The sequence below is a fragment of the Salvia splendens genome, chromosome 9 (genome assembly GCF_004379255.2).
Source record: "Salvia splendens isolate huo1 chromosome 9, SspV2, whole genome shotgun sequence".
NCBI classification, from domain to species: domain Eukaryota; kingdom Viridiplantae; phylum Streptophyta; class Magnoliopsida; order Lamiales; family Lamiaceae; genus Salvia; species Salvia splendens.
The window spans coordinates 20,499,589-20,566,201 of NC_056040.1; the positions used below are offsets into that span (position 1 = coordinate 20,499,589).

At 38.0% G+C, this 66,613-nt stretch overlaps 3 protein-coding genes and 1 pseudogene across 3 annotated transcripts; 2 read left to right on the top strand and 2 right to left on the bottom strand.

Annotated features, from left to right (window-relative positions):
* Positions 1–19,564: 19,564 nt before the first annotated feature.
* LOC121749275 (polygalacturonase QRT2-like) lies at positions 19,565–22,098 on the top strand. Its single transcript, XM_042143862.1, has 9 exons — positions 19,565–19,740; positions 20,213–20,350; positions 20,433–20,603; positions 20,686–20,712; positions 20,796–21,003; positions 21,211–21,292; positions 21,443–21,551; positions 21,646–21,762; positions 21,847–22,098. The coding sequence occupies exons 1-9, from the start codon at positions 19,606–19,608 to the stop codon at positions 22,096–22,098; spliced, it is 1,239 nt and encodes a 412-aa protein (XP_041999796.1). The 5' UTR covers positions 19,565–19,605.
* LOC121749276 lies at positions 21,392–25,793 on the bottom strand (annotated as a pseudogene).
* A 3,824-nt stretch (positions 25,794–29,617) lies between these two features.
* LOC121748858 (probable sugar phosphate/phosphate translocator At5g25400) lies at positions 29,618–31,207 on the top strand. The gene has a single exon (XM_042143407.1). The coding sequence runs from the start codon at positions 29,804–29,806 to the stop codon at positions 30,857–30,859; it is 1,056 nt and encodes a 351-aa protein (XP_041999341.1). The 5' UTR covers positions 29,618–29,803; the 3' UTR covers positions 30,860–31,207.
* Positions 31,208–33,940: 2,733 nt separating this feature from the next.
* Positions 33,941–44,331, bottom strand: LOC121746941 (uncharacterized protein At2g34160-like). Its single transcript, XM_042140902.1, has 5 exons — positions 44,036–44,331; positions 43,845–43,902; positions 39,754–39,828; positions 39,661–39,713; positions 33,941–34,033 (listed from the first exon to the last, which is right to left on the bottom strand). The coding sequence occupies exons 1-5, from the start codon at positions 44,153–44,155 to the stop codon at positions 33,941–33,943; spliced, it is 399 nt and encodes a 132-aa protein (XP_041996836.1). The 5' UTR covers positions 44,156–44,331.
* Positions 44,332–66,613: the final 22,282 nt, after the last annotated feature.

A 66,613-nucleotide genomic window follows, 5' to 3' on the forward strand; every position in this document is an offset into this window, starting at 1 on the left:
TGGGCTATGCCCAAATAGAAATATCATCTTCTCGCTGTCGTTGTGCCAAGATTTGTTCGATCCTATTGTCTATCAGCACTTACATAATTAGAATGTATGTATCATGATTGTCAAAACAGCTTTCTATTAATAGAAGTCTTGAAGAAATCATCTACATGGAACATCCTAATAGGTATGTAATAGAGGGCAAGAAACACATGATTAGAAGCTTATGAAGACCTTGTGGTCTTAGGCAAGCGTCTAAATCAGAGATAAGTGTTTTGTCGAGATTGTCAAATGTTTGGAATTTGACATGTGCTCTTTAAGTGTGTAGTAAGCACAAGGAAGTTGAAAGTGCATTAAATATGGTATTATTGGTACTCTATGATGATGAAACCTACAAAAGTTGCAAATAACTAAGATTGACATCTAGCGTAGGAAACTGGCTGTCTACCCAGTTTAAGATAAAGGATTATAGAGAAACTAATTACATTCTAAGCATCCAAAGTCTTTAAGATTGCTAGAAAGAATGTTGAGATTCTCTTAGGAATCCTATATCTACACATAGCTTGGAACATTTTAGCATTAGAATTTCCATACAAAGGTTTCTACCTTTCAAGATGGAATTGTCTTGTCTCTAGTCAAATGTCGTTTGACGCTTAGTGAGAACAAGAATTATGAGACTAGTTCTGCAGATAGATGTCTCATGTATGCTATGATGTGTACTAAGTTTGATATTAGTTGTGCTTTTGCATAGCAAGTATATATCATATTAACCATGGCAAAGGACTTTGATTGAGGTAATGAATATACCATAGTACTTGAAAAAGACTAATCGCTATATTCTAGTTTGCCAGTCATTCATGCAATGTCCTTGGGGTTACACTGACTAAGTCTTATGACTAATTAGTGATCGAGTAAGTCATCCTCGTTATATGTGTTTACCTTAGGAGTATACTCCTAGTAGCTTTGATCGTAAGTTTGAGTATGCCAATGAGTATTTATATTCTAGCAAAGGCTAACTCAAGAGGAACACGAGATCATAAGCTAAGCAATCACATAGAGAGATAAAATTAATTAAAGATCAAGTACGCAGCAAAGACATAGTGATGGAAAAGATATTATCAGAGAACAACCAAGCAGATTTTTCACAGAAAAATGCTTTTGTGGCAACATGTTTCAAACATGATGTGAAATGATTGGTAGTTCGATATATCTAGCTCCAATATCTGCTTTGTGTATAAGTGGGAGAGTTTTTAGCAGTGGGTATACTCGAAAGCATGTTTTGAGTATAAGTGGAAGATTGTTAGGTTTAGTATACTGAAAAGCATGTTTCGAGCAAATTCGCACGAATAGGAATCTTGCTTGTATACGGAAAAACTCTACAATCCACTTTTGACCCGATTCAATATTATTCGAGCATTTCGCACGAATAGAATCAATATATTATTACATTGTGTTTGCTTGAAGATGTTTTATAAACATTCAAATGCATAAGAAGTAAACAAAGCCTAAGTCTTTTGCTTAGTAGACTGGTTATGGACGTCGTCCACTTTAAGGTAACTACAGTCGGTTCTTTGCAATGCTTTGCAAAAGAAAAAGAAGAATTTCACAACCTAGATAGGCTTTGGCTACCTATCGTGAAAGGTTGCAATGTCAGTCCGATTATTTCTAAACCTTATTGAAATAAGATGACGTTGGTGTGGTATAGCACTGAATGGATCTAACAGCAAGACGTGTCTTTATGCTATCTACTGAAAGACGAGGTCTTGATAAATATCTATTTCTTAATCAATGTACGTTAGCATTGAGCATACGATATTGAGTATCTACTACTTTGACTTACCAAAGGTGCGGGTTTTTCGTCACCCAACGATCCAGGTATACTGGGTAGTGGTGATCATTATCTAGCGGTGCTAGGATTGCTATTATGTTGAATCGTGCGCGAGGTGAGTCTCGTTTGATAATGTCCTCAAGAGGAGCTTGAACAAGGTTTATTATTCGGAAACTGGCCAGTTGGAATTTAATTATTCCATGAATAATAAATAAGTGTTTCTTGCTAAGTCCACTCTTGGAATTAATAAGATGTTAATTAATTAAGTCCATAGCAGACTTTAATTAATTAATGGACATTTCTATCTTAAGCGCGAGAAATAAATAATAATAAACAAAATGGAAACCCGGATTACTTGTAATTTCGGATTTGGATGGGGAGTTCAATATTACGTCTGTAGTGGGTGCTCGTAATATTCCAATATAAGCTTGTATTAAATTGTGGGTTCAATTTAATTAATAAAATGCTAATTGGGGAAGCCCATATCCAAAGCCTTCCATAGATCCCTGACTGGGCCCAATATGAACTATTATAAATAGGAGAATAAATGAGACAGAAATTAATTAATTTTCAGTATGAAAATTTCGTCCACTTCTATTATTATGAAGAGGACGATTTTTTTTTTCAAGAATTTCTCCTCCGTGAGATTTTCAGCTCCTCCTCCGTGAGAAAGTTCTGTCTTCTTTATTCGAGTCCTAGTGTTTCGATAAGATCAGCCCACCCTGATGTCGGGATACAGTTCGGGACACCAGTCAGAAGATTTGTGGTCTAGTATTGAAGATCATCGTGGAGAAGGCGCAAGCAATCGACAATTCTTTGGAGAATCAAATCGGTAACTCTAAACCGTAGAATTCATGTTTAGGATTTATATTCTATGAGCATGAATTATTTGCGTTCTAGCATGCAATTATGTGTTAACATGTGAATTGATTAATCTCATAATCTGTCAAATAGATCCTACGTCTGATTTATTTATTTTGTACAAGTCTTCCGCTGTGCAAGGGGCTCCAAAACCCCAACACTAAGGCCTCAAGTTCTGAAACAAAGGAAACAAGATCATGTCACTAGAGCAAGAAATCAGGACACCTCAAGAAAGATTGTTTTGCTTGGAAAAGGAGGCAAGCATCTGAGGGCAAAAATCAGAACAATGCAGATTGTGTTGAGGGAGTAGAACTTCCAGAAATCATGAATGTAATGGATGGTTGAGTAAGTGGATCTTGGATAATGGATTCGGGGTGTAGTTTCCATATGTGCCCGTATAAGCACTGGTTCCAAGAATTAAATCCTGCCACTGGAACTGTGCTCTTAGGAAACAACCAAATCTACAATGTTAAAGGAGTTGGGATGATGAAGTTCAAGATGGCAGATGGATCTGTGAAAATACTCAGTGATGTGAGATACATTCCTGAAATCAAAAGGAATCTCATATCACTAGGCTTGCTGGAAGTAAATGGTTTCTCATTTTCTTCACTTGAGGGAAGAATGGTGATCAAGAAAGGTGAGCAAACAGTTATGACAGCTGAAAGGAGAAACAACTTGTACTATTTGCTAGGAGAGGTTGTAATTGGTGATTCAAATTCAGTAGCTGCTGAGAATTTGAAGCTATGACACTTGCGGTTGGGACATCCTGCTGAAGGAAGTCTCAAAGAGTTAGCCAAGAAGGGTCTTATCTTTGGAGATACATCAAGCAGCCTTGGTTCCTGTGAGCAGTGCATCTTGAGCAAGGTAAAGAAGAAGCCATTTCCATCAGGTATTCACTCTTCTACCTCTCCTTTGGAATATATCCATAGTGACTTTTGGGGGCCAGCTCCAGTAACAACTCTTGGTGGAGGAAAGTACTATCTGGCTATAATAGATGATTATTCAAGGAAACTATGGGTGTATATTCTGAAAGAGAAATCAGAGACATTTGCTAAGTTCAAGAATTGGTGCATAGAAGTAAAGCTTGAGAAAGGCAGCTGGGTAAAATGTCTGAGAACAGACAATGGCATGGAGTTTCTTTCAAGAGAATTTGATGAGTTTTGTAAGGAGAAAGGTATAAAGCGCCATAGAACAGTACCTTCTAATCCCCAACAAAATGGGGTTGTAGAAAGAATGAATCGAATAATCTTGGAAAGAGTTAGGTGTCTACTTTTTGCATCTGGATTGAGCAGTAAGTTTTGGGGAGAAGCAGTTTGTACAGCTGCTCATCTCATCAATAAATGTCCCTCTACCAGTTTGAAGTCAGAAACACCAGATTATAGGTGGTATGGAACACATGGTGACTATTCAAAATTCAAGGTTTTCGGTTGCGCAGTATATGCTCATGACAGGAAGAGTAAGCTTGAACCTCGGACACTCAAATGTGTGATGCTGGGATATCAGAAGGGGGTAAAAGGTTATAGGCTATGGTGCATTGATCCTGGTAATCAAAAGGTTGTGATAAGTAGGGACGTGGTTTTCATCGAAGATCCGATGCCTTACTTGAGCAAGGAAAAACAGAAAGAGAAAATTCCCTGCGATATGTTTGAGGTAGAGCTAGGGAAGCTGAGTCTGAATTCATCTGGAGATGGTAGTGATTCAGAGAATGGTGAGCAACAAGAAGACTGTAACATCCCAAAATCTTTGCGACTTTTATTTTTAATATGTCGATTGGGAATTTCATTTACGAAATTTAATTGTTGCTACTTGTTTGAGTTAGCTATGTGGAATAAGTTGTCATAGGTGTTTTGGAATGATGTGTTATTTATATATATAAGAGCATGCATTTTGTTCTAGCCAAATAAAGTGGCTATTTTCGGCCCCTTTGATTAAGAAGGAAATAATATTTGTTTTCCCTGCTTTGTGGAATTCCTTCTATTCAAAAAATGCCAAATTAATACATAAGTCAAATTAATTGGGGATGTGAATATTTTCCTTCTATTGTGTCTCCATCCCACACGTTTTTTTGGCTTAATTTCCTTGTGGAAAATCGACTCTTTAGTGTTGTTACTCTTATCTAATCTCTTTTAACTCGCGTTGTGATCGAGTGATATGTTTAAAGTAAGTATCATGTCATCAGATGAATGAAGTTCTTTTAGCATTGAAGAACTAATAGCTAGTTTGAGAGGTTCTTTCTGTAAATAAAAGTCCAAAAGCGTTTTTACAACGGGTTCGATGCTAGAATAGAATAAGAACACGATTTCGGACATCACAAGAGTCGTGCCAGGACGGACTCGCACCGGGCAGCCGTGCCGAGTGCCGGGCAGCCCGGGGCAGCCGTCTTCCGTCCTCCGGGTCTTGCTCGATCACCACTTTTTGCACTCCCGATACCTACACGAAAGGATAGACCACGTATCAAATCCACTTTCGACATCAAATCAAGACGAAAAGTTTGACAAGAACCCCATCACATCAAGCACGTTTTCCAAATGACGGTTCAACTCCAAACGAAATTTCACATTTTCCAAACGACGGTTCAACTCCAAACGAAATTTCACGTTTTCCAAATGACGGTTCAACTCCAAACGAAATTTCACGTTTTCCAAACGACGACCGCATTTATTAGCCGTCGTTTCAAAATGACAAGATGGAGATTTTGTCTTTTGTGAAAAATGTAATTTTCATTCCATGTTTTTTGTTTCTCTTTTGTCTATATATATAACTTCCATCACTCCAAATTCTTTTACTTCACCAACAAAGAGCTACCATCAAGATTTTCGCCCCCTCTTCATCCTCTCCAAAATTTCTTCCAATCCTTGTTCTTGCATCCATTGGAGTTTGATTTTCAAGAGTTCCCGACGAATCGCATCAATCTTTGCTTGCACCGTTTGATTTTCGATTCAAGAAGGTATAATTGAATCTTTTCCTCATCTTCTCCATTGAAACCTTGTTCTTGATTCCTTCATGCATATAGTGAGTGTAGGAATCACAGATCGCATAATTAATCAGTGGGAATTTGTGTTTGTATGAGAACAATTGTGAATATGCGATTTTGAATGAGTATGTGTGAAGTTTGAATGAATCATCGGTGAATGATGTGTGAATATATGAGAACATGATTTTGAGAACCTCTTGAAGCAGGATTGTGTGTTGGAAGCATGAAAAATTGTGTTTAGATGAATGAGGAAGAAATCCTGATCTCGAAATTGTGAAGCCTGAAAAACTGTGGTGTTCGGACAGTGGATTCTGACGTATATTTGACTGACCAAACGATCTTATTTTGGTCTGAATTTTTAACTGAGTAAACTTCAAGGTGTCTTCTGTGTTTTGTGAAAATTTCAGCCTCATTGAACATTGGATGAATTTTTGGTAATTGTTTCAATCGAACCGCGCAGTACTGCCAGAATTTTTATGTTCCGACCAGAGGGTTGCATTGTTGTTTTGACTGACCAAATGATATGATTTCGGTATGAAATTTTTACTGGATGAACTTGAATGTGTCTACTGTGTTGTGACCAAATTTTAGCTAAGGTCGGATGGATTTTTGGTGATTTTACAAACCAACTGCGCAGTTCTGCCAGATTCGTTGTTATGTGGAAATATCACTTGTTGCCAAGTTGAGTGAATTATATGATGCACGTATGTTTTAGGAATGTATCCTATGACGTGATTATGAGTGGCATGTTGAGAAATATTATGGCATGTTTTCCTTATGTTGATGAATGTTGGGATGGGTAATTTAAGAGAATGATAAAAGGAACGATAGGACATGCATGATAATGTGAATTGATGGAAGGCTGATTTGTAATGTGGTTTGGCAAGGGTTATTGTGTGTACATGAGCACAAGGAACGAGGGTTGCCTTAAGTGGATACTGAATTGTTTAAGCAAACGAGGTGGGCTTTCTTTTACTAAAAACTCTTTTACGCTTTCAAAAGTATGATTATGGTGTAATAAGGGTGGTTTAAAGTGTTATGTCATGCCATGTTTGTTTTGATGATGAGATTGTGCCTGATGCCTAGTTTGTGAGTGCGCTCCATTAGGCTATAGGGCTATGTTAAACGAATTCAGGTCTGAGTAGGGCCGCAAACCCTATCAGGCTAGTGTACACAGGTGGGATCGTGAGCCGTCCTTGCTAGTCGGCCGGTCTCGTGGGCGAATAGTGTGGCCACACTTTCGTCGCACTATGGAAAGAGGATGTGATTGAATGATTGATGAGAAAGTGGGGAGATTGATTGTCTGGCCAGACTTTGAAATATTTTTGTGTTCTCGTGATATTTCTTAACTACATATAAAACTCGAGATCACTGGTATGGATGACATAACTATATAAAAAAATATTTTAGGCATGAGCCCATTGAGTACAACAAGTACTCAGCCCTGCATGTGTTTTCCCTATGTGCAGGTTGAGCAGGATGTTGCGGTGGATGTTGAGTCGGTCTAGGGAATTTGGATGCGTTGTGTCTTCATACATAGGCGTCATCCTTGACTCTCTTTGAAACCTTATTTCCGCTGCTATATTTTTGAACTATGCCTCAAGACCTTACTTTATTTCGTACTGTTTTGATTATGTCAATTTCTGTTAGACTTTAATCTGTTGTTTACTCCATTACTCTAAAATATTATTCTTCTAAGCTAATTGAGTCTTTCTTATGAACTGTTATCCTTAAAGGTTGTTCTTAATGTTTGTCCCTTGGTCACGATCGCCTCGTTTGTAGTACCCCTAGTATGGGCGGTCGTGACAAAGACCCCATTTCTGATCAAGGTGGAGCAGATACACATTCTGCTCAAGGTGGAGCAGACCCTCATTCTGACAGTAGCCTAAGCAACTACCAGCTTGCAAGAGATAGAGTGAGGAGAACAAACATAAGGCGTCCAGCTCGATATGTTGAAGCAGATGTGGTCTATTATGCACTATGTGCAGCTGAAAATCTTGAGTGTGCTGATCCTTTGTCCTATAAAGAAGCAATGATGAACAGAGATAGAGAAAGACTGTGAAGACTGTGTTCCTTAATGGGGATCTTGAGGAGACTGTGAAGACTGTGAAGACTGTGTTCCTTAATGGGAATTGCAGCAGCTAGATGTGAAGACTGTGTTCCTTAATGGGGATCTTGAGGAGACTATTTTTATGGGCTAGCCCGAGGGATATTGTTACGGACGTTCTCCGCAACGGCTCCGTGATCTTCCTTCTCGACGGAACAACGAGCAATTCCCACGACAAACTCGCGGAAATTGACCGAAAACTTGCTGATTTGGTGGACGTCTTCCACAAAGCAACAAGAACGAAAAAGATAATTGCTTGTTTCACAAGATAGGTTTAGGGAAAATATTTCATTCATAAAAATAAATGTTGAAGAAATACCCTATTTTATACTAAAGACCCTAGGGCGGTTCGACGTATCCTAATACATTCGGAAAAGAACCACAAAGAAAACCCGAACGGGGCTTATAACTCGGCCCGACTCAACAGTAATTAAAATAAGGTCCAAAAAGATTAAAACATAAAAGGAAAGAATTGTAAACAACTAATCCTAAACACACGGCTAGCATTTCTACTTCGCGAACTTGCTTGGGGCCTTGAGCTTGTCTCGGGGCCTCAAGGTCCTCTTCGTCACCGTCTTCTCTTCCTCTCGGACACTCATCCTCACCGGCGCTGCGTCCACGTCCAGTTCTCCTTCTGCCGGCTGCTCTGCAGCCTGCTCTGTCGCGGGTGACATAGTCGGGAGCGGCATGGTCGGGAGCCTCTTATCAACCCCCCCTCCGTTAGAATTTGCCTTGTCCGCAAGGCAAACCTCCGGGAACTGCCTACCTATTGACTCCACTGGCTTCCACGTCGGCGTAGAAGCATCATCTTCCCACTGCACCAGGCCTTGTCTCTCTGGTCGGCCATCGCGCCAGCTGACCCGCTCTTCCAAAACTGCCACGGGCCGGACCACCGGCCTATCCCCTACAAACGCCGGAGGCAACTTCACTCCATCAACATCTCCCTCACCTGCTACAAACTCCCGCAACAGGCTTACGTGAAACACATTGTGGATTCTACTCCCTTCCGGGAGACGCAATTTGTAAGCCACCGGGCCCACCCTTTCCAACACTTCGAAGGGCCCGTAGAACCTTGGAGCTAACTTCGCCGATAGAGGCTTGGCCACCGAATGTTGGCGATACGGTTGCAACTTCAACCAAACTATATCGCCTACTTCAAACTCCACGTGCCTGCGGTGACGGTTTGCCACCTCCGTCATTCGCTGTTGGGCTCGCAAGAGGTTTCGACGCAGAGTGACCAGTAACTCCCCCCGCTGCCTGATAATTTCTGCTACATTAGGCGGGGTCTTAGCCGAAGGAGGTGACGCCACCAGAGCCGGCGGCTCTCGCCCATATAAGGCTTTATAAGGCGACGTGCCCAACGCGGCGTGATGGAAACAATTAAGCGCTAGTTCCGCCCAAGGTAAAAAATTCGTCCATCTCGTTGGTTTATCGGCCGCACACGCTCTTAAATACTGCTCCAAACCCCGGTTCCGGACCTCCGTCTGGCCGTCCGACTGCGGATGATAAGCAGTCGAAAAGTGAAGTTTGGTTCCGCTTAGACGCAACATTTCCTCCCATGTTGCGTTGAGGAAAACCGAATCTCTATCCGATACCAAGGTCTTCGGGAAACCGTGGTGCCGGACCACCGTGTTCACAAATAGCTGTGCCACTCGAGAGGCGTCAAACTTGGTGGGGAGGGGAGCAAAATGAGCATACTTTGAAAGCCTATCTACCACCACCATAATAGTCGTATACCCGCGGGATTGGGGCAGCCCAGTGATGAAGTCCATCGACACATCCTCCCACACCTGCGACGGTACGGGCAATGGCTGCAATAACCCTGCTGGCTTGCGCGTTGAGTACTTCGTGGACTGACACACCACACATTCATTCACAAACGCCACCACATCCTTGCGCATCTTCGGCCAATAAAAACCAGCAGCCAATAAACGAAACGTTCTTTCATGCCCCGGGTGACCTGCAATGGGCGAGCAGTGATGTTCTTGCAGCAACGTACGCTTCGCTTTGGACTCCGCGCTCACTAACACCCTGCGATGGAAGTATATCAGCCCCTCGGCCCACGACAAGTGTGAGGGTGCCTCGCCTGCTCTGACTTTGGCCGCCAGCTCCACCAAGTCGGGCAGCGTTGCGGTCTCGTCCTGCAGCACCCGCAATATGTCGGGCATGGGCCTAGAGACGGCTACAAGTAGCTGTGTCTCGGACTGGTCTGCCGCGTCCGGGACAGGGGCACTGTAGTCGGCCAGCTCGTCGTGTTGCCGGGACAAAGCGTCTGCTGCCTTGTTCGTGCTACCGCGCTTGTACTCAATCACGAATTTGTATCCCATCAACTTCCTGACGTAGAGCTGTTGGTCTGGTGTCTGAACCACTTGTTGGAACAACTCCTTCAAGCTCTTCTGATCCGTTCTAATAATGAACTCTCGGCCCAATAAGTATTGTCGCCATTTTTGCACGGCCTCCACAATTGCATATAGTTCCTTATGATATGTCGATGCGACTCGTCTGCGAGGTCCCAACTTCTTACTGAAAAACGCAATGGGATGGTCTTGCTGCATTAGTACCGCGCCAATTCCCACCTCGCAAGCGTCTGTCTCGACGCAAAAAGGAATGGTGAAATCCGGCAATTGTAAGACCGGTGCTGATGTCATTGCATGTTTCAGATTTGCGAACGCGGTCTCGGCCTCATCGGACCAACGGAACGCCTCCTTCTTAAGTAAATCTGTCAAGGGCGCTGCGATCATCGCGTAGTGGGCGACGAAACGACGGTAATAGCCCGTCAAACCTAAGAAGCCCCGCAATTGCCGCACTGTCCTCGGCGTAGGCCACTCCGTCATCGCCTGTATTTTCGCCGGATCGGCTTTGAGGTGACCGTCGTCAATAATGTGACCCAAATACTCCACCGACATACTACAAAACGAGCACTTCGACAGTTTGACGAAGAAATTATTCTCGTGGAGCAGCTCAAGAACTGCCTCCAAATGCCGACTATGTAGCTCAAGCGTCGGACTGTAAATCAATATGTCATCGAAGAAGACAATAACACACTGTCTGAGAAGCGGCCGGAAAATCGCATTCATCGCAGCCTGAAAGGTGGACGGGGCGTTTGTCAACCCGAAAGGCATTACGAGGAACTCGAAATGGCCGTCATGAGTCCGAAACGCGGTCTTGAATATATCGTCCTCGCTCATCCGGAGTTGGTGATATCCTGATCGAAGGTCTAACTTTGTAAAGTACTTGGCACCGCCCAACTCATCAAAAAGCTCCTCTGCCGTAGGAATGGGGAAATGGTCCGGGACGGTTGCCTTATTGAGGGCCCGGTAATCAATGCAAAACCTAAACGTGCCATCTTTTTTACGGATCAACAATACCGGGGATGAGAAAGGACTGTGGCTGTGGCGAATAATACCTTGCTCCAACATATCCCGAACCTGCCTTTCGATTTCCGTCTTCTGGAAGTAAGGATATCGGTATGGTCGAACATTAATTGGTCGTGTACCCGGCAGAAGATGGATACGATGATCGAATGGGCGCGGTGGAGGCATCCCGCGGGGCTGCTCAAACACCGCGCGATGAGTAGTCAAAACCTTCAAAATTTCAGTCGGAAGATGAGGAGGGAAATCCTCGTTGCCGGCCCCTTCAACGGCGTCGAACGCGCTGTCGATCGGCACAATCTCATAAAACTCGTGGTCCCTCGGTTGGGCCGTCAATGTGTATAACGAGTGAAGGGAGATCTGCTTTGGTCCCGGTATCACGCCCTGCAAGAATACTGTCCGGTCCCCGTGCGTGAATTCTAGCGTTTTTTGAACAAAATCCGCCGAGACCTTCCCCAGCGACTCCAACCAGTGCATTCCCAAGATCACATCCGGTCCATGGTGAGCGAGAATGTGGAGATCGACCAAAAATACATTTCCCTGCAGACACAGCTTCGTGCCCCGCGAGATGTGAGTGCAGAGCAGGGATGCGCAGTTACCCACTAACACTCGGAACGGTCTGATGGGTGTAAGCTCCAACTGGAGTAGCTCCGCGATTCGCGGCTGGAGGAAATCCAACGTTGCACCTGTGTCGATCAAAACTCGGACGTTTGCCTCTCCCAATGTTCCCTGTACCACGAAGGGTTTCGAGCTTCCCCGGCCGTCCAAGGCGTGAAGGTGAGATAAATCCGCGGTGATGAGCTCCTCCTCGGGCATTTGCGCTCCCGGATTATCCTCTTGCGGGTCGTCCACTTCGTCGTCCATATAGCAAAGAAGCTTGACCTTGCAGACGTGGCCCGCGACCCACTTTTCGGGGCAATGGTAACAAAGCCCTCGACGGGCTCGCTCCGATTTCTCCGCATTTGATACCCTGATTGGGTATGTTCGTGCCTTCTCAATGTCGCGACCCTGCGGCTCCTGCAGCTGTGGTCCCGAGGCTGGGTTCGAGACAGGGTTCCATGTGGCCTTTTGCTCGCGTCCCGACCATTGACGTCGCGGGTATGGCGACGGCTGATGCTGACGCTCGTCCTGTGTTGCGGCTAATCGCAGTGCCAGGGCCATAGCCTCCGCCAACATCCCCGGGTTTTGCAACTCTATCTTCTCCTGCAGAGGTTGCTTTAGCCCTTGGATGAAAATAGGAATCAAGGCTGATTCCGACAAATCGGTCACCCGATTGAGATACCGTTCAAACGTTGCATGGTAGTCGGCGACGGTCGATGTCTGAACCAGCTTAGCGATCAGACCCGTGTAATTCCTGAAACTTTGTGGGTCGAAGCGATGTCTCACGTCGTCCAGGAATTCTGGCCATGTAACAGACCCATTGGTTTCTCTGTAATTGAATATCCATTCTGACGCGGGGGGGTCAAAAAGCATCACCACATAATGCAAACGCTCATTCTCCGGAATTCTTTTGTGATCGAAATAATATTGCACGCGGGAGATCCAATTAGGTGCATCTGCCCCGTTAAAGTGAGGAGCGTCCATCTTTACCCCCGACGAATAATCCGCCCCCTGGCGGGGAAAACGCTCCCTGCGTTGAGGTGGGTCCCAGCAGGAGACCCCGCGATCCTCGTACGTATCCTCGTCCCAATCGTCGTGCCTCTGAGGCGGGTCCCAATTATCCCGACGGCGACCCGTTCTATATTCCGGAACATCACGCCGCTGAGAATAGCGGCCTCCCCCACCACGATCACCACGACCACCCCGATTCGGTCGTCCCCGACCCCGACCCTGCGGACGGTACGGGCGGTCAAGATCCTCACGTACTGGCCGACCGCTCTCCCGATATTCCTCCCATTCCTGATCGGCGTCGTCCCAGACGGTTGTGTGGTTGTCAACGAGATTCTGCGGTCGCTGCTCCAAATTTTCGACCCTACGGTCCATCTTATCAAATCGCGCATTCAATTGCGCGAACCCCTGCGTGATCGGGTCCAAGGATTGCGATCGACCCCCGATCGGCCCCGGATGCACCGCTGCCGACGTCTCAGCGACGGGAAAATCCGATGCCATTCGATTCCTCCGCTGTTATTGATGATGAGTTTCGGGATGAAAGCACCAGATGTTACGGACGTTCTCCGCAACGGCTCCGTGATCTTCCTTCTCGACGGAACAACGAGCAATTCCCACGACAAACTCGCGGAAACTGACCGAAAACTTGCTGATTTGGTGGACGTCTTCCACAAAGCAACAAGAACGAAAAATATAATTGCTTGTTTCACAAGATAGGTTTAGGGAAAATATTTCATTCATAAAAATAAATGTTGAAGAAATACCCTATTTTATACTAAAGACCCTAGGGCGGTTCGACGTATCCTAATACATTCGGGAAAGAACCACAAAGAAAACCCGAACGGGGCTTATAACTCGGCCCGACTCAACAGTAATTAAAATAAGGTCCAAAAAGATTAAAACATAAAAGGAAAGAATTGTAAACAACTAATCCTAAACACACGGCTAGCATTTCTACTTCGCGAACTTGCTTGGGGCCTTGAGCTTGTCTCGGGGCCTCAAGGTCCTCTTCGTCACCGTCTTCTCTTCCTCTCGGACACTCATCCTCACCGGCGCTGCGTCCACGTCCAGTTCTCCTTCTGCCGGCTGCTCTGCAGCCTGCTCTGTCGCGGGTGACATAGTCGGGAGCGGCATGGTCGGGAGCCTCTTATCAGATATATAAAAGAAGAAGAGGAAAACAAAGTATGTTTATTGAAAAAGAGCTTATATGGATTAAAACAAAGTCCAAGGCAGTGGAATAAGAAGTTCAATGAGCATATGACTATTCATGGTTTTCTCAGATCAGAGTATGATGATTGCATCTATATTAAGAAGAAGGGGAATAATCCAGTGGCTTACCTCTTGCTCTATGTAGATGATATGGTACTAGCTGGACCTTCATTGGATTAGATACAAAAGATCAAAGCTGATTTACAGAAAAGTTTTGAAATGAAAGATTTGGGTGAAGCTAGAAAGATTCTGGGGATGAATATCTTGAGAGTAGGAGCAAGAAGCTACTGTGGCTATCTCAGTCAGATTACATTGAGAAAGTCTTGAAGAAATTCAATATGGCAAATGCTAAGGCAGCTGCTAGAGTTGTCAACTGGGCCGGGCTGGCCCAACCCAGCTCGGCCCAGGCCCGGTATGGGCCGACCCAGGCCCGGCTCGTTAGAGAAATGGAACGGGCTCGGGCTGGGCTTGTTGAGTGTAACGGGCTCTATTTGGGCCTATTTGTAAACCCAGGACCGGCCCAGGACCAGGCCCGCTAGCAGCCCAGGCCCAGGCCCAGCCCAGCCCGAGCCCAGGCCCAGCCCAGCCCAGCCCAGCTTCAACCCACTCCTATAAATACATGTAATTGTATTCCCTATGGAAACTCCAGCTTAGTTTTGCTGCATCGGAAAAACATACATACATAGAAATATTCCCTAAGAAAATACATCGTTTACACCGGAAAACGGGAATCCATACAGCAATTGAAAAGAATTAACTACATACATTAAGAAATCAGCGAATGTATTAAACGGAGTAAGGCTGGGGCAACCCTGTTAGTCCAATTTATAAATATAGTGATCGCAATTGAGAAAGAGATATGGAGAGGAACGGACTGTGGCAGGCGCGATGTAAGAGAGACGAGACATCAAACCAGACGGTGTCCTTTCCGGAAGGGATGGAAGAGCTTAACAGTGCTTTTGCGTCCCCTCCTCCGTCGGCTTCAGCCATAATCAAACTCATCCCTTTTCAGTATCTCGTTTCGTGAGTTCGTGTGCGTGTGATAAAGAGAGTGGAAGAGAGATTCTAACTCAGACCGGCCCAACCCAGCTCGGCCCGGCCCAGCTCGGCCCACTGACCAAGTGGGTCTGGGCTGGGCTGGGTTGAGATATATGAAAATAAGCCCGGCCCGGCACAGCTCGTTTCAGACCCTGGTCCTGGGCCGAGCTGGGCCTCAACACCCTCGGGCCTCGTCGGGCCTGGGCCGAGCTGGGCTAGCCCGGCCCAGTTGACAACTCTAGCAGCTGCTACTCCTCTGTCCCAAAGCTTTAAACTGTCAAAGGAGCGGTCTCCAAGAACTGAGCAGGAAGCATTGGAGATGGAATCAATTCCTTACTCGAACATTGTTGGGAGCATAATGTACACCATGATTTGTATGAGGCCAGACCTTACCCATGCTATCTCAGTCACTAGTAGATACATGTCTGACCCGGGAAAGGAGCACTGGAATGCGCTCAAGTGGATTCTCAGGTATTTGAGAAGCTCCAGCAATTGTGGGATATTGTTTAAGGAAAGTGATAAGGAGTGTGAGAAAGCTGTTTTGGGGTACTGTGATGCCGACTATGCTACTAATCTGGACAATAGAAAGTCTCAGTCTGGTTTCTTGTTCACTCTATATGGTGCTGTCATAAGGTGGAAGTCCAGCCTATAGAGTGTTGTTGCTTTATCAACAACAGAAGCTGAATATATTGCACTCACATCAGCTGTGCAAGAAAGCTTTTGGATCCAAGGTGTGATCTCTGATTTTGGGATCAGTCAAAGAACTATGGTCATTTTCTGTGATAGTAGTTCTGATATATGTTTGGCTCGACATCAATTCTTTCATGAGCGGAGCAAGCATATAGACATCCGCCTACATTTCATAAGAGATGAGATTGATAAGGGAAGAGTGAAGGTTGTGAAGGTTGACACTTTGGACAATCCGGCAGATATGTTAACAAAATGTCTTGGCAAAGACAAGTTTGAATATTGCAAGGACTTGATCAGTTTGAGTAGTGAAGTCTGAGTTGTGGTTTCAGGTGGAGTATTGTAAGAGTGAACCCACGAGCTCAGCTACAGCTTGATGAAGAGAGAACCATAACTACAGCTTGATCAAGAGAGAGCCATAACTACAGCTTGATCAAGAGAGAGCCGTTGCTGGATCAAGATAAAGCCGTTGGAGCTCATATCAGAAACTACATTTCTGATATGGAGATAAGCAATATTCAATGTGGCCCTGGTTATGGAATCAGGTCTCTTCAAATTTCATTTCATTATTACATCTTTACAACTATTATAGTGATAATACTACATGAAATTAATTTCTTAGCAATTTGTTGTCAATTACTACACAGCATTGGAAGCTTAGGAAGGGGAGGAAATTATGTACAAGTGGAAAACATTCAAATAAGCAATGCCATCTTCAACGGAACAACAAATGGCGGTCGGATGGCAGGTAAGAAGCTTCAAAATTAATTTCAAAGCATCAACTCAAACTAACTGGCAAACATATGATTCTAATATGCCAATTGGCCTAAAACTAAACTTATTTCACTAACTTGATGGTGAAAAAGGTTGGAAGACGGCGCGTCACATTTGAAAAACTGGTAAGAATCCCATAATCATCGACCAGAATTACTGCAACATCAGTGGTGCATGCCAAGAGCAAGTAAGCTTATACAAAGAAAAATGAGACATGGTTAACTCATTCATACGTGGGACTAAATGCATATCTCCTATTGTGAAGGAAACCGGAGTTGAAATAAGCAATATAGTGTATCGAGAAATACAAGGGACATCAGCTTCGAGGATCGCCATCAATCTTAACTGTAGTAATTGGGTACCATGCTATGGAATATGGATATGGAATCAATAGGGTTAACATCAGCTCTAGCTGGGAAGCAAGTTACCGCAAATTGCAGCAACGCTTCTGGTCGAGAGCAAGACACACTTCCTGGCCCATGTCTTCGGCAATACTACTCTATTCTCACATATCAGACCAGATCCACATCTACTCTACTATTTACAATCTTCGACCTTTTTAATTTGTATTCGAAATACTTCTACATTTGTACATACATGATAACCAAATTTTAGTGTTTTTGATCATAGAGAACTTGAACTGAATTCTTGATACGTTTAGACTCGTGCACGAAAGACGGAAAGAGTTCGCACGATTCCGCTCGATTATGCACTATGTAACTATGTTAATGAAGTCATGATATTGAGCGTAAACTTTAGTTCTATTTTCTTTCACAAACGTAATGAGATAGAATCGTATTTCTATATGAATTGAATTAATGTGAATATAATTAACGTATACGTATATATTAGGAATTGTTCGAGTTTTTTTTAAAGTGAATATCGACTTGCAAAAATATTGTTGGGACTTGTTAATTTATATGTATATAGTACTCATTAATAGTTGTTGTGAACGAATCTTGTGATTCCTGTCACTCTTGTTCATCCATCCTATCACATGCACAAGAGAAAGATAACATTCTTTTCACAGAATCCTTCTTTATCACGATATTGTCGAGCATCAGGAAGGGTCTTATCGACCTTAACCTCATCCATGCCGTTACCGGGTGGTTGTGAACGAAGCTTGAGATGATCTTCGCCTTTTCCAATGTCTCGTGGATGAGATTCACTTCCCCAGTTTCTCCAATATAAGTTTAATGCAGTGCAAAGCACTCGCAGTCCAAAAGATTGGCCGGTATCTCCTTCATGAAGGCCGAACTCGAGTATATATATATATATATATATGAGTATTTGGACAACATTCTCGAGTCCAGCCTCCACCAAAACCTTCACAAAGAAGGCCTACATAGCCTCCATATTTCCAACACAACGCAATTAGAGCGAAATTGTGCGATTTTTTTTTCGTGCACGAGTCTAAATTGTTACACATAAACTCGACTTAACTCAATCGCCCGTTCAACTCAAAACCAAATCAACTTCATTTGAATGATTTATACTACAACAATTCAGTGTATAAATTCTCAATAATTGAGAATTGGGAATTATATTGAGCGTTTTTCCTTATAGGGTTGAGTTGAATTGAGAATTTATCCAATATATAATGAAGCATGATGGGAATAGACATACACACTGTGCAGAGACAAAAGATCACAGCCAACCATAACAGAATCTATATGCACAATAATTCAATTCATATACACAAATGAGAATTGACAGTATCACATCATTAAATAGTGCATAATTGTGTGCAATTGTTTTCGTGCATGAATCTAAATTTATCATTCATAAACTCGACTTAACTTACCAGTTAAACTCAAAATTAAATCAATTTACTTTGAATTGTTTGTACAATCCAATGGATAAATTCTCAATTCAACTCAATTCGAGAAAAAAAAAAACAATCCACGGTCCATTTTTTTCGTTAAATTCAACACTCAAATAGTATATATAAAATATGTACATAGATGGACAACATTTACTAATAGGCACAAAAAACACTAATAGGTATAGGTGTGAATAAATTGACAACTTGAATGTTATGCGAAACTTTGCAAGACGCTAGAGAAGTCGGGGATGGTGGACCCATCACGGAGTTCATCTGAACTCTCGGCCTGAAGCCAACCTGAAATTTTCATATACTTATCAAGTCCACTCGACAAAAATAAGAACGCGATAAAGCTTGACACTAACTCATTAATTTCTAATTTCGTGCGTGTTCATGTCGTGTTTTCGGGACGCATCAAAAATTGTCAGCCATAACATACTTTCTAAATCCTTAAAATAATGAATTAAGGTAAAGTTTAATAAAATGAAATTAATATATTGGCCATGAAAATAATAATGGTAAAGATTATTAAAAAGTAATTTAGTACATTGGCCATGAAAATAATAATGGTAAAGATTATTAAAAAGTAATTTAGTACATTGGCCATGAAAATAATAAGGTGAACATGAACAAAAAGCAATTAATATATTGGCCATGAAAATAATAAAGGTAAAGATGAAATAAAAAGTATTTAATATATTGGCCATGAAAAAAATACGGGTGAATAATAAGTAATTTAATATATTGGCCATGAAAATAATAAGGGTAAAAATGAATAAAAGGTATATTTAATATATTGGCCATGAAAATAATAAGGGTAAAGATGAATAAAAAGTGGAGTACTACTATTTAATATACTGGCCATGAAAATAATAACGGTAAGATGAATATAAAGTAAGTACTATATTGGCCATGAAAAGGCAAAGATGAATAAAAAGTAAGTAATATATTGTCCATGTAAAAATTAAATCACCACCAGGTAATATTATTTAACTATTGGGTAGCAAAATCTTATTCATAAATTAATGGTGCACGGTATGTGATCTACACTTTTACATAATCTAATCACAAAATTACTTCACATCTTATCTGTGTTTATAAATAGATTTAACTAGCTAGGACGTTAAATACTTCACATTTTCTCTGTATATAAAGAAGACTTAAGTAGGACATTAAACAACATCTCCTTGGTGTAACACTAGGCATTCTTTGTTGAATTATCCACGGTGAGAATTCAAATATAGACAGAACTAATTCCTATATACACACATTTATAAGTTAACTAATTATTGGCTGAAAGCAAAATTAATAATGTTGTAATATTTTGTGCAGGATGCTATGAAGTTTGTGGTGCTATTATTTGTTTTGGTTTCTTCTTCCTCACCATACCTTGCATGGGCATTTGATGAAGCAACATATTTCAATGTCACCGACTATGGAGCCATAGGCGATGGCCGTACGGAGAGTTCCAAAGTAATTAATTCGTTCTTTAACTTTTACGGCCTCCACCGCTGATGCACGCATACTGGTACATTAGTATGATATCGTGTGCTTTACACACAACTTCATGGTTTTGTTTTTGGCTCACTCGAAAGAAGCCTTATACTAATTGAATTGAGAAAAATTAATAGTACTTCCTCAGTCAACAAAAAAAATAGTCTCATCTTTCCATTTCAGTCCGTCCACCAAATTTAGTCTTATGCTAAAAATGAAAAGTTCCTCCCAATTCATTGTCCTAGTTTACCGCTTTTTTCTCTCTTATTTTATCCATATTTACTTTTTTTTCTCGTTCACTTTATCACTTTCTCTTTCTTACTTTACAGCTTTGCATCAAAGAGTATATTATTTTTCAATTTATTGTTCAACGAGGTGGGATGAATTTGTAACTCAATAGTTTATTTATAACATAATTAAATATAATACTCTATGTGTCTAATATTTGCAGGCATTTCTAAAGGCGTGGGATGCAGCTTGTAAAGACACGGTTAAATCTCCAACTGTGTACGTTCCACCTAAATCCATATTTTTAGTGAACCCTGTCAATTTTAACGGCCCATGCAATGGTCCAGGGATCAATCTCTTGGTATGTTATTTAATGAAATGAATAAATTGATTTAGTTTGATTATAATATTTGAATTTTTATTAATATGTATGAAATACGAAGATTTTAGGAACAATTGTAGCACCAAATGCACCTAGTGCGTGGGATGGCAAAGATGCAAGCCAGTGGTTGGCAGTTACAAATACAAAGGGCTTAAGTGTTGTGGGCTTCGGGGTCATCGATGGTCAGGGCAAGGCCTGGTGGGACCAGTCTTGCAAATATCATCCTAAATTGGTATATTATTATTGTTGTTATTATTATTACGACCTGATTTAATATTTTTATTGATTACTAATCATAATTTTTTTGTGTTTAGAAAAATTGCACGACTCTAGCTCCAACTGTAAGTACTTTACACTCATCCGATATGAATTGATTATTTTTGGGTTATAAAAAAATTAAATGTGTTACAGTATTATTTAACAGGCGTGGAAGTTTATTGGGTGCAACAATAGTATTGTTAGTAATATAAGGTTTATAAACAGTGCTCAAACACATATATCAGTGCAAGGATGCAATGGCTTCCTTATTCAAAATGTAACAATCGAGTCACCGGGAAACAGCCCTAACACCGACGGCATCCACATTCAATCGACGCACCATCTCAGCATTAACGATTCCAAGATCACCAATGGTAATTCGAGGTCAAGTCCATCGTGATGCGGCCTTATATATTTACCAATAAAAAAATAATACAACTATTAAGAGACTACCAGAAAATAACCATGCAAATAAAATTGTATAATCACCTTTAATGCTAAAAGTTGCAAATAATCTTTTTCTTTTCATTTTTGTTAAACTATTTTAAATGGTTAGCTTGAGTATTTAACCATGCCCTCAGGTGATGATTGTATCTCAATTGGTGACCACAGTTCTCATCTCTCCATAAGCAATATTCAATGTACACTTGGTCATGGAATCAGGTCATTTCTTTTTTTTTATTCCCAAAAAATCATATTAGTATATTTTTTTAAATTGCAAGTAAAACACCAAACTGGAACACAGTAACCAAACTCAGAATCTCAAACAAAAAGATCAAGATTCTTATTGATTTATTCTTAACAACTGAACAGCATTGGAAGTTTGGGAAGAAGTGGAAACCTCGTACAAGTAGAGAACATCAATGTAACTAATTGCATCTTCAATGACACCACAAACGGAGCTCGAATAAAAACATGGCAGGTCGGTCCGAAATAACCTCCAAATCTTCCATCATTTTACTTGAAATCAACTCTAAATTTTTCAGTACTAACCTGTGCTTGGTTATGCTGCTAAGGTGGGGAGAGGATATCTCAAGCACATCGCATTTGAAAGACTAACATTCAACAATGTGAAGAACCCTATAATCATAGACCAAAACTACTGCGATGTCAGTGGCGCATGCCCAGAGCTGGTAAGAAATTTCTACACTACATATTCGAAATTATAGACTTAACTGAATGATGACTGATTGCATCTCATTGATCATTTTGTAAAGAAAACTGGAGTTCAAATAAGCAATGTGTCTTACCGGCACGCAGTGGGGACATCAGCAACGCATATCGCCATTAATCTCAACTGTAGCAAGTCTGTACCTTGTCATGGAATATCGATGGAATCAGTACAGTTAACATCAGCCATAACTGGAAAACAAGTCACTGCGAATTGTAGTAATGCATATGGTAGAGAGCATGATATAGTTCCTGGCCCGTGTCTTCCACATGAAACACATCAAGACACTATGATATAAGATGATACAGCATTCATGCAGGAAATGTTTAGCAAAACTGTATTGAGGAAATTTTTATAATAATAGTAATAAATAGCTTCTTTTCTTTTTTTTTTCTTTTGTTCTACGAATGTTTATAGAGTCTTTAGAAGAATCCTCTATAAAAAAAAGAGAGACATGATGATGAAGGTAGGATAAATCCAAAACTTACTTTTCTGGCCGCCATAGATTTCTCCATTTCTCTGAAATTGCAGTCTCCCGACAAACGCTAGATGTTGGAGTTGGGAGCTTTAGCGTAGATTAGACAACTGGTGACAAAAATCATCAATAGAAAGAACCATGGCATACAACAGGGATCTAAGAATATGAAATCATGCTTCTCGAACCAAAACTCAACATGAATGCATATATTTCAAAATCCAGCTTTAGACTGCCTTTTCCACAGACCAATTCGGTCGATGTAAGTAACTCTAGTTTTGACCTACAAGTTCTAAAACCTACATGGTACTTAAGTAAAGAGTGCCGACTCGCATATTAGAGAAAGTCACACTATTTTCCTCCTAATATTATGTAAACAGACTCCCTTCCCATAATACTAAGTACTTCATTAGGGAATCAATTGCCAAAAGCTAGATGCAGTGTTTTGCATGGAAATCCTTATCCAATATCAATCCATCGATCAGAGTTTTGAGTCTTTCAGCACCAGGACCAGGTCTAAGCTCAGTAACATTTGCATTTGACTCCTCTCCACTGTACCAACTGCCTGGTACAAAGCCATCAGTGTTATGGCCTAAGAGGTCAGAATCAATCTTATCCAAAATGGCTTCATCCCTTTGGAATTTCCTGGCAAAGGGAGCATTGCTGTCAACCATTCTCTGATAGTCATCTACTGTCAAGAAATGTGGATGCTGCTTCGGAGGGTTGTCCCATGATATGAAATGGAGGTCATGGTTCACAATAGTGTTACGGAACTCTTCAGCATTGCAAATGACGGTGTGAAAGTACCCTTCTGGTGATCAAAGAAAGTTTGCGTAATACATAAGTACGATTCTGGGCAGGTTGTCCCACCCCAATAAACAGAACTCCATGAAGGAACGAGAAAGCATCATCCAAGCTGAACCTGAGTAGAATATGCAGCCAGATTACTATAAGGAAGCCCATAAAAAAATATTCCATAGCTAAAATCAGTAAAAACAGGGTTCATAATAAGGGATCAGAGAGATTATGGTGATGGGTGTTTTAGGCAATTATCATGCTACTTTCATAGAGATTTTTGTTGAATTTTCAGAGATGCCCATAAATTTTTAAAAAATTAATACTAGTTTTTATTCTCTTTCAGAAAGTAGATTTATCTTTTCAACATAATACTTATTTGAAGTATATTATTTTATGATAGTTGCTGCTTAGCTAAAAGCAAACCAACATGAAACTGCATTTTAATTTAAAAAATGCTTGAATTGTTAAAGGATTAAGTTAATTTGGTGTTTGGCTTTTGTAGCCTCGAAACTGAATTGTCCCCCAAAGAACATATATGTGGCAGCTCACACCCAAAAAATTCATGCATGGTTCATTTTCTAGGAAAATTAGACCATGCAAACAAGAAACTGTTCAATATCACCACTGTGTGATTGCACAAAAAAAAGGTGGAGCTACGATTGCTATTAAGTGGTATTGCAAGCAAAATAATGTAGTCCAAGAGTTTTTGATAAGTATACTATCTGGAATGTATTGGAGGTCATCTTTGACCAATCAAACGTGTTGGATGCAAACTCACTAGTGAACAAGTTTTGCTTGTTCAATATCCCTGCTTAAGCAGAGTTGGGGATTGTGCTAAGATGATGAGTTCAAATCGATGACATAGATTAATGAGTCTAATGACATCAACCTTCATGAGAGAGAGAGAGAGAGAGATTGATCATATGGATGATATAAAGTATGAAATTTGAACAAAGAATGATATAACAAAGCAGTTGAAGGTGATACCATTGATTTCTTGTTTAGCAATAAAAGGCAGGCAAATGACATGATGTTGAGTCGTTGACATCATTAGGGTCAATGTTATAAACCACACAAAGAAAGACCACAGACAAGGCTTTGTGGGAAGGAATAAAAGAAAAGTCTTTGTGGTGTTATGGAATTCATCAATATGGATGCCATGGGATTATGACAAAATCCCATATAAAAATGTAAACACTGAATTTCAATTCTGTTCGTTTGGACAGACAACGAGAACTTTAAGCAGCCAATATATGCGAAGAAATATTTAATACTACTCCGTATAAAAAAAAGCAAAAGATCCAGTGATCAAAGTCAGAACTGCACAACATCAGTCTTTGCAATAAGCTGCTTTAGAATCAGAACCATGAACAGAACTTATCAGGAAATAATGGAGCAAGTATCAAAGCATAAAGAAGAAACGAAAAGTCAAAGACGGATACTTCCAGCAGAATATGCATCGTTCTAACCTGTGAAAAGCTTGAATGCATTAGGAACTTTGCGCTTCTCAGTGATCCAATAAAGGTCGGACTTTTGTACTCTATAAAGCCCAGGATCAATTATAACAGGCTTGGCTCTCTGGTATCTACAAAACCAATAACATCAAGAATCAAACTACATCAAATTTTGTGTGTATGAATACACATTTAATTAAATACAATATAATCTTACTCCTTCCAACCAATGTCACTAGTATGCTCAATAAAGTTTAGGTCCCTCGGCACAGCTGATAAAGTATGGAGCATGTCTGTTCAACAAAGTAAGACATCACAACCATTAGCACTAAGCATTTGTATAAACGAATATGGCTGAGCTGCTAAATGAAGTTGGTCCAATAAGATTCAAGAAAAAAAAAATCAATCACAAAAACACTAAAAACTAATTTTAACCATTTAAGCTCTTAGCACTGGGCATCTAGCTACAAACAACAAAACCAGAAATCCAGAGCATACCATTAATTGCTAAAAAAGTCACAAACTTTGAGCTTATTTTGGTTTTCAAGTTTCAACACGTTTTATAAATTTTGCAATAGCAGCACAACTTCTCTATTTGCATTATTGCATCAATATATAAATCCAAGAATAAAGGATGTAAAACTTAACTAGAACATACTACTCGATATTAGGGGAAAGTTTATTCCATGTGAATTAAACATAGCATCAAAGCATCAAGAAAAAACTAACCATCTTGTGTGACCAAAGGGTAATCAGATGCACTCAAATTGATGAACCAGTCCCAGTTCCCAGCTTCCTTCAACAAGATTGCTGCAGCATGAAGGGTATTACTAACCATAGTAGGACCTCTATAGGTGACCAGATTAGACTTGACCACAACCCTCACATTCCCAACTTTCTCAAACAAAGCTTCATTCTTGACGAATTCCACCAGCTCAATCCTCTCCTCAGCCTTGGCTTCAAGGTCCAAGTGCACAACATACTGGTTCAATGGATGATACAGAGCTCTCAAAGTCCTCTTCAAAGTCCCACAATCCCCACGCGAGCCTGGGAGTATTTGTTTTGGGTGATTCGAGACGATTTTGTTGCTGTTGGGAGTGGTGTGGATGGGAATGTAAAAAAGGTACTTTTGTTAATGAAGCGCCATCTATTAAAGATTCTTGGGATGCTCTGTTTTTTTGGCGGTAATTCCCACTACGTAATTATGTCGAACAGGTGGTGGGGAAGCTGATTGCTGACAAAGTGACAATTGAAATTTGAAACCATTTCCGATTCAGTTCCGATTCAAAACCTATGAACAGCCCGATTTAATGGCCAAATTATAAAAATTGAAATTCATATTTCTACAACCCATCCACAACATAATAAAATTACACCTATTTTTAACAAAATAAATAAATATTTTAATATTGAATTGGTCTATTAGTTAAACATCATTAGTTACAATTAACAAAATATACTAGTACTAATGTCACACTCATGCAATGCATTATTAAAATATTATGAGATCTCTGTTAAAAAAAGTGGTCAAATATAAATAACATATGGAGTACATATTACTTTAAAAAATATAATGAAATTATTAAAATTATATTAATATGTTAAATATAATTCTTATACTGATTTTGTTTTATTTATAAAAAGCAACATGATCTATGTAATTTGAGTTTTACAAAAATGGAACTTGAGTTGAAATTTAAAAAAAATACTGTAGTTAAAAAATAAACCAAACTTAATAATATTTGAATTTGATTATGTTTGATTATTCAAATCTCAATATTTTTGTTATTGGTCTTTATTCATGTTTAATTTTACATTATAAATAATTCGAACAATAATTTTTAATTTACTAGCTTATTGAATAATGCATCAACAAAGATAATTAATACCTCTCTCCATCCCAAAAAATACATTAATTTATGGATGATACGAATTTTAATAGTAAAAATTATTAAAGTAAGAGAAAAAGGAGAAAAAGTGAGTAAAGTAAGGCAGTAAAATAAATAGAGACATTTTTCATTTTTAAAAATATAATTATTTTGTGGACATTCAAAAAGGTCAAATAAAATTATTTTTTATGAACATGACATGACGTGACAACCGTCAATAAAATGTGTACTCCATTGAAATGCAAAATATTTAACTGATGAAATCAATAATAGTACTACTACTTATTCCCACGCAATATAGGTAATAAAAATGTACTCCGTAAACTAGGAGGCCCACACTTTGGGCTGTGACTGTAGCTTTAAATTATTTTTCTTTATCACAAAAGTCATAAAGATGGGCCAATTATTTTGATTCATTATTCCATCTTCCAAAAAGATGCAAATGAATATGAAAGCTGATCCTCCATCACCGCCGAATTGCTCTGCGCCGTCAGCAGCCACCGGCGCTGCGCCTGCCACGTTAAACTATTTCTCCTCCGGCGCCTATTGTAACTAATGTCGCCGTAGCCCGCTGACGTAATCAACCTTGCCATCCTTATTTATTTTTATTTACTATATATTCACTATAATTAAACGCTAAAAGGTGATCCCTAAAAACGCTAAAAGGTGAATAATATTATTCAACTGAAAAAAAAGGTTGATCCCCTAAAAACGCTAAAAGGTGATTAATATTATTCAACTCAAAAAAAATTAAAATAAAAATCATTATTTTCATGAGACAGTTTGAAATGATCTATTTTTAAATGGCTTAGTGAATATATTATTTATCGAGTATTCCAAATATTTAATATTTGATGGATCACATAAATCGATTTTATAATACTCCATTCATGGCCCGAATAATATATGATGTGCAATAGATAGGCCCCAATTTGATTTTGGTTTTGGTTTTATAGTTCGTTAGAGTTAGACATGATTCAACAAATGAGTAATGACTAATGTAGCACAAATTCAACTTTAAAATAATGCAAGTACACTTTGGAAAAGAATTTTGGGTATATATTTGATTTCATTTAGTGTATTAATAATCACTTTGTTGTAAACTTGAGCAACAACAGATTTAGTGGCAAACCCTAAAAATTCATCGCCAACATCACCTTCAGCCTCCACCAACAAAAATTGAAATCAAATAAAAGGGTGGACAATTTAGGTTAAAACAATAAAATAACGAGATGAAATCAAATAATTATCCTAAATATTAAGGTACTGGTTAAGATTTAAGACTTTTTTTCAGTTCTAAATTTGTTACTTTAAGAAACACCAATTTTTTTTATAATTTGAACTTTGAAGGCCTGTTTCCTAATGTGTTGTTGTAAGTGGAAACATGCTGTAGGTATAATTATTATACTTGACTAAAATGAATGTCCCGAAATAAATTATAAATTGATTTCACTATATAAAGAAAATATTTACCAAACAAACATTTATGATCACCAAACGTACTCGAAAATTTCCGAGCATTTTAAATAATTTTCAAGCACTTCCCGAGCACACGGAAAAGTAGTCGGAGACTCGGAGTGATCGAAAGTTGAATTGTTAAACCTTTAATATATCAAAACTGATTATTGATATGGTTCATTTTATATATTATATATTCCCCCCTCCTATAAAAATACACATTCTTTCCATTTTGGTATGTTTCATAAAAATAATCTATTTTTATTTTTGGTCATTTTTTCTTTATATCTTTAACCTACTTTACCAATTATGCATTCAAATTTATATAATCTCAAAATGTCTATTTTTATGGAACGGAGAGAATATTAATTAAAGTTTGATTTATTATTTTGATTCATTTATTTCAAGTTAAAAGAAGAAAAGGATTGTTAACCTTATGCAATTTATAAAATTAATTATGCCAATTATAAGATTTGATATATCGAAATCATAATAAAAATTAAAATAATGGCGCTATGAAGGTCGGTTGCATATCATTCCTGAATAAATCATAGATGTATATATTTAAGTTGTCTTCCTTTTTTTTACTTGATTTGGTTTGCCTATTTAATTTTTAAAATGAAAGCATTAATTTGTTCTATGCGTTTGTGTTATGAATCTTCCATTTGGGTGGGAAGAATTTGAGAGAAATGCCAACTTCTTTCTAACGTATTTTTGGGTGGTTACTTTAATTAATTTGAAGTGATTTGATATGAATTTGGATTCACGAAAACCGTGTGACTACGATGGAGTTGAATAGACTATACAGAAAGAACTATTTGAATAAAGATATGGTCCATATATCATTAATTAAAATCCGTTAAAAACAATTGGAATAATGAGTTAATAGTCTTAAATTGTCGAGGAAGGGTGCAAATAATTAGTAGTATTATATTTATAATTTTAAATAATTGCTACAACCCGGGAATAAGAGAACAAAAATGTGAATACAAATACAATCACTACTCCACTACTAACATCAGGTTAATATCCTTTTACCTGAAAAGAATGAGAGATTATAACTTACAGGCACAAATTTCAAATCTTTAATTGAGAAACTCATGTCTCATAATTTTACGAATTAAAATTAGGACGCCCCAATTAACATATTTCTATAGGATGGATTCATTTTTAAAAAAGAATAGTGTTTATTGACATAAGCTAAGAAAGAAAGTTAATCGTTTAAAACAGAAAGAGTGTTTATAGGATTTGATCTTTTGGCTATAGCTGCTTGAGGTCTTTCGTATGTTTTTTCTCGTTGCCTTGTTGTGCTTTCAAAGTGTGTGGTTTGTGAGTTGCTTTTGCTCAGTTTTGTTTCGTGATTATCTTTTGGTTGAAACTTTTAGCAGAGTGGGTGGTCCTTTTCTTTTATTTTTATGCTGCTTATTGTCTTGCTCGCCTAACTTTTTGGTTCGAGCATTAGGCTTTGCTACGTTTTATCTCAAAAAAAACAAGGAGAGTATAACAATAAGACCACAAATTAAGTTATACTACTATTCATAAAGGCACTCAGAAATTACTCAAACTAAATTACCATTTATATGGAATAAGACTAGTCGAAGTTACTTAAACGTGGGGCGAGGGCTATTAACTCTTCATCAACAAAATTTAGTCAAAAATCGACCTAAATAAGAAAATTTTAAAAATTGCATTTGGTAGATGTGTTACACACTTGTACATCAAAAACATGTGACAACGTTTGCATAGAGATCTGTAACCTATTAAGGATTTCAATTTCTTATATTTAATTCCCAATTTCCCTGACACAAATTCCACCACCAAAATACAAATATCAATCACAGCACATCTCCTTCTTCTTCTTCTTCTTCTTCTTCAAACTGAATCATCTTCACACACGCACACACACACACAGAGTTGAATCAGAGAGAAATGGGGAAAGGCGGCAATCTGAGCGAGGGCGTTCTGAAGAAGATCATCCTCTCCTACACCTACGTGGCCATCTGGATCTTCCTCTCCTTCATGGTCATCATCTACAACAAGTACATCCTGGATCGGAAGTTGTACAATTGGCCCTACCCCATCTCCCTCACCATGATCCACATGGCCTTCTGCTCCTCCCTCGCCTTCCTCCTCGTCCGCGTCTTCAAGGCCGTCGACCCCGTCACCATGTCCTGGGATCTCTACCTCAAATCCGTCGTCCCCATCGGCCTCCTCTACTCCCTCTCCCTCTGGCTCTCCAATTCCGCCTACATTTTCCTCTCCGTCTCCTTCATCCAGATGCTCAAGGCTCTCATGCCCGTCGCCGTCTACACCATCGGCGTCCTCCTCAAAAAGGACGCCTACAATTCCGAAACCATGACCAACATGATCTCCATCTCGATCGGCGTCGGGATCGCCGCATACGGTGAGGCGAAATTCGATTCCTGGGGCGTTCTTCTCCAATTGGGGGCGGTTGTGTTCGAGGCGACGCGTTTGGTTATGATTCAGATCCTGCTCACCTCAAAGGGGATCACGCTCAATCCGATCACCTCTCTCTACTACGTCGCCCCCTGCTGCTTGGCCTTCCTCTTCATCCCGTGGATCTTCGTTGAGTTCCCCATTTTGAAGGAGAATTCGAGTTTCCATTTCGATTATGTGATTTTCGGGAGCAATTCGCTGTGTGCGTTTGCCCTAAATCTGGCGGTGTTTTTGCTGGTTGGAAAGACCTCTGCTCTGACGATGAATGTGGCTGGTGTGGTGAAGGATTGGCTTTTGATTGCATTTTCGTGGTCGGTGATCAAGGACACTGTCACTCCGATCAACTTGTTTGGCTATGGATTGGCCTTTTTAGGTGTGGGGTATTACAATCACGCTAAGCTCAAGGCAATGAAGGTGAAGGAGGCGCAGAAGACAACGCAGCAGGCGGACGAGGAGGCCGGGAGGCTGTTGGAGGAGAGGGACGGGGAAACCAATGGTGTTGGAAGGAAGAATGAATCGCAGAATTGATTGGGGTTTTTGGATAAATGAGGTGATCTTTTTTGCAGGATGAGTTTAGAGTAAGTGCAAGGATGTTGATTTGATGTTGATGAGTATGGGGATGGAGCCATGGTTGATTAGCTTCTGTTACTTTACATCCACCTTCTTCTTATATGTATTGTTCCCATTTTTAAACATATACTCTTTGTCATCTCTTGTTTTTGCTCATGTCTGATTTTGTGATTGAATCTGGATGAGTAGTTCAGGTTGAATTGGGTATAATCAAGGTTCCTCCTTTACACATCTTCAACACTGTGTCTTGGCCTGATTGCTTGTTATGGCTTATGCATTTCTAATTCAGATTTGGTTTTATTCTTAGTTTCTGGAGTACTTATTATTGGTAGTATTTACATGATTTTGTTGGCAGTGTTCGACTTTAATATAAATTGCTACTCCATTTTACAAGAAAGTTACAATTACTACTATTATAAACATTTAGATTGAGTGTCTAATAAGGTAAGGTGAGGCTAATTCTAGTCCAGTGTTGATAATCCTCAACTTGTACGGCATTCTTAAAGGGTAGTTTAGTAGTAGAATAAATAACCTATCTACTATCTTATTCTTAGAGTCATAAGCTTCACTATTTTGGGTTCGCTATGTTACTATCTGCCGGAATGAACGAGTTGCCTGAGTAGCTCAAATATCTAATCATTTCCGTCTACATACAAATACATGTTTTATCAAAGATTTTGGGCTTTGAGTCTGGCAACATCATATGTCCCATTAGAAATGAAACGGTCGCCTTCTTGGACTATCTCATTAAAAATGATACTTCCTCCGTCCCGAACTACTTGCACTTATTTCCTTTCTGGGCGTCCCAAGTTATTTGCACTCTTTCCATTTTTAGTAAAAATTATCACCTACAGCCGCAATTGTTGACTTTGCTATACACTCATTCCTTAATCTCCGTGCCAAAAGGAAATGTGCGAGTAGTCCGGGACGGAGGGAGTACATTTCTAAAAATGAAAACAACACTTTCTCTGCATTTTTTTCCTCTCTTATTTTACTCTCTCTTCATTAGCTTAAAAAACAACACTACTTAAAATCTCACGTCGAAAATTAAATATTTTATATTTAATTGGATGGAAGGAGTACTTATTTACTGTTTGAAGGAAGACTTGTACAATTGAAATGTAGTATCAACTATTGCGCCGTGTTCTTCGCTTTGTTTTTTAGATTGAACAAACTTTTATATCAGTATATTACTATTGAGATGTATTAAAATGACAACACTCTTTATTATGACATCATACCACCATTTTAGGCCATTGGATCTAAAAATCGTGTGTTTGTCAAGTTGCCATGTGGCAGCATTATGCTGAATCAATTAAAAACTTGGAGGGGTAAAATAGAAAATTTTTAATTTTTACATTATCAGATTGTAGTGTTATTCATTGAATATTGCAGTCTTACCACAACAATATTGCAGTTTACCACGACTGCAATATCTAATACATTAGAGTGCAATCCGTGTTCTGTTCACAAAATTTAATCCTAGGCGTCCATAAATGAGATCTAACAGACTATATTGGTGGTATGGTGTTACCCTATCTATGGTGGCACCATAGAGCTCCCCTATTACTAGTAGTACTATCTTTTTACTAGGATAAATTCACGTAATAATGGCGTTGGAAAGCAAAAGAAATGATAGCATCCAATATGAGGAGAATGATATTATTGTGAGTAATAATTAATACTCCCTCCATCCCGCTACAAGTGAGACGCTCCAAATCGGGGGTTGTTTTGCAAAAATGATAATAAGACTAAACCAACTATCTTGTAAAATAACTCGCGTGTTTAATATTGTAATAGTTTCATATAAAGCACACAGTTTATAATTAGACCTTGATGCCAGAAGAGATTGATAAAGCTTTTAGTGTGACGATTATATAAGCTAACGGCAACTCTCGTGAAATATTTCAATAATTTACTAGTTCTGTTCACGAGTTTGATTCTTTCAGGGAAAGTAGTAGTTACGTTTACAACTTAACCACAACGACATTTCATAAGTAGTACGTTGCGTTTAAGAATTCATACGTTACGCTATAAACAAATAAATTCATAGCTCAGTAGCTTTCCAATGAAAATATTGTTTAAGACATGGACTGTCAATCGATCTCACATATTTTGACACGTCTATAAGTTTTTCTTAAAAAGTTCGGTGATAACTTGACCAAGTAATAAAAAGTTGAGTTTTGGTACGACAAAAATAAAATCCAAATTTCGAACAAAAATTTAGTGAGTACGTTATAGTAAATAATTTTTAAAAACAACAGAACGAAATTTTCTTTTAAACACTCCATGGAAGTGTTCTATATAATGTCCTTCACGATTACACTATTCATCTAAAATTAATATGCTTTCTCTACGACTTTTCGAATATTTGTAGGTTCATTTACGGAAATTAACATATTCATTAGTAATATTTAGATAGACATATAAATAGAAATAACGTAGCGTGAAACAAATATTTCCTTGACGGATGGTTCCTTCATTCTGGATCTAATCCTCACCTATAGTGTCAACGTTAAATTTAGTTACCTGTACTGATCCATTTGATGCAAAATAAATTACGATAGAAATTATAAAATTTAATCAATTAATTAAGGTAGTTTAATCTATTCATGAATAGTAATATAATTATATATCCCACATAAAAATTGTGAAACATATAAAAAATATCATAATCTAAAAAATTCGATCACGACCCTTGTTTTATGAAGGGAATTTTGAAGTAAATGTGAAATATCAAGATGGCAATCATGCGTATGCTTGTGAGCATATTTTGTCATCGAATAATAGGAGTACTACTTATTTTGAATGTGCTTGTGAGCATATTACAAGATTGTGACAAGAAAACTGAATTTTGAACTGAAGTTGAATGTTTTGTTGTTAACACAGAATCTTCACAGCTGCCAGATTGACTGTACTCAAAATCCTAGATTGACTACAACTAGGAGTTCTAACTTGGAAAATGCATTCAAATATTAGCTCAAATATAAGGTCCTCACTCCTCATATAACAAAAACCCAAGATAAATCAACCACAATTCTAACTTTGCTCTTCACTGTTTCCTGCTCTCTCCTCTGCAGCAGCTGCCATCAATTCATCAAATTTCTGTGTCTTTCCCAGAACTATCTCAATCTAATTATCAAAATATATACAAAGGAAATCTATGAAACTTCGTCAAAAATTATTTAGCAGCATGTTTAGCCCATCCATCTAATTCATCTAGATCGAAATCACCATTTCAATCACTTTGGCTACGACTGCCTCAAATTTTGGCCAATGAAACATAATCTAATTGGATTTGTTGGAGATCATCCTCAAGTGCAAAGTGAAGTGTTGGATGAGAAAGCATGCAATGCAACATTGCATGAAGATGTGCTGATTGATGAGCACGTGAAAGCAAATGAAGCACGAGATAATGTTGGAGCCATTGCTAAACCACCAGCTGTGCACTTGGACCACAAGAGGACTTGGAAGGACGTGGCAGTCCAAGGATTGATGAAGAATGGCTATTCTTGATTTAGTTTGTTAAAGCAAAAAGTGTAGGTGATAGTACATGTGATTAATGAGCAATTCTAGATGCTTCGAATGGTTTGTATAAGAGTGTAACTATCATCTCTTTTAAGCAACAAATGAAAAACAGAGACATTCAATACTCTTGCTATTTACAAAAAATTCCATCTTTACTTTCTTCATCATGCTTTGGACTGCATCTTTTCATGGTATCAGAGCAGGATCTCTTTGATCCTGTCTCTTCCTGCCTCTTGTTTTAAATTTATTTTCTTCCCAAAAATGGCAGAATCAAACGATTCAAATGCCAATGCTTTTCCTCTTTCAGCACTGCCAATTTTCTGGCGTGGCCGTTGCCACCCATTTCTGTCAAGCTTGTAGATGGGAATTTCTTGATGTGGCAGCAACAAGTTGATGTTGCTGTGTATGGATATGGTCTGGAGAATGTTCTCACAGGAAATGCCAATCCCCCTCCCCAAATGATCCCAGATCCAGCTGAAGGAACCATGGTGTTGAATCCAACATATGTTACTTGGCAAAGGCAAGATAGAAGAGTTGCTGGGTGGCTGCTTTCTTCTCTTTCAGAGGCTGCTCTTGTTCTTGTGGTTGGCCTCAGATCTGCGAGGGATATTTGGAGTGCTTTAGAGACCAACTTTGCTAGCCGTTCAACTGCAAAAGTGATGCAGTATAGGCAACAAATGCAGAACCTCAAGAAGGATTAATTGCCTATGAGTGAATATTTAAGTAAAATGAGATCATATTTTGATCTTCTTGGCTCTGTTGGATGCAGGATATCAGATGGTGAGCAGATCTTGCACCTCTTAGGTGGTCTTGGACAGGATTATGATCCAGCCGTGTGTGCTGTGACTTCCAGGTCTGAGCCATGGTCTATAGCTGATGTGAGCTCTTTCCTTTTGAGCTTTGAGTCAAGGATGGAGACTACTGGATCTCATGCTGCAAGTGTGGAGGGTTCTTAGCCTTCACTAAATCTGATCCAACAATCTGGACAGAAGAGAGATTCTTCTTCTTATGGCAACAAATTTGATTCTGGAACAGGTAGAGGTACTTTTAGAAATCAGAGGGGAGGCCGTGGAGGAAGAGGTTTTGGAAGAGGAGTTGGAAATAAGATTATTTGTCAGCAATGTGAGAAGCCTGGGCACTCAGCTGCAAAGTGTTGGCACAGGTTCGAACAAAACTACACTCCTCCTCAGCAAATGCAGATCAGAGGAAATCCTCCACAACAGCAATCAAGCTATTTTAACCCCTCAGCTCACGTTATTCAGTCTCTTCTGAGAGCTCCATCGGCCCCTCTGTCTCTTGGGAACTCCTCAGAATATAATTTTGATGCAAGCTCATCTACCAGCCGGTATCCCGACTCAGGAGCAACACACCATGTTTCAAATGATTTGAGCAATCTTAACATCAGCTCAAAGTATTATAGGGGTAAAGATCTTGTTCTTGGAAATGGTTCTGTTGTGTCTATAGCAAATATTGTTGGTGAAACTGTTATTCAATCTCATTCCCCTAAGTTTTCTAGAAAACTTCATCTTAGAAATTTGCTTCATGTTCCAAATATCACAAAGAGTCTGCTAAGTGTGTCCCAATTTTTCAAAGATAATTCTGTTTTCTTTGAATTTCACCCAACTTTCTGTTTTGTTAAGGATCAATGCACAAAGGAAATCGTGCTCAAGGGAACCCTTGACCAAGGCTTGTACCACTTTCTCATAGATCATTCCCCAATCAAGAGTCATAGATCATTCCCCAATCAAGAGAAGCCATAGCTCCAGTCCTGTTCCTACTCCAAATCTTCCAGCTGTCCACTCAGTGAATCTTCAAAGTATCAACTCTAACAGTAGTTTTGCAAATTGTTAACTAGTCTAGATCTTTCTCTGTGGCACAATAGACTAGGACATCCTACTCTAGACGTTGTAAAACATGCCTTAAATGGTTGTAATATTCCTTTTGTTTCAATGAAGAATCCTTCACTTTGTGAACCTTGCTGTGTTTCTAAGTCTCACAGACTGCCTTACTCTTCTTCATCTACTGTTATTCCCTCACCTCTTGAACTGATACATAGTGATCTTTAGGGTCCCTCACCCATCATTTCAAGAAATGGATTTAGGTATTACATCTCCTTTGTGGATGCATACTCTAGATTTACTTGGATATATCTTATAAAACACAAAAGTGATGCATATTCTGCCTTCAAACAGTTCAAACGAATGAGTGAAACTTCCTTTAATTCCAAAATAAAAATCCTTCAGTCAGATTGGGGAGGTGAATTTCAAGGCCTATCTTTCTTCTTGAAAGAATGTGGGATTGTTCATAGAGTTTCTTGTCCTTATACTCCTCAACAAAATGGTCTTGCTGAGAGGAAACATAGACATGTTGTAGAGACAGGTTTAGCTCTTTTATCCCAAGCTTCCCTTCCTCCAAAATTCTGGGATGATGCATTCTTAACTGCAGTTCATCTCATCAATCTTATGCCTTCCAAAGTGATCAAAAACATCTCCCCTCATGAAAGGTTGTATTCTCAAAAACCAGATTATGCATTCCTGAGAGTCTTTGGTTGCCTATGCTACCCGTTCACTAGACCATATAATAAGCATAAACTCAATTTTAGGTCAGTAAGGGCAACTTTCCTAGGATATAGTCCTTTTCACAAAGGCTATAAATCCTTGCTTCCTGATGGAAAAGTCATAGTCACAAGAGACATCATTTTTGACGAATCGGTTTTGTCCTTTTAATTCCTCTGTTGTCAGTTCTGCAGATTTTTCTTCACACCCTCAGCATCAATTCAGTCAACCTTCCTCTTCTCCTGTAATTTCTCTAAATCCATCTTTCCATCTGGATTCATCACCACCACCTCCACCATCTCCTCCTTTTCTGAACCATGATTCACCATCTCATTCAGGTTCTTCACATTCAGCTCCTGCACCTGTCTCTCCATCTCATAGCACACCAGATGCTGATCATAATTCTAATCCCACCAGTTCCACTTTAGCTTCATTCCCTTCACATAATTTAGATTCAGCTTCACTTTCTCCCACCACCACTTTTACTCATTCCATGATCACCCGAGCCAGAGCAGGAATATTCAAGCCCAAAGTATATTCCTTAGCCATTTCTCCTCACTTACTTCCTAGATCAGCTCTTGAAGCTCTGTTAATTCCTGTTTGGAAAGCTGCCATACTAGCAGAAATCGTTGCCCTCCTCAAGAATAGAACTTGGATATTAACCACCTTACCTCCTGGCAAGAACCTCATAGGATGCACTTGGGTTTTCAGAATCAAGTTTCACCTTTCAGGAGCTATTGTTAGACACAAAGCAAGAATTGTTGCTCAAGGATTCTCCCAGCGACCTGGATTTGATTTTAATGAAACATTTAGTCCAGTGGTGAAGCCTACGACCATAAGGCTCATTCTCAGTTTGGCTACTTCACTTGGATGTTCTGTCAATCACCTTGATGTCAACAATGTTTTCCTAAATGGTGATTTGAGAGAAGATATTTACATGAGGCAGCCTATAGGCTTTGAGCAAGGTGGCCCTCACTTGGTTTGCAAATTGAACAAGACAATTTATGGTTTGAAACAAGCTTCTAGAGCCTGGTTTTTGATAGTTCATTCAGTCCTTATTTCTTTGGGATTCTCTCAATCAAGGGCTGATGCTTCTATGTTTTTCAGACAAAGGGATGGTGATGTTATATATCTCCTCATCTATGTCGATGATATGTTACTTACTGGTAATTCTTCATCTTCAATCAAGAAGGTTATTTCTCAACTCAATTCTCACTTTTCTTTAAAAGATCTTGGGGAGGTGAATTTGTTTTTGGGAGTTGAAATTGTCAAAATGGCAGATAATGGATTGCATTTATGCCAATCTTCATACATCAAAGACCTTTTAAAGAAAGCTAACATGCTAGAACCTAAAGGATGTCCAACTCCTATGGTTTCATCATGTGAATTGAGCAAAAACATTGGAGATCCTGTTTCAGATCCAAAGTTGTATAGAAGCATTGTGGGAGCTCTTCAATATGCAACTGTTACACGGCCAGATATCAATTTTGCTGTTAACAAGGTTAGTCAGTACATGTCTTCTCCACTTGATACACACTGGAGGGCCGTTAAAAGAATTCTTAGATATCTATCTGGAACTTTGGATTATGGAATTCAAATTCATAAGTCGAATGGTGTTGTTTCTGCCTTCTCTGATTCTGACTGGGCAGCAGATCTTGATGATAGAAAATCAACCAGTGGATACTGCACATACCATGGAAGGAACTTGATATCTTGGTGTGTGAAGAAGCAAACCGTTGTTGCTAGATCTAGTACTGAGGCTGAGTATAGGAGTCTTGCTGCTGCTGCTTCTGATGTTTCTTGGGTTAATTCGCTGCTTAGTGAACTAAAGATTCAGAGGAGTCGGGCTCGGTTATTTGGGTTGATAATATGAGTGTCATTGCATTGGCGTCAAATCCTGTTCTACATGCTAGAACAAAACACATTGAATTGAATATTCACTTTGTTCGAGACAAGGTCTTAACTAAGGAGATAAAGCTGAGACACGTTCCTACAATGGATCAAATAGCTGACATTTTTACAAAGCCGTTGAGTAAGCAATCTTTCATCAAGCTGAGGAACAAACTTTGTTTAGTTTCATTAGCTTCACTCGGATTGAAGGGGCGTGTTGGAGATCATCCTCAAGTGCAAAGTGAAGTGTTGGATGAGAGAGCATGCAATGCAACATTGCATGAAGATGTGCTGATTGATGAGCACGTGAAAGCAAATGAAGCACGAGATAATGTTGGAGCCGTTGCTAAACCACCAGCTGTGCACTTGGACCACAAGAGGACTTGGAAGGACGTGGCAGGCCAAGGATTGATGAAGAATGGCTATTCTTGATTTAGTTTGTTAAAGCAAAAAGTGTAGGTGATAGTACATGTGATTAATGAGCAATTCTAGATGTTTCGAATGGTTTGTATAATAGTGTAACTATCATCTCTTTTAAGCAACAAATGAAAAACAGAGACATTCAATACTCTTGCTATTTACAGAAAATTCCATCTTTACTTTCTTCATCATGCTTTGGACTGCATCTTTTCAGGATTGACAGAACAGAATTAGTAAGGTGAAGGAAGGATGCTGTCTCTTTAAAATATTTCTCATTCCAAGACACTGACCGTTTAACTGCATTTTAGAAATCTTTAATCGCATTTAAGCTGCAACTGTACAATTGGTATATAATTATAAACTTACTTTGGCTTTTGAGATGGGTCGTCCTCTAGACTCGTCTCTGATTTCTGCAGTGTGTCAAATCATTTACGTCAATATGCCTAGATAAGGTCTTATAGATCCAAGAATGAAATGGTAAAACAAATCCATTGTTCTTCAGGATTTCAGCAACACTGAAAACTGTTGAAATGGCTGCAAATATATGGAAATGACCAATTAGCAATATTGATAAAGTGCAACTCATAATTCTTTTAACCTTCAGTTAATGATTTCAGAATTCACTATCAATAGCATTGCGAGTGGGCCACAGTACATGGCTCAACGACAAGATAAACAATAATCAAGGATTCAGGAGATAAAAAACTTAATCCTATCACACTACAATTCCTCAGATCTATGGAGGACAGGGGGGTGATCTCATAAGTCATAATGCCATAACAAGTGGAGGAACTCAATAAACCTAGATCTAACACCTCAGGTAAAATAGAAGACCCAAATCATCTAGCATGTACACAAATAAAAGTGAAGGCCAAACCAGACAGACCAAAAATATAATTAATCTCAGGCTCAGAGTGGTGATACTCCTGGCGTGAATATTAGATAACATTTAAAATTTGATCACTTTTGATGCAATGGTCAAGGATGCTAGTTATAAATGGAAGTTTGCTGAACTGGATCTTTGCATCACAGCATATAGGGATGTCAATGTAGCCCGTAACCCGTTAGGGCTAGACCCGAAATCCCCATGGGCTGGCCCGAAAACCCGATGAAATTTCTATTATTCTATTTTTTACTCCTAATTCGACACTTCATTGATTAATTTTATAATATAGATAACTAAAAAAATAACTTTCAGTTTTATATTAAATAAACAAATTATATATTGAATTTTTATTAATATAATAATTGATAAATAAATTAAAAACTTCAAATTCACTTAAAAAAATATTTTAATTTCTAAAACATGCATTAAAATTTCACGAAATATCTCAAATATTAATATTTGATCATGTTTATGATTGACTTTGACCATATATCTCAAATTTATTATAATTAAATATTTTACATTTTATGAATATAACTAATTTTCATCATTATTTATTGGATTGATCGCAAGTTAATCTTATCTATAGCAACCCGATTAACCCGCTGATCTAGGTCGAAACCCGAGCTTTTAGGGTTAGGGTTTAACTTTTACAACCCGAAAGAATTCACAACCCGATTAGTCCGCACCCGATTGACCCACAACCCGAGTAGGGCCGGCCCGATTGACATCCCTAACATGTATAACTATAATTAGGACTAGAGAAAAATACCGAATAAATGATATATCACTCGTAACGTATTGAAAAATATCAAAAAATTATCGAATTTTCGGTATATCGTAATTTTCGATACGATACAATACCGTATCGTAAGTTTTCGATACGACAACGATATGAATTTCCTTATTCCGCAATATATCGTTTTATATCGAATATACGATATATATCGATATTTTTGATATACTGAATTATATTGAAAATCAATACATATTGAATTATCGATATATACCGTATATATCGAAATATATTGAAATTTCGATACGATATTGAAGTATCAATCTTTGATATATCGTTCTGAATGATATATCGAATTTCGGTACGATAGATCGAAATATCGATACGGTAATGATATTGATTTAGATATATCGAAACTTTCGATACGATAACGATATGAAATTCTTTCATACCGATATTTTCGATACGATACACGATACAATATTTCCGATACAAAATATCGTATCGACCCACCCCTAACTATAATGTATAGCAAACAATCATCATGTGAACTTTTTTGTTTGTCCTTTTTGCCTAAGAATATTAGTACTAAACTCTTCTTACACTATGCACCACCCAATTTTCTATATCAGTAATTCAGTATGCATAGATAAAGTGAGTGATATGGTGATTATGAGCAGCTATCCCTCCTCCATGCTTTATAAAGATAGGACTCGTAAAAAATTGGGATATTGGTCCTAATAAACCATAAACTTTTTTGGGTGAATTTTGGTATTTCCCACGAAATTTGAAAGTGATCTTAAAAATCATAAACTTTTGAAAGTAGGCAAAATTTTCCCAATCTGACCCAAATATAAAATTTTCGTAGTAGTTTGATCCTACATGGTTAGCTGTAAAACTTATGTGGCATAGTTTGAATTGTAAATGATTTTAAAACCAATATCCCTAAATAATTATATGATCCTTTAAATAAAGTCTTCTGACTGTATTGAAACTAGAAAACTAGAAAACACATAGACCTCGCCAACTTAAATTACCACAAGAGAGTCAATATTAGCAACATCTAATGTCTTAGAAAGTCCAATGTACCTCTCTTTTTAATAAATGCAATTATACACCAGTAATAAATGAAAGATTAAGAGCAGTGCAGCAAAGCGGCAAACCAGAAATTGTACGCATCTCCTAGAGTTAAGGTTGTTTTAAATCAAGCAATAGCATGATTGATAGCAATCAGTGTTATTAAAAAGCGAAGATGGCGGCGCCGTGGTGGATGGCGGTGGCAGTTTCTAGGCTCAACGCCAACGCCACCGCCACCATGTGATATGGCAATTTACTCCCTTTTTTGAATGGCGGCCGCCATTCGCGAAGCGCCGTGGCAGGATATAGCTTTCATGGCGGTCGAGATGCCTTTTTGCCTTGTAAAATGACCCTACTTACCCCACTACCCGGCCCACGTGACATGTAACCTAGCCCATTGGCCATTATAAACAGTCTATTTATAGGGTTTATGGGAGTTTCTGGCTTCAAAACCATAACCGCTGCTGTCAATCCAAGTTATCGTCTCTCCAGTCTCCACACGCACAAGGCTCCAGATTCTAGATTTTCATTCACGATTCAAGATAACTGAAAATTTTTATGTACTACTACTACTTGGACCATCCACAATAGCATAAGACTAGCATAGTCTAGCCAAAAACTCTTCCTACAGCCTAGCCACTGTCCTAGCCAAGTAACAGCCTAGCAATAGGCTAACAATAGCCTAGCCAATGCTCTAACCCAACAAATAAATTAACAAATACGATTTAATTCATTTTAATTATTGGTGTTTATCAAATATAAAAAAAATGAAGTGGAATAAGTTGTAAATATAGAGTATAAATAATAAAATAAAAATAAATAAATAAATCGGGTAGCCTATTGCTCGCCGCAAAATAGACGGCCAGCGATCGGCTAGCCGGTTAGTCCATGCCCAACCTCTCGTCCGCTCCGCGCTCGTCCTTACCGTTAGCCGATTGCAATAGTGGACTAGACGCCCGCCCTAGCCGCTAGCATGTGGCTAGGGCAGGCACTAATCCACTATTGTGGATGCTCAGTTTGTATTAATTCCACTATTTAATTCTCTCTCTTTTCTTATAATTGTTCTACTCGATGCATGGATTAATTCCACTGTATAATTCTCTCTCTTTTCCTATAACTATTCTACTCGATGAAAGCGTCTCCATAATTATTGTCTTCCACCATTTAATTTTCTAATTTTCCTATAACTATTCTAATTTTTTTGCATCTTATGTTATGTATTATATTTTATTTATTTGTTAATTTATCGACCGTCATTTACGCCATAATACCGCCATGCCGACCGCCATATCCCTATGGCGGTTTTTTGACCGACCGCCATAAGCTGCCATACGCTATTAATAACACTGATAGTAATAGATTGAAACAAACATAAGGGTAAATATTAACGAAGAGACAGACCGAAATGAATCGGGCATGTAGTTTTGTACCATAACACAGAAGGTCAACAGTATTTCCAGAGACATTCATAGAATCTAGTAGTCTTAACATCAATAATAGCCAAACAAAAATCTAATCCAATATCATTGACAATATATTAGTGCATCCAGTATGATCTCTCGACTCAATCATGGATAAGAACTCAAACATAAAGGATGCAGAAATAAAACAAACACTATGAGGGTGTTCGGTTTACAAGATTGTATCCGAGATTAAATTTGTAGTGTGTCTGGTTCATGAGATTCAACCCCACGACTCAATCCTAGATGGATAATAATTAGTCATAGCTAACCCCCTATGAGTAAAATAATCTCACAACTCAATCTTAGATTGTATCTTGGAATTATTTTATCTTGCAAACCGAACACCACCTATATAGACATATAACATAAATAACGAAAAAAATAAGGCGAAAAGTAGCCATTCCAAGAGCGGAAAGCTCCACTTCATTGTGTTGCTGCATGTACCTCTGCACACAATTCAAATCCTCTCAATTTCAGATCCAGGAAATCAAAATTAGTTTCAGTATCGTAATCGTAGCACATAGAAACAAATTAAATAAATAATTCGTGAAAACAGAGGAGAAATCCAACAATCCAAACCTTGGCGAGATTGACGTAGAAGAAGAGCGGCTTTTTGGTGTTGGACACCTGGATTCGGTTCTTCTTCTGAGTATCTCCGGCGATGGCAATGTTGTTCACTCCCTCTGTAATTTCCTCCATTTTTTTACAAAAATTAAGAAGTAATCCAACGATTGATTGGATTGATCTTAGAGTGTGCAACAAAATTAACGAGATTTCGATGTATGATTTGGTTGAATATGGATACAGAAAAGGAGCGATTGTAGTTGGCAAAATTGGGATGGACTCTATTTTCTTGTGAAGGAATTGAGGCTGCAGTAAAGTGTCCCGATTTTACCCCTCTCTAGGGTTCTAATTTCTATTTTCAATTTACTTGAACTAGACTATCACATATCTAACACCAATGTCTACCTTATAAATAAATAAGAATAAAGGCTAAAACTGGTTCTGAATGTATGCTCATTTTATAATTTTAGTCATATATTTTATATTTAAAATTTTTACATTTTGAGCATTTTAACTCGGATCACAATTGGTCATACACTAACAATTCCGTCAATTTTAAACGGTTTTAACCCGATTTTGACCTATTTTTAAACGGTTTTAACCCGAATGGGACTGTTAAAACCATCAAAATCGGTCAAAATCGGGTTAAAACCGTTTAAAAATTGACGAAATTGTTAGTGTAGGACCAATTGTGATCCAAGTTGAAATGTTTAGGATGCAAAAATTCAAAAGATAAAGTATATGACCAAAATCGTAAAATGAGCATATATTCTGGGCCAGTTTTGTCCTTTACTCTGTAAAACAATAATTTGGTTTTGTATCTAACTAATTTAGTATATTTATAAATAATATAAATATTGTTCATGATAATAAATCTTAGATTAAAGTATGTGCATTAATAATAAAAAGGTTAGAATTTTAATAAAAATAAATTATTACTATAAAATAACTATCACATACATATGGAAAGTGAGTTTATCAATATTTTCTAGACTGTGAGAGAAGAAAACTGACAATCTTTTCATAAATAATCCGTTTAAATCATTTACGAATTATAGGAATCTTGCACATAAGTATTGTTGTCTAAATAATACTCCCTCCATTTTTAAAAAATAGGGACATTTGAAATAACACAGGTTTTAATGCATAATTTGGTAAAGTTAGAGAAAGGGGGAGAAAAATTAGTAAAGTAAGAGAGAGTGAGAAAAAAATTGGTAAAGTAGAAGAGAGGGATAGAAAAATGTAATGGAATTAATGCTAGTGGATTATGGGGTCCACTTTAATTTGTTAATTGTAGTGGTATAAGTGATAAATAAATTGATGTATAGGGGTGTAGATTTCCTAAAATAGAAAGTTTGAAAGTTGTTATTTTTAAAGAACGTACTAAAATGGAAAGAGTTGCTATTTTTAAAAAATGAAGGGGTACAGAGGAAGGTTGAAGCCCTCATACAAAGAGACGGAAATCTAGACGGCTGGTGCAGGATTCATGCACAAGTTTGCCCCCTCAGGTTGTGTTCTCTAGACGGCTGGTGCAGGATTCATGCACAAGTTTGCCCCCTCAGGTTGTGTTCATCTCACTGATAGGATTGCATTGATAAACTAGGAAGGGATTTCTTTGGGAGACTATGTTTGGTACGGAGGGAAAGGGCAGGAATGAAAGACGGTAAGAGCATGTCCAATGGTAATAGGCCAGCCATAGGCTAGCCACAAACTCCTCCTGCCACATCATCAGCACTAAAAACTCCACCTACCACATCATTAGGACAAGCAACTAGACAAGCAATAGGCTAGTCACAAAAACAAAAGTATAAAAAACAAATAATTAACAATCACACAAAATACGGAATTAAATTTACGACACAAATACGGAAAAATTCAATAATAATATTTAAATTAAAAAAAGTACATTAATTAAAAAAATTACATTAATTAAAAAAATCTAACGACGTGCAGTCCTCCGCGCCCACAACTCTTCAATTAAATCTTTTTCGAGTCGAATATGAGCATCCACTTGGCGCATGTCGGCATGTGCCTTGAGGCGGCCGACTTCATCGTGAGGTACCCCCCTTCGTACGTTGGGGGCGGCCACGCCGTGGCTTGGGCCAGCTTCATTAGCATCGTCATTGGCCCAACTAGTCAGTTGTACACCTTCATCTTCGACAATCATGTTGTGCAGGATAATACATGCGTACATTATATCAGCAATGCAGTCGACATGCCACAAACGCGTTGGACCCCTAATTGCCGCCCATCGAGACTGGAGCGAATGAAAATGACGGGCAAATCATGTATATATAGTGTTTCGAAAAATTTTAAAAAAAATTGAGCTGACCGATCGCTCGCCGAACGGGAGCCTGCAATGGCGGTCAGCCGATCGGCGAGCGTGTGACATCCCTAACCCGAAACGTACATCATTTTGCATCATTGCATATTTAATTCCGTATTTCAAAATAAATAATGAATATATTAGGTATAATATAAAGTGTTTAGTATGTTAATTTATTGATTTAAATTGTGTACATGGTTACGTATGCATGGGATAGTAGTGTGTCCATGATTTTATATTATGTACGTACTTTGCAATTTGGTATGCATGGGAAATGCATGTATTATGCCAATTTGTGTATTATGTACGTACTTTGCAATTTGGTATGCATGGGAAATGCATGTATTATGCCAATTTGTGTATGTAAGAATTTTTGTCCAATACTTTAATAGGTAAAGTATTTATACTATGTCTAGTTGTTTTCTTTAATATATCTATATATATATTATGTATAAAATTTGATCATAAATGTTCAATATTAAAATTTAATGAGCATGCATGAAAGTATAGTAATTGTGAATGCATGTGTACGTGTGCATGTTGCATGGGAGTTTTTTTTTCACATAATGAAGTGAGCTCTACATATATATATTTTGAATATTAAATGTTAGTTTAATTGTAAATCATGTTTATCGCACAATTGTGTGTAGGTGGCGTGTATCACCATGTGTCTTGCTAGGGATATGCCACTTGGAGTAATAACATACTAATTAATATGTATAAGTCGGCAAATAGCCGACGTGCATATATAAACACAAATATACATATGTAGGGATAGAGATTAAGAAAAAAGGAGGGAATCAGTCTCTAAGGGATAATAAGGATTTAGAAGGTTAGTTTAAAACACTTCATTTGATTGAGTCATATACATGCTTTGTTGTTTAGAGCTATAATGATGAGATTTGTGGAAATGTATTAATAAATACATGTCCTTCTAAATTAATGTTTTCACTATGCTTAAATATTTCATGTGTATAATTGATTGAAACTTAATCGAAATCTCATAGGGTTGTATAGGATTGGGTGCTCTATAAATTAGACACACGTGTAAATTACTTATGATAAGAGATTTAATTAATATAAAAATATGTCAGAGGGGTTGAGGTGTCATAGTTTAGGATGTATCAAGATATGAGGACCCGAACATTGATATTGTAAATGTAAGAAGTGACGGCTAAATATGTATATAAATAACAATCGAAAACTGAATTTTGTTTTTTATAAACATGAAGCAACACCAAGAAGGGAGATTTACGAAGAAAGTAACGACGGAAAACAAATGATCTTTTCCTAATAATTGGAAAGTAAATAAGGTGAGCTTTCTATCCTACATACTAATATGGATAAAAATCCCAAAGTAATTTCGAGATGAGTTTTGGTGAAAATCCAAACCCATGCTCGTCAATGTTATTGTCCCATCATAAATGATTTATGCCTATCTGCCTTGGTTATGCCAAATATGTTATAATCGAATTCAGGTTCAAGTAAGGCCATAAACCTTGCTTGGACTAGTGTACACAAATGGACCGTGAGCCGTTGGCCGGTCATGTGACAGTCATGGAAGGTGGCCACCTTCCCGTTACACAAATGTTAAGATATGGTAAAGGAACGTAGACTGCGGTTGAACATAGAATTTTATCAAGCTCGGGCTTTTAAGTAAAAATCCATGAGTGTTGCTGTGATGACGTGACAATACTTTCAAATGTATAATTGTATCTTTGGGCACTGTGTTCATTGAGTACTCCTGTACTGAGCTGTGTATATATTTCTAAATGTACAGGTTGAGCCGCAAAACAGTGAAGCAAGGGTGTTGAGAGAAAGTTCTTTTGAGTTTGATCTAGCAAGACCTCTGAGATTTATGTCTCTATACATGAAACCGTGTTGTTTACTTCCGCTGTGAAAGCTATAGCTACAAATCTTATTTTGTATCATAACGCCATCTTTTGATCCTATATAAACTCCTACTCAAGTATCCCAGGATGTAGTACATGATATTTTGATAATCTCTCGTCTGAATTTGTACTTGTCATTGCTCATCCATATTTCTCATCCCCACTTCTCTTAACCCTTCCCTTTTAGTCACAAATTTCTGTACTATACTATCCTTGGGTAGTGCGGGAGTGACAGAGTGGTATCAGAGCAAGTTCTTTTCTGCCCTGAACCTGAGTGTCATTTTCTTTTCATTTCTCTGTCTAGACTCTTTCCACTAGACTGTAAGGTGATCAACTCTCAACACCCTTACTTCACCGTTTTGCAGCTCAACCTGTACATTTAGAAATATATACAGAGCTGAGTACATGAGTACTCAATGAACAGAGTGCTGTAAGATACAATTATACATTAGAAAGTATTGTCACGTCATCACAGCAACATTCATGGATTTTTAGTTAAAAGGCACGAGCTTGCTAAAATTCTATGTTCAACCGCGGTCTACGTTCCTTTACCATATCTTAACATTTGTGTACCGGGAAGGTGGCCACCTTCCATGACGGTCACATGATCGGCTAACGGCTCATGGTCCATTTGTGTACACTAGTCCAAGCAAGGTTTGCGGCCTTACTTGAACTCGAATTCGATTATAACATATTTGGCATAACCAAGGCAGATAGACATAAATCATTTATGATGGGACAATAACATTGACGAGCATGAGTTTGGATTTTCACCAAAACTCATATCGAAATTACTTTGGGATTTTTATCCACATTAGTATGTAGGATAGAAAGCTCACCTTATTTACTTTCCAATTATTAGGAAAAGATCCTTCTTTTCCCGTCGTTACTTTCTTCGTAAATCTCCCTTCTTGGTGTTGCTTCATGTTTATAAAAAATAAAATTCAGTTTTCGATTGTTATTTATATACATATTTAGCCGTCACTTCTTACATTTATTATATCAAAGTTCGGGTCGTCATATCTTGATACCACTTAAACTGTGACACCTCAACCCCTCTGACGTATTTCTAAATCCTTATTATCCCTTTAGACCGATTCCCTCTTTTTTCCCCCTTAATCTCTACCCCTACATATGTATATTTGTGTTTATATATGCACGTCGGCTATTTGCCGACTTATACATATTAATTAGTATGTTATTACTCCAAGTGGCATATCTCTAGCAAGACACATTGGTGATACATGCCACCTACACACAATTGTGCGATAAACATGATTTACAATTAAAATAACTTTTAATATTCTAAATATATAATGTAGAGCTCACTTCATTATGTGAAAAAAAACTCCCATGCAACATGCACACGTACACATGCATTCACAATTACTATACTTTCATGCATGCTCATTAAATTTTAATATTGAACATTTATGATCAAATTTTATATATATATATATATATATATATATATATATATATATATATTAAAGAAAACAACTAGACATAGTATAAATACATTACCTATTAAAGTATTGGACAAAAATTCTTACACACACAAATAGGCATAATACATGCATTTCCCATGCATACCAAATTGCAATACCAAATTGTAAAGTACGTACATAATATAAAATCATGCACACACTACTATCCCATGCATACGTAACCATGTACACAATTTAAATCAATAAATTAACATACTAAACACTTTATATTATACCTAATATATTAAATCAATAAATTAACATACTAAACACTTTATATTATACCTAATATATTCATTATTTATTTTGAAATACGGAATAAAATATGCAATGATGCAAAATGATGTACGTTTTGGGTTAGGGATGTCACAATCATGCTCATTCTACATTGACAAAACATTTTTTTATAAGTCTTTACGTGTATGTGTATATGTGATAAAACCATTTAAATTAATAAAATAATTAAATAAATAAACGCTATTTATATTGTGTCGAACTAAAATTATTTAACAATACAATCGAATCAACAATAACAATAAGGATACTGAAGTCATTGAAAATATGTACACACATATATACATGTGAAAATTGCCTTTTTGGATAACCAAAAGGACTTTTTTGTACAAAATATAGTTTTACAAACATTACAATACTATCCAAAACATCGTCAAAACCTAAACATGAAATATATGTACCCATATATGCATCATACAAAAGTAGTAGCTACTATACACAAAACAAAAACGCATAACCGAACAGTCTCACAACGGGTCTGTTTCGGATAAGTACAGTGGTCACATCTACTCTACTACTAAGGTGTTGTAGGTTTCATGACACTGGCTTCTGACTTGCAGGTCAGATCTTCTTCTAGCTCTTCCTCTGGATCTTCTTCAATGTCTTCATCATCAGAACTGCTAACGACGATGGAAGTCATACGACTCCCTCCTGGCCTATATCGTCCACGAATCATCTCATCAAAATGACTAAATATCCAGGCATTAAATTGGAGCTCCTCTGAAGTCGGCGGGTGGTAAACAGAGACCAGAGAAGTCCCCTCAACTGGAGATACGCGTGGGGTCGTGGATAGAGGCTGTAAACGACCAGTACCCACCGTAGATGGCTGATCGTTCAAGTCGATAGAAGTACAAGCTGGGGCCTTACCCTGTCTGTGCCTCTTTGCTTACGTGTCTGTCGTTGTAGCATGTTCCATAGGTGTCTGAGCCTCAGGGATCCTCACTGGTGACCACCTTCTTTCATCCGACAGTGGTCGTGACGGGCATGCCTCAGCCTCATATCGTGCCCTATGTCCTCGAGTAACAGGCCAAGGAGAAGGTGATATCATACCAGGCACGATACTCGGCTAACCCGGAAGTATGGATCCTCCTGCTGGGATGGGGTCACCGGGTAATATATATGGCTCTAGAGGGGCATGTCCGTAAACAGTGTAACACAACTGAATTTCCCCTTAGAAGTGGAGGAAATCACCTGTGTACACAAAGTGTGGCCTGCGATAGAAAATATAATCCCTAGAGGTCATCCTTTCCCATTGCTGCCAGGTAGAAGGTAGTAGACTAACAAGTCGTGAAATTCCATCCATATCATCAACCCCATACCGGTGGGCCAGTCTCCAGAGCTTTCCAAACCGAGCAAGAAATTCTCCTAGATCTTCATTAAAGCGCATAACACATTCCCCATACTCTTCTATCATATCTTCTGGGCTTTGTATCGGTGACGTTCTCATCCTAGCAGTAAATTGGAAAGGGGCCATCTACACTAAAACATTCATCAATTCACATATCTCCGTGCCACATAAGTATATGTATATCTGTGATATTAAAATAAATTATGAAGAGGTATGATAATATCTTATTGCCTCAAGATTCCATACTTAAGTTTTGTTACTTGGTTGCTTTCTACTTGTTATAATCCTCCATTTATTGTTACTTTTCGCTCAGAAAAGCGAAAGATGGTAATAACGTATTTTCTTCTTTGACCCGATTTCTCGTTCTTTATTCTTTCCTTTCCTTAATTACATAACTTGGCTTTTGAATCATTCTTCTAGTTGAGTGCGATAGGTGCGAGTGTTGAGAGTTGGGCGACCTCGAGGGAAAGGGAGAGGAAGAGGAATCGGAATAGTGTTACCACCCGAACATGAAGAATTTGAGGAACAACGTGAAATAACTCCACCACCCCCACCACCTCTAGTACCAGATCAAAAAAAGAAGAGATTTTCCTGAAACAAAAACCACCAATATTTGATGGTATGGGTGATCCGACGGATGCAGAAACTTGGATACGCACAATTGAACACATTTTCAACTTATTTCACTTCACAGATCCAGAGCGTTTAATTTGTGTGCCTTTCCAATTAAAAAGGTCGGCAGATTAATGGTGGGAGGCACGGAAAAAAATAATGGGAGCTCATGAGTTAACTAATATGACTTGGGAGCAATTCAAAGAAGGATTCTATGAGAAATATATTCCCAAAAGTTATCGGAAGAATAAGGAAATGGAATTTTATAATCTGAAACAAGAAAGGATGTCAGTAACAGATTACGAGCGTATATTCACTGACATGTCCATATATGCCCTGGATCAGGTTAACACGGAGGAGAAAATGACAGAAAAATTTTATGGTGGGTTAAGACATGAAATAAGAATGGCATTAGCAAGCCATGGTGGGTTATCTTATTCTGAATCTCTTAAACGAGCGCTGGCCATTGAGTCAGCAATGGCAGTAGAGAAACCTATGCCTAGTGTACCACCGCCACATGCTCAAATTCAAAGTCCAGGAGACAAAAGAAAGTGGGATGGTAATCGGGCTCAACATGAACACAAGAAACCATGGTATGGCCAAGATCGTGCGCAGAACTTTCCGAGACAGTATACTTTCAATTCAGTGGGAGGCCGGCCAAGTCCCATTCCATGCTCCAATTGTAACAAGATACATAATGGGATATGTAGAGCCGGGACTGAAGCTTGTTATAAGTGTGGTAAAATTGGTCATTTTGCAAAAAATTGTCCAACCAAATCTTATGGAAGGGGTACATGACCCTATCCACTAGGACAACACTCCCAGCTACGGGCGGTAAATGCACAACCTCAGAGAGGTCTGCAACAACCCCCACGATGTCCGCAACACCATCAAGTGAGGCTTCCAACACAGGCCAGGGCTTACGCACTGAGGCGGGGGCAGCCTGAGGGAGAAAAAGAAAATCTGGCAGGTATGGTCATGCTACTTAACATACCTGTCATTTTATTATTTGATACTGGCGCTTCACATTCTTTTATATCGGACTCTTGTGTTGATACCTTGAAACTGAAAACTGAACCAGCTGAATATAAAATCAAGGTAACCTCACCCGTCGGAGGAATTATAGAAATCACTCGAACTTTCTCGAACATAGAAGTCTTATTGGGGGAACATAGGATCCTAATTAGTAAATTGAAGGTCCTGAAGATGTGTGATGTTGACCTTATACTAGGAATGGATTGGTTGGCTGAAAACCATGTCACCATCCAATGTAAAGAAAGAAATTTTCTTTCAAAACACAAGCGAAGAACGAACAAGTTTCTATGGGGTCACCATGAATAAACGAAAATCCATAATCTCTACCTTACAAGCAACATCATTAATAAGAAAAGGGTGTCCCGCTTACCTCGTTTACCTGAATGAGGAACATAAGAAAAAAATGGAGATCGGGGATGTGAACGTCGTGCGTGAATTTCCAGACGTGTTTCCTGATGTTCTACCTGGGTTGCCACCTGATAGACAACTGGAATTTCACATTGATTTGGAACCTGGATCTGCCCCAATATCGAAAGCACCATACCGGATGGCGGCAAAGGAGTTGGGAGAACTCAAGATACAGTTACATGAACTCATGGACCTAGGCTTTATCAGACCTAGCACATCACCATGGGGAGCTCATGTACTCTTTGTCAAAAAGAAGGATGGATCGCTAAGAATGTGTATTGACTATCGGGCACTGAACAAGCTAACACTTAAGAATAAATACCCATTGCCGAGGATAGACGATTTGTTCGATCAGCTCAGAGATGATAGGGTATTCTCCAAAATGGATTTAAGATATGGCTATCATCAATTAAAGATTCGGCCAGAAGATGTACCCAAAACGGCTTTTCGCACCCGATATGGTCACTATGAATTTTTAGTAATGCCTTTTGGATTGACTAATGCCCCTGATGTATTTATGGATCTCATGAATCGCGTATTCCATCCTTATCTGGATAAGTTCGTCTTGGTTTTCATAGATGATATACTTATCTACTCGAAGGGTGTAAAGGAACATTAGGAACATCTCAGAGTTGCATTAGGAACCTTGAGGACTGAAAAGCTCTATGCAAAATTTAGCAAATGTGAATTTTGGCTAAATGAGGTGAACTTCCTTGGACACGTGGTAACTGCGGAAGGCATTCGAGTGGATCCGACAAAAGTGGAGGCTATACAAAACTGGAAATCACCAACCACCCCTAATGAATTCGAAGCTTCCTTGGGTTGGCCGGCTACTACAGAAGGTTCATTGAAGGTTTCTCCAAGATTGCTAGGCCAATGACGCAACAACTTAAAAAGGACATCAAGTTTGTGTGGACATCAGAATGCGAACACATCTTCCAATTACTGAAGGAAAAATTAACAACAGCTCCGGTGTTAGCAGTCCCTGAATCAGGAACAAATTATGTAGTACATTGATGCCTCAAAGAATGGGTTGGGTTGTGTGTTGATGCAAAATGGGAAAGTAATTGCTTATGCGTCACGGCAACTGAGGCCCCAAGAGATGAATTACCCAACGCATGATTTGGAATTAGCCGCAGTAGTACATGCTCTGAAAATATGGAGGCACCACCTTTATGGAGTTCGATGTGAGATTTTCACTGATCATAAGAGTCTCAAATACTTCTTTGAACAAAAGGAACTGAATATGCGACAAAGAAGATGGCTTGAATTAGTGAAAGATTAATACTTCTTTGAACAAAAGGAACTGAATATGCGACAAAGAAGATGGCTTGAATTAGTGAAAGATTACGATTGTGACATAAACTACCACCCAGGAAAAGCTAATGTGGTAGCCGATCACTCAAGAAGAAGAACTATGGCGAGAATTCGACAAAATGGGGCTGGAAGTAGTACAAACACCTGAAACAGTGGAAGCAAAGATTGCCACCTTAGTGATGGAATCAGATTTGAGAACTCAAATTATAAACGCACAAAGACAAGATGACATCATGAAAAAATTTCGAGCAAAAGTACGATCTGGTGATGAAAAAAGTTTTAAGGAAGAAGCAGACAATGCTCTCACCTTCAATGGAAGAATATGTGGGCCAAATAATGACGAATTCAGAAATAAGATTTTGAGTGAAGCTCACGACACCCCGTATACTGCCCATCCAGGGAGCACCAAGATGTATCAAGATTTGAAAAAGAAATTTTGGTGGAATGGTATGAAAAGAAGCGCTACCATGTTCGTGGAAAGATGCCAAGCATGCCAGCAAGTTAAGGCACTTGTAACACCCCGAGTTTTTGTGCATGGATTTTGGAGCATAAAAAAAAATTGGACGAAGAAACACTTGGAATTAAAGTGCAAGGGATTTATTTTTTTAGAACTACAATTGTTGGAAAATAGAAATTCCATGTAATCAAATGGAGTGCTTTTTGTTCATGATACAAACGAGATATGTTATAGCTTGGCAAATCTAAGGAGTACATAATCTAGGCTTTGACTATAGCTAGAAATGGTAATGAGATCTAGGAATGCCTTGGAGCATGATCTTTTCCCCTCTTCCCTTCTCGATTTCCCATCCACAAAGCTCCAAGGTGGCAGCTGTTGTACCTACAACATTTACACCAAAAGGGTATCAAAATTTTATCACATAAAAGAGGAGAAAGGAGATACAAGCTAAATTGAGAAAGGGAAGTGATAGGCAAGGTAGAGCAGCTAGGAGGCTGCAGTTTAGCTATGGGAGCAGCCACTAATTGCCCCATTTTGCCTTGCATAATTTAGGAAACAAAACCAAGCTGTCACTAAGCATTTAGGCTCAACCACAAGCCAAAAGTTGAGGAGTAGAGTCCCCTTTTATCGAGGCTCAAGGAACAGCCAAGGGATGACCTTATTTCCCCCAAGAATTTCACTAATATGGAGTGAACAACAATATCACAAAGCTCAAAAGCAAGCTAAGATTCTAACCCGAAATAGCATATCACTTTCCAAGAATTACACAAATTTGGCAAGAAGGCTTTTAGCTCAACTCAAAAAGAGAAATGAATTGTTAGCTCAAAGAAGAAATTGAGCCTCCAATGCCTTACACCAATTTAGGCATAAAAGCTTTAAGCTCCAATTCAAAAGTAGAGGAATCTTTATCCCAAAATAGGCACAAGATGCCAAGAACTGAGGCTATATAAACAGTCCCCTCACCACTCCCTCCTTCCCATATTTTCGACACTCAAGGATTCACAATCGCAAGGAGTGCAGCGAGGGGGAGGGAAGAGGAGCGAGGGCGGCAAAAGATTGATCCATAACCGAGAAAGGCCACCAAACAAGGTAACTCAATACTACACCCTTTGCATCATGATAGGCAGCCAAGTGAAGAGCATAAATTACCATAAGAGAAATCATAGGCAACTCAAGGACATAAGAGACTAATTTGCCACAGAGCCTTAGCATACATACTGCAGAAATTAAGTTCAAGCACAAAGAATATCAATATTGCATAGCTACTGCCCAACTTCCCAACAAAGCATGAAAATCATAGGAGCAAGGATTTGATATAGCAAGTTGTTGCCTTAGTTCAAAATAGAACGAACAGAGGAAAAGGGGGGAGGAGACTTAGCTTTAGGCCGAGACCAAGGGGCTGTCCCGCGAGGGTCGGCGAGGCAGCGGCGGCTGATGCCGGCGCCGCTGAATGAGTGCCGGCGAGTCGAGTGACGAAGGAGTGCCGGAGGGCCGACCGGAGTGGCGGCGATGCTGGAGCAGCAGCGCGAGGCAGCGGCGGCTGGTACCGGCGCCGCTGAATGAAGATAAAGAGAAGGGAGATGATATCGCTGCCTTCCAGAGAGCTCGACGGAGAGAGCTTGATGGAGAGAGAGCTCGATATAGCGAGGGAGAAGAAGAGAAACACCGCTGCTTCTCTGTTCTTGATTTGGGGATTTTCTTAGGCTTGGAGAAGAAGTGCTGACCAAACGAGGAAATACCGCTATCTGGGTAATCGTTGACCGTCTTACCAAGTGTGCACATTTTATTCCCATTCATATCACTTATGGGTCAGAGAAGTTAGCTTAGTTGTATGTCCAAGAAATCATACGTCTGCATGGAATTCCAATAACAATCACATCGGATCGAGATCCGAAACTCACCTCAAGGGTTTGGAAAAGCTTGCAGAAGGAACTGGGCTCAATACTAAATTTTAGCACAGCATTTCATCCACAAACGGATGGACAGTCAGAAAGAACGATTCAGACCCTAGAAGACATGTTACGAGCAGTCATACTAGATAAATGAGGTAGTTGGGAATCCGTTTTGCCCTTGATAGAATTTGCATACAACAATAGCTACCAGGCGACCATTGATATGGCACCATACGAGGCATTATATGGAAGGAAGTGCAGATCGCCACTTTACTGGGATGAAGTTGGTGAAAGAAAGATGCTAGGTCCAGATTTGATAAATGACATGATTGAGATCGTGAGACAAATTCGATTGAGAATCAAGGAGGCACAAGATCGGCAAAAGTCTTATGTCGATGCACGTCGGACGGAGTTGAAGTTTAACATCGGAGATAAGGTGCTTTTGAAGATATCTCCTTCTAAAGGGATAACTAGGTTTGGAATCAAAGGAAAATTGAAGCCACGTTTCATCGGGCCTTACGAGATTCTTGACGAAGTAGGTCCGATGGCATATCGTTTGGCATTACCACCAAGCCTTGGATGTACACACAGTGTTTCATGTGTCTCAACTCCGGAAATATGTTTATGACCCGAAGCACATAATCCACTATGAAGAGGTTAGTCTAACACCAGATTTAAACTATGAAGAGAAACCTATAGCTATCCTTGATCAAAAGATACAACAGTTACGGAATAAGTCAATATCAACAGTGAAAGTTTTGTGGAATCACCATGGACAAGAAGAGGCAACATGGGAGTTAGAGGAGAAAATGAGAGAACAATACCTAGAAATGTTTATGTAAGAAACAACAAATTTCGGGACGAAATATTTTTTAGGCTGAGAGGATTGTGACATCCCTAACCCGAAATGTACATCATTTTGCATCATTGCATATTTTATTCCGTATTTCAAAATAAATAATGAATATATTAGGTATAATATAAATTTTTTAGTATGTTAATTTATTGATTTAAATTGTGTACATGGTTACGTATGCATGGGATAGTAGTGTGTGCATGATATTATATTATGTACGTACTTTGCAAGTTGGTATGCATGGGAAATGCATGTATTATGCCTATCTGTGTGTGTAAGAATTTTTGTCCAATACTTTAATAGGTAATGTATTTATACTATGTCTTTCTTTAATATATCTATATATATATATATTATGTATAAAATTTGATCATAAATGTTCAATAATAAAATTAATGAGCATGCATGAAAGTATAGTAATTGTGACTGCATGTGTACGTGTGCATGTTGCATGGGAGATTTTTTTCACATAATGAAGTGAGCTCAATATATATATATATATATATATATATATATATATATATATAGGGTTGTGATCAATGTCGAACCATTATTAAGGACCGAACTAGAGACCAAATTAGGGCCCTCCATCTTCTAGATCTTGTGGTTAGGATTAATTTACCATTATTTCATTATTTTATTTTAAAAAACTTGCTGAGGGTATTTTAGGAAATCAATTTATTAACTCTCCAAAAATACGTGTTTCATCTTTCTCAAATCTTCGATCGCGGATTTCTTCAATCTCCATCGATCTTCTTCATGTAATCTCCTTAAATCTCCATCATCCCCATCGCCTTCATCGATTCACTATCTGCATCAATTCATCAATTTCATCGATCGTTTTGCAATTTCATCAATTCAACAATCGTGATCTGCATCAAATTCTGGATCTGCATCAAATTCTTCAATCTCCATCGATCTTCATCGATCTTCTTAATGTAATCTCCTTAAATCTCCATCGTCTCCCTCGCCTTCATCAATTCACTATCTGCATCAATTCATCAATTTCATCGATCGTTTTGCAATTTCATCAATTCAACAATTGCGATCTACATCAAATCGTGATTCATCTCTGAATATAAAGCTGGAGATATCTATACAATGAAGCCGAACGTGAAGAATTTCGATTACTTCGTGAGATCAGAATTCCGATTACTTCGTGATATCAGAATTTCGATTCCTTCTCAAGCTTACCTTCAGAATCTCATAGAAGAATTCTGATTATGGATGATCTACAAACACCAATTGGCACTCTTCTTCATGCAAACTCATATTAACAATTTTTATATTTTTTATTTTTCACGTTTGTAGTAATAAATATATCAGTATGAAGTAATAGATTATCTGAATGAAGTAATCACCAGATTGAATGAAGTAATATTAGCAGTACTGGGAGGAGGAGGAAGAAGAATAAGAAGAAGAAGAAGAAGAAGAAGAAGAAGAAGAAGAAGAAGAAGAAGAAGTAGAAGAAGAGGAGGAGCATTAGTAAATTATTTCACCAGTAGGTTTCATTTGATTTTTTCACGCTTTTAGTAATAAACAGATCAATATGAAGTAATTTATTTCCAGTAGGTATTACTTCATTTTTGTAGTTTTTTTATTTCATTACAGTAAGTTTATTGCTTCAGTTCATTATCTAATAAATTTAAAATGAAAATGTTTTTACTTCATTCTAGTTGTTTTTTACTTCATTCAAGTAAGTTCATTACTTCATTCCAGTACGTAATATATTGAAATGAACAGAATTTACTTCATTCCATATTACTTCGTTTAAATGAGTCGTTACTTCATTCAAACAGGTTTTTAGTTCATTGCATGCAGTAGGTTTTCAAATGATTTAACACATGTTTCATTCGAATTCATTGAACTAGGTTTTTACTTCATTCCAATTAGTTTTTACTTCATTTCAGTTGATTTTTACTTCATTCAAGTAAGTTTATTACTTCATTCTAGTACGTAATATATTGAAAATGAACAGATTTTTACTTCATTAAATACTACTTCATTTAAATGAGTCGTTACTTCATTCAAACATGTTTTTAGTTCATTGCATGCAGTAGGTTTTCAAATGATTTAACACATGTTTCATTCGAATTCATTGAACTAGGTTTTTACTTCATTCCAATTAGTTTTTACTTCATTTTAGTTGATTTTTACTTCATTCAAGTAAGTTTATTACTTCATTCCAGCATGTAATATATTGAGCTAGGTTTTTACTTTATTCAGTGTAAACAATAGTATAATTTATTCCAATAGATTTATTACTTCATTCAAAAACATAATTACTTCATTGAACTAGGTTTTTACTTCATTCCATTCCAGTAGGACTTCAAATGCTTTTATGCATATTTCATTTCTGCAGTGTCCAAATTCTGCGGTTGAAGATGGAGTAGGAAAAACACCGACAAATTCTGCGGTTGAAGATGGATCTTCATCGACCAATAATGAAGAAGCTAGTATTGGATCAATTCTGGATGTTGAAGCTGGTTGTTTTATTACTTCAATCGGATATTTCTGTTCTTCATTCTCTTACTTCTGTACTTCATTCTTGTAGTTTCTTACTTCATTTACATTTTGAATTTGAATTTGAATTTGTTAAAACTTTTTGCAAGCTTAAAGATAGTAGACTGAAGTGTTTTTATATGGCTTATTTTTTCTTTATTATAATGTTTTTCTTAGTCTTACTTTGATATATTTTCCATTTGTCATTCACTCATCAATAATCAATAGATCTCAAAAATGAACTAAGATCTCTGAAATGAACTAAATATGGTACCCAATGCAGTATTACAGGCTAATATTGAACAACATTTAAAGAGGAAAATCCGATGTTAAGGCTGGTTATTCTATTTAGTTCAAGTAGTTCTGTTCCAAATTTACTTCATTCGGATAATTATGTTCTTCATTCCCTTACTTCTGTACTTCAATCATGTAGTTTCTTACTTCATTTACATTTTGAATTTGAAATTGTTTAGACTTTTTGCAAGCTTAATGAGAATAGACAAAATATATTGTAGGAGTAGATTATTAATCTTACTTTATATGAAATATTTTCCATTTGTCAATAGATCTTTGAAATGAACTAAGATTTCTGAAATGGACTAAATCTGTTACCAAATGCAGTAGTATAGGCTAATAATGAACAACATTAGAAAGCGTGGTACTTTATTCAATGCTCATAACAGATGTATGTCGAATACAAAATTTGATCTACTAAAATGATCATTTCTTCTTTAAATATGTTGCAATCATTTTCTCAACATCAATTTCAATGTGTTTGCTTTCCTCTTCGTAATACGCTGCTGTAACAATTTTGTTGTTGAAGCTTTCGTGGCTGTTTTCGGCTAACATCAGCGCCGAACAATATTTAGCCCTAAAGCTCTGAAGCACACCCGAACTTGATTTCTTCAAGTCACAATTCCAGCAACCTTCTCGCTCACCCTTGTACGTTTCCATATGCCGCATTAGAAATACTCTACAATCTTTAACGTTATCCTCCATGGCATTTTCAATCTCTGCATTTTGGAGTTGGACACGATCTTACAATATGCATGGAGACCATTCTTGGTGAGGAAGTGACAAAAGTATGATCTATGCATGTACAAAACAAATACATATCATTTATAGTTGTGTGTATTCATATGTATGTGCTATAAAATTCAATCATAAGAGAAGAATACAAACCAATGTTTCTGGAATGTGACCATAATTTATTGTGAGGTCATTGTCATCCCGTTTGCAGAATTGTCTATTACAGCAATAGCATTTCTCTTGAAGCAAAAACAAACAACATAATAATGCTGATTTGCACATATGAGGAACAAGACCTATTGAATGAAGTAACAAGCAACATGAATGAAGTAATAAAGTATACTAATGAAGTACTATGGACAATCTGAAAAATGAAGTAACAGGCAACATGATTGAAGTAATATAGTGTACGAATGAAGTAACATGCAACATGAATGAAGTAATAAAGTGTACGAATGAAGTACTATGAACAATCTGAAAAATGAAGTAACAGGAAACATGATGAAGACGTAAATTGGACTTGAAGTAATACTAATGATGTTGCGAATTAGCCACCAGCAAACGATTATATTTCACCCCTAATTGAACTTGTTACCCACTGATTGATGAACTAATTAAGCAAAAATCAGAAACCAAAGTAAGAAAGTATAAAGTAAAGTAGAATTTTGAAAAATATAAAACTTCAATACAGTGTATTACATGAGGCATAACGTTTTGCCGGAACGCAATCGGCGTCCATCTGAAACAGTAAATCGAAGCAATTTTAGCCATAGACTTCAAAATAGGAAGTTCAGAAAAACAATATAATATAAACCTTCACCTTCCATTGATGAATTTGGTGTCAACTATTTCAAATCGCGTGGGCTGATAGAGAGATAGAGATGCTGAGATCGACGGATATAGATGTTGAATCTGTGGTTAATCAACGACTATCGATCGACGACTTTCGTGTGTCAACCATTTTGAATCTGTGGTTAATCGACTTGAATCAACTTGAGATGTCGTCGATTGTAGAAGAGGAAGTTGTGGAGTCGTCGATTTTGGCAGAGAAGCAGCGTTTGAGCGTCGATTTGCAGTAGAAGTGAGAGTTGATTTTGAGAAGAAGATGAGCGTCGCTTTGAAGAAGAAGATTCGTCGCTTTGTGGAAGAAAATTCATCGATTTGTAGAAGAATTCTTTGATTTGGAGAAGTATTCTTCGATTTGGAGAAGAAGAAAACGAGAGAGATGAGAAAGAAGATGAGCGGCGTGAATGTCAGCATGGAATTTTTTTTAGCCTAGATGTAATTTGACCGAAATACCCCTGATTTGAAGTATATTGCTTACATAATGAAGTAGCAAAATTCATGAGACATGATTTAATCTCATCCATTCAAATCTAGATCTAATGGCCCTAATTTGGTCTCTAGTTCGGTCTTTAAGAGTGGAAATGTAAATAATAGGACTCTATATATATATATATATAGGGTTTTGATCTATGCAAAACTGGATTTAAATACAGAAACGCAGAACAATATCATAATTAGGGCACTTTTAGGTCATAATTAGGTAATTTGTAGGTCATGCTAACAAAGCATGACCTAAAACGATCTTAGTATGACATTAAATCCAAATATTATAATATGACCTAAAATTGCTTAATTATGACCTTCCGTGTTTTTGGTTAATTATTGACCATTAGATCATCTAATCCTAGGGCTGAGATTTGGTCTGCATTTCTGGATTTAAACACATACTTATTTTGATCATCTCCCTATATATATATATATATATATATATATATATATATATATATATATATAGGGGAGCGTTATTCTCCTTTTCACATCTTAGATCCTTTTTCCTTCTTAATATTACGCGTTAGATCTAAGGCATCAACGGATCAGATTGATACTATAAAACTGGTTCCGTGTTGCATTATAAAAGGTGGTTGTATGCATTACAGGGTTATTATTGACATTTGACGGAAAAGTAACTGCCACATTTTGGTATCTGCGAATAATGCACCACATGGTCACGAGTAATGCATATAATTGACTATATAATGCACAATATGTGAACTGCAATGCATACGAATAAGATGTACCATGTTATGATGTTTAGACACACGTTTCTTGTTTCCCCTAAGGGTTTAATATGCTTAGGGGCTAGGGTATAGTACGTAGACACGTATGTAATCTTCACATGGTAACGAGTAATGGATATAATTGACTATATAATGCACAATTTGTGAACTGCAATGCATACGAACAAGATGTGTTTTGTTATGATGTTTGACACACGTTTCTTGTTTCCCCTAAGGGTTTAATAAGCTTAGGGGCTAGGGTATAGTACGTACGCATTAATAACACATTATAAAACGATACGAATAATTCACCAAATTGTCACGAGTAATGGATGTTATTAACTATATAATGCACAATATGTGAACTGCAATGCATACGAATAAGATGTACCATGTTATGATGTTTAACACACGTTTCTTGTTTCCCCTAAGGGTTTAATAAGCTTAGGGGCTAGGGTATAGTACGTAGACATTACTAACAAATTGTTGTTATTGGAATATACGTATGTGCATTATTTGGTTTAGGTAGTGCATTATGTAGCTGTTAATTGTCATTATCTCAGTATATTATGCATTATTAGAGGTATTGTGTATATAGGTTAATCAACGGATTGAAGATTACATACGTGTATTTAGTAATGTCTACGTATTATACCCTAGCCCCTAAGCTTATTAATCCCTTAGGGGAAACAAGAAACGTGTGTCAAACATCATAACATGGTACATCTTATTCGTATGCATTGCAGTTCACATATTGTGCATTATATAGTTAATAACATCCATTACTCGTGACAATTTGGTGAATTATTCGTATCGTTTTATAATTTGTTATTAATGCGTACGTACTATACCCTAGCCACTAAGCTTATTAAACCCTTAGGGGAAACAAGAAACGTGTGTCAAAGATCATAACACATCACATCTTGTTCGTATGCATTGCAGTTCACAAATTGTGCATTATATAGTCAATTATATCCATTACTCGTTACCATGTGAAGATTACATACATGTCTACGTACTATACCCTAGCCCCTAAGCTTATTAAACCCTTAGGGGAAACAAGAAACGTGTGTCAAACATCATAACACAGCACATCTTGTTCGTATGCATTGCAGTTCACATATTGTGCATTATATAGGCAATTATATGCATTACTCGTGACCATGCGGTGCATTATTCGTAGCAGTTTCCAGCCATTATTAGATTACTATTGTACCCTCATAATACACAAAATAGGACAAATAATGCAACACGGGATTAATTACCCAATGTTGATCTTGACCGTCCATTTCTCTAATCTAATGGCGGATATTAAGAAGGAAAAATGAGGAAATATAGGAAAAGGAAATGAATACATCCCTATATATATATATATATATATATATATATATATATATATATATATATATTTAGAATATTAAATGTTAGTTTAATTGTAAATCATGTTTATCGCACAATTGTGTGTAGGTGGCGTGTATCACCATGTGTCTTGCTAGGGATATGCCACTTGGAGTAATAACATACTAATAAATATGTATAAGTTGGCAAATAGCTGACGTGCATATATAAATACAAATATACATATGCAGGGGTTGAGATTAAGAAAAAAAAGAGGGGGTTGAGATTAAGAAAAAAAAGAGGGAATCGGTCTGAAGGGATAATATGATGAGATTTGTGGAAATGCATTAATAAATACATGTCCTTCTAAATTAATGTTTTCACTATGTTTAAATATTTCATGTGTATAATTGATTGAAACTTAATCAAAATCTCATAATTGGGTGCTCTATAAATTAGACACGTGTGTAAATTGCTTTTATGATAAGAGATTTAATTATTATATAAATACGTGAGAGGGGTTGAGGTGTCACAGTTTAATTGGTATCAAGATATGACGACCCGAACTTTGATATTATAAATGTAAGAAGTGACGGCTAAATATGTATATAAATAACAATCGAAAACTGAATTTTATTTTTTATAAACATGAAGCAACACCAAGAAGGGAGATTTACGAAGAAAGTAACGACGGAAAACGAATGATCTTTTCCTAATAATTGGAAAGTAAATAAGGTGAGCTTTCTATCCTACATACTAATGTGGATAAAAATCCCAAAGTAATTTCGAGATGAGTTTTGGTGAAAATCCAAACTCATGCTCGTCAATGTTATTGTCCCGTCATAAATGATTTATGCCTATCTGCCTTGGTTATGCCAAATATGTTATAATCGAATTCGGGTTCAAGTAAGGCCGCAAACCTTGCTTGGACTAGTGTACACAAATGGACCGTGAGCCGTTGGCCGGTCATGTGACCGTCGTGGAAGGTGGCCACCTTCCCGGTACACAAATGTTAAGATATGGTAAAGGAACGTAGACCGCGGTTGAACATAGAATTTTAACAAGCTCGGGCCTTTTAAGTAAAAATCCATGAGTGTTGTTGTGATGACGTGACAATACTTTCAAATATATAATTGTATCTTTCGACACTGTGTTCTTTGAGTACTCCTGTACTCAGTTTTGTATATATTTCTAAATGTACAGGTTGAGCTGCAAAACGGTGAAGCAAGGGTGTTGAGAGAAAGTTCTTTTGAGTTTGATCTAGCAAGACCTCTAATGTTTATGTCTCTATACATGAAACCGTGTTGTTTACTTCCGCTGTGAAAGCTATAGCTACAAATCTTATTTTGTATCATAACGACATCTTTTGATCCATATAAACTCCTACTCAAGTATCCCAGGATGTAGTACATGATATTTTGATAATCTCCCGTCTGAATTTGTACTTGTTATTACTCATCCCTATTTCTCATCCCCACTTCTCTTAACCCTTTCCTTTTAGTCACGAATTTCCATACTATACTATCCTTAGGTAGTGCGGGCGTGACAGAGCGAATCGGCCAACGCCCGAAAATTGGCGTCGGGTCGCCGATTTTTTCGCTGAAATGGCGCTCGCCGGTTCCAATGGTTCGGCGAGCGGACCGGCCAGCGCCGGGAATCGGCTAGCCTAACCGCTCGCCGCCATTGGAGATGCTCAGATACGTTTTTGTAGAGAGCAAGTGACAATGATTCTTTGTG

Excerpts from the sequence above, each read along its gene's own strand:
- LOC121749275 (XM_042143862.1), top strand. The coding sequence starts at position 19,606 with ATGAAGTTTGTGGTGCTATTATTTGTTTTGGTTTCTTCTTCCTCACCA. Across the intron at positions 21,004-21,210 it reads CGATTCCAAGATCACCAATG|GTGATGATTGTATCTCAATT; the intron begins GTAATTCGAGGT and ends CCATGCCCTCAG. Across the intron at positions 21,763-21,846 it reads GTGGCGCATGCCCAGAGCTG|AAAACTGGAGTTCAAATAAG; the intron begins GTAAGAAATTTC and ends CATTTTGTAAAG.
- LOC121748858 (XM_042143407.1), top strand. The coding sequence starts at position 29,804 with ATGGGGAAAGGCGGCAATCTGAGCGAGGGCGTTCTGAAGAAGATCATC.
- LOC121746941 (XM_042140902.1), bottom strand. The coding sequence starts at position 44,155 with ATGGAGGAAATTACAGAGGGAGTGAACAACATTGCCATCGCCGGAGAT. Across the intron at positions 39,829-43,844 it reads TCTTGGAATGGCTACTTTTC|CCATTTCAACAGTTTTCAGT; the intron begins GCCTTATTTTTT and ends ATATATTTGCAG. Across the intron at positions 34,034-39,660 it reads GACCCATCTCAAAAGCCAAA|ATTGAGATAGTTCTGGGAAA; the intron begins GTAAGTTTATAA and ends TTTGATAATTAG.